Here is a 58,440-nt window from a genome sequence, read left to right on the forward strand (position 1 = left end):
CAAGATAAGCAAAATTAGAAGAAAAAAGAATTACATAAAAGGACGTCGAGCCCTGCATAATTCTCCAGCTGTCCACCTTTTCTTCCCCTTGCCCTTTGATCTACATAAAGTGTAGAGACATCAGTTAAAGATTAATCAGATTTAATCTTGAGATCAAGTAACATTAAATGAAACTTACTCCCTGGTAAAAAGATTAATCAGTGTTGCCCTAGGTATCATATCCAACTGCATAACACAAGGTTAAATCGGTTATATTAATGATAGTAGACCTTAAGACTAAATATTGCCCACTAAATTAAAGAATTAGTGTCACTAATCATCAACCAACACGGAACTGATTATAATTGTTAAACTCCAAGTGCACAATCTTATAAGAGAACCAAAGAACTTCATTGATGCACATTTGTACAAACTCCTTGTGTGTATCAACTTTAAACTCTAAAAGATGACCATTTAATCTTAGATTTCTCAAATGCAAAAAGAATAACTCACCCCTTCTGTGCAACCATGCTAACAAAAACATGGATCTCAAGGTGCAATAGCTTGTGATTAGTATAATGTGCCATCGTCGCACAGAACTGCATGTCACCAAAAGATCAAAGCAGAAACATCAAGTCATAAAAACCCATGAATGATCCGTTGAGTGAAATATAAGCAGAAGCATTTTCCCTTATATCTTGCCTCTGTTTCATTTGCCTCGTTTGGGAAGTTTGAGAAATTGTTAATTTCTAAAGAAATGTAAACAATGTGTGTGTAACTGTAAGCTCTAGGTAGACGGCTCTAGGTACACCTACCAAAATGGCCAATTTTGTTGATTTTGAGTTGGTCAAGTTCAACCCAATGGGTCAATGCTGTCTTATTTTGCTGTTAGACATAGCATTTTGGTAATGCATATGAAGGTGAATCGGCAGTTTTTGTTCTTGCTGTCACGACATGTTGAACCTGTTTGTTGTGCCTAAGTAGTCCTTTATGACGAGACTGGAATACAATCTAAAAGCATATAAAATAGAACTGTGTGGATGGTATGAGTTTGAGGATTTTTAGTTGTCGTTGGTGTCTAAATTCAGTGGTAATCTAATTGCAGGTTAACAGTACTTAAGTGATCATGGGTAAGGAAAAGATTCACATCAGTAAATGAGTTATGAATACATAAAGAATTTTCATAACAAACTGTACTAAAAACTTTGACATACTTATAATCCTGTTACAATGATATTCTTCTTTGTATTTTCCGTTGTATTCTCTTTCTATATTCTTTATCCTTTTCAATTTGGCTATATTTCTTCTGTACAAATTCCAGTGATTGCTTTATGGAAATTTGAGACTAAAAAGTACTACTGCATTGTCATTGACGCTCCTGGACATCGTGACTTCATCAAGAACATGATTACTGGAACTTCTCAAGTTGACTCCACCACTGGAGGTTTTGAGGCTGGTATTTCCAAGGATGGTCAAACCCGTGAGCATGCCCTTCAGTTCTGATGAAATAAATCATGTCCTTTGGTTTGTCTATTACAAGTCTGTAGTGTTTCAGTTCTGTTGTGGCTCCTTGTTTCCTAGAACAGATAGATGCCACAACACCCAAATACTCGAAGCTAGGTATGATGAAATTGTGAAAGAGGTCTCTTCGTGCCTCAAGAAGGTTGGTTACAACCCAGACAAAATCCCATTCATACCCATTTCTGGGTTTGAGGGTGACAATATGATAGAGATCTACCAATCTTGAGTGGTACAAAGGACCAACCCTTCTTGAGGCCCTTGACTTGATCAATGAACCAAAGAGACCATCAGACAAGCCCCTCTGTCTTCCTCTCCAGGATGTCTACAAGATTGGAAGTATTGGAACTGTGCCTATTGGACGTGTTGAGACTGGTATCCTAAAGCCTGGTATGGTTGTTACCTTCGTTCCTACTAGCCTGACCACTGAAGTTAAGTCAGTTGAGATGCACCATGAGTCTCTTCCCGAGGCTCTTCCTGGTGACAATGTGGATTTTAATGTGAAGAATGTTGCTGTCAAGGATCTCAAGAGTGGCTACGTGGCTTTGGACTCCAAGAACGACCCTGCTAAGGAAGGAGCAAATTTCACTGCACAGGTCATCATTATGAACCACCCTGGACAGATTGGAAATGGTTATGCCCCAGTCCTCGACTGTCACACCTCCAACATTGCTGTTAAGTTTTCTGAGCTAATGACCTAGATTGATAGACGTTCAGGTAAGGAGCTCGAGAAAGAGCCCAAGTTTTTGAAGAATGGGGATGCTGGTATGGTGAAGATGATTCCCACCAAGCCCATGGTAGTGAAAACTTTTGCCTGAGTACTCACCGCTTGGTCACTTTGCCGTCAGAGACATGAGGCAGAATGTTGCCGTGGTTGTCATCAAGAGTGTCGAAAATAAAGAACCCACTGGTGCTAAAGTCACCAAAGCTGCTCAGAAAAAGAAATGACCCTTTTTCGCATTCCTTGCAGTACATGAGCATTCCAAAACTGATTATTATAAAGATTTGGCGGTGTATGTCATTAGTATCTCCGTTTTATGCTTACGTCTTGATTTTATGTATTGTAGTCTAGCCTTGTCTCCAACGTCCAGTACACATTCACATAATTGGGTACTTGATCATCGGTGGTGAGGTTTTGAACTTGTATGTGTATTTTATTCAGAAATCAGAAATAATAAAAAAAATCACTTTATCATTGATTCATAGTACATGATCACATCCATAATCCAAGACCTCGAATCTAATCTAAGTTACTCTTCAATTGATATAACACCCCAATATGATTTCCAATGTCTATACAATCATTAGAATACATAGAAATATTAAAAATACACTGTTGTTACAGGAGTAGCACCGAGAGATGATATCACCATGAGACTAAACATTAATAGCAAGACTAAAAATTAAAAGCAAAACTAATACCAAGTGTTCACACTCGTCAGCTATTGCCTCAGTTGCCTCCATGCACCTTGTAGCCACTACAGATGAAGCCATTGACAGGATGCCTTCGTTTTTTCATATTATCAGGAAGCAGCAGCAGTTGTTGATACTGTTGCTGCCACTGCTGCAGCATCTGCAACGACAGAAACAATTACATAGAGCTGCGTTTTCCATTATGTCATGTTTTTTCTAGGATGGTGATGGGCTCATATCTAATTAATTGCGGTTAATCAAAATAAGGTCAAAGAGTGAAAATGAGACCTGCGGATTTAGAAATTTCGTTAAAGCAACTAGCGCTTATATACTAATATGTCAACAGCAGGATTGGGGTATGAGAATGAAACTAGGATCTTCTGTCCCAATCTGTGTCATCTTATGTTTCATTGTGCCAGCTTCTGTCTCCATCATACACATTCACCAATAATATAAGCAACTAAGGTTAAGTGTCAAAATAAATAAGAGGTAGGACATAAGACGAGCTATAAATTGGGACATATGATCTCAACCCGGGAGTGGGAGAGTTTCTGTATAAACATGTATCTCATACCTGGCACTGACTGTAATGGAAGTGTGGAACTCAATTTCCTGCATATATGTTTTATGTTAAGACATAGCGTTACAGCTTCCATGGCTGATTGGTAAACCTACAGTCTAATATTATACAGCTGACAAGTGTTTTAGAGACATCAAATAAGGTAAACCTTCATCGAATATGTATGACTCTATTACTAATTTTTTTCTACTCTATTACTAATTTTTTTCTTCAATTTTAACTTATTTTTGATTTAGTTGTGACTAATTGTGGTTTAAGTTATTCAAATTGATAATAACTGTGGTACTATGAATGAATGTTATTGTTAATTTCTATGAAAGTACAATTTTGAGAATAGAATTTGGGGATTAAGTTTGATTAAATTTAATTGAAAGTACAATTTTGGGATTTAGATTAGGTTCAATTTCTGAAGCCTTGATTCTGGAGGGATAAAAGAAATGCTTGCTGGTGCAGCTTTAATGGATGAGGAAATGATAAGCTTTCATACCATACTATTAATGTATGTACTGTTGTACCCACTCATAGGGTAAGTTTCAGCAAAAAATAAATTGCTTTTTGAGAGATGTTCTATGCCAAACATGAAAACACAACAAAAATAAAGCTTTTGTACATGCACAATGAACACAGTAACCAAGAGTCTTCTGTACATGAACACAGTTACCAAGGACACATACATTTGCTTTTCTAGCTGCACAAAATCTTGACATTAAATAAATATTGCTTTTTCCGATTTTGGAAAACTTATTAATCCACTTTAAAAAGGACTGGTCATGGAACGTTCCTTTATTCAACTTGTTATATAAATGTCATTAAGTTCCACTTCTCTTATATATTCAGTTGGTTCTTAGAAAGCATTCACAACAAAGCAGACACCAAAGCAAAGCATTTCACAAGGTGAGTTTCTCTAATTCCTCTCTTCATTTAAATTAAATTTGTTAGCTGCACTGTTAACCAATGTTTTTTTATTTTTTTTGTTTTGTTGATGCATTGATTTTATCAACACTGTATATGAAGAATAAAAAGAGATATTAAATGGTAACCTGTAGATGAAAGTTCGGTGGTAAGTCCTTAAAACCTTTTATTTTGTATGCTTGACTGATAATTTGTGTGTGTTAGTTATAGAAATGGATGTAAGATTGAGAGAAAAAAGAGAGAAGTGAGTAGATTATCAGACAAGGGGATTGCGTATCAGTATCAAAGCGGTGTAGGTGGATCATGGATATGTAGTAAATTACCAACAAGGAACGAACAAAAGACAAAATAGGAGAATTTTGCAATTACCAGTACTGATCTGCTGTGCAATCAGAATAGCTGATGTTGTTCAAATAATCACATTGTGCAATTATCAGTTGTGCTAATCTGCTTTTGTGCAGCAGTATTGATTTCTTGGTATGTTGTTCAATCAGCAGCTGATATAAACTGTGAAAATTTTATGTTTTACGTCACCAATCTGAAGCACAAATTTATGCGGAGTATTTGATTATCAATTTGGTTGCGTTATATGCTTTGCTTTTCGAGTGTAAGTTTTTCATTAAGGATATATTGGGGCCAATGAAAATGACACATTTTTCATTTGTGAATTGACATACGACTTATAATCACTTCTGCGATGCTTTTTTGTTAGTGTGATTAAAGCTGAGGATTGTGTGACTGTCAGCTTGTGGTGGTTGGTGCTGCTACTGGGTTACTATTCGTAGCAGCTCAGCTCTCTAATTTTTCCCAGTTAAATTATGCAAATATTATAGTACTATGAGCTGTTAAGTTAGTCTCAAAACCACTGTGTGGTGTGTGGTGTGTGGTGTGTGGTGTGTGGTGTGTGGTGTGTGGAGTGTGGACTGATATGTTCCTTCAGTTATTTTTATTTTTCATTTTGTACAAAGTGTTTAACAGAACTTGCACTCTAAATAAATTACTGGCTATATTATATATGAACAAACCAATAAAGAATACAACCTAGAATTAGCATTCTACAATCCACACAAAACAATAAAAGAAAACCTCACCAAAATTCACAGTTTAATCTACTTAAAGGATATATATTTGACAAAACAAGAATCACAGCAAATGCAAATCAATACACCAAATAACCAAAGATTTTAAGGATCCCAACAATCTCATTTCATGTATACCTCTCAGTTCATGAAATTCAGTACCCTGAAATTCATTTCTCAGGAAAAAAGGATCCCAACAATCTCATTTCATGTATATGGACTGAATTTGGGGAGGAAATCTTCAATATGATGTGAAGACTTAAACCACCATTCAAATTCACGCAATGTAATGGCTAACGATCCCCAAACACAATCAAACAAAGTCTAATCTTCACACAAACAAAACAATGTAACCGGATAGTTCTTGAATTGAAAGACTAGGAGTTTTAATCCTCCAAGGCCAACAATTCCCTTAATACAACCACGGACTACTCTCATTTGCAAAAGGTGATGATCTTGCACTACTCAAGATCGTTGAGTGATCACACACACTCAAGGAGAAAACAAAGGAAACAATTCCAATGAATTTGATTTTTCTGAAATTTCCAAGTTGAGTGTTTACAAGGCTAAGGCCCTTTATTTATAGACGTGAGGGGTGGGGAAAATACCATAAGGATGCTAATGACTCATACAACTAATCACAACGGTCATTTAAAGCCACGTGCAAAACATGTGCACAATTAAAAGAATGAAAAACACACTAACTAAACATTCTGATTTCTGACAGATAGCTTATGACCAGGCGACCTTCCCGATACTTTCTTGTGTTCTTCCCAAAGTTGATAATGGTCACTAAGAGTCTTGATAGAAATTTTCTAGTGTAGAGATTCCATTTCTACCCTTTATGGTACAAAATAACGGGAAACACGATCAGACCCAGGGTGGCTAGGTCTGTTGGTCAGAACACGTTTTCTGAACTGTTCTGTTCTGTTCTGCACAAGCTGCTGAATGCCCGACCTTCCCAGCTGATTTCAATGGGTTTTCCAAGATGTATAATAATGTTATTGGGCCAAGAAATTAATGTCCATGTACTAAGATTCCATTTTTGTCCTCCATGGCTACTGAGTCCTTCTTGGCTGGTCTCGACAAGGGTTGCAAGGTCAGCTGCTCGCTGGATATCGTCTGACTCTGCTGAGTGGTTGCCTTGGGTTCTGAGTTCTCTTCTTCTGTTTCTGATTTAGTGTTTAGACTTGATTCTGAATCTATAATTTGTTCTTCATCCATGTTGCTCATGTGAATCATCCTTGAACCATCCCAAATTGGTTCATTCCCCCCTTCTTTTGAAGGAATTGTCCTCAATTCCACATCCCCTAAGTAAGGAGCCAAGTCCCTTGCTTTGAAGGTAGGAGATTTGCCAAATCCTTCTGTTATTTTTAATCTTATTGAATTGTCCCCATATTTAATAATTATCTGAAATGGCCCCATAGCCTTGGGCTTTAACTTATGCTTCCTGAAGTGAGGAAACCTTCTTTGCTTGAGCAGGATCCATGAAAATTCACCAAGTTGCATCAGTTTGCTCTGCTTTACTCCTCTGTTTGCTCTGTGTTTGTATCTTGCTTTTGCTTTCTTCATCTTCTCATGCACTAGTTTGTGGGTTTTCAGGAGGTACTCATCTTGCCTTTGATCATTAGTGTTATATCTGTACAAAACAAGGAAATCAATTAGTGATGAATCAGAAACAACAATTGAAAACCTCTTATTAATAGGTTTAGCTTTCTTGGACAGCTTAGACCAGGAGTGACCTGCTGGTTTCCTCTTTCCCACACAGCCTATTCTACTTATTAAGTGTATAGGTTGCTTGGTCTTGGGAGGAGGTACAACTTTCTTCCCCTTAAGGGTGGTGTGAAGGCTTTTCCTAATCACAACAGCCCTATGTTCTTCTTCCTCAGGGTATATGAGCTCTCTTTCTGATTCTGAATCAGAAACATAAGGTGCTACCTCCCCTGATTCCTTCTGAATGTAGGTGCCATCAGGGTCATCGTCATTAGTAATGGTGCCCATCTCTTCCTCCCTACCATTGATGCTAACAAGGATGTTCTTAGGCCTCTCCTTGCTCCCAATTTCATCCCACTCAGCTAGGGTGAAGGATCTATTGTTAGGGCGATTGACTTGGAAGTGACCATGACCATGACACTTAAAACAAACATCTTTGATTGGTGTGACACTCTTACTCTTAGACTCAATGCTACTGGTCTTGGTGGAGGAACTAGTGTTCAAGTGCTGCTGATTGCTACTATGCACAGATGGTTCATTAATTTGTGTAGCTCTTTTATTGGAATATTGCTCTAACAGCAGCGCATGCTCACCAGCTAAGGCTATTGTCAAGTGAGGAATGGTAGCTAGCTTAAGCCTAAGGTCTTCCCTTAGCCCTCCAAGGAATTTACCTACCCTCATATCCTCTGAATCCTTAATGTCACAAAGCACTGAGAGTCTCTCCCACTCTTGGATATATTGGGCTACAGACTGGCTACCCTGGGTAAGTGTGTTCCATTGCATTGACAAGTGTTGTGTGTAATTGCTAGGTTCATAGTTCCTCCTCATTTTTTTCTTAAGGTTCTCCCAAGAATTTAGTTTTTCCTTCCCATTCTTAAGCCTTTGCCTCTGAACTCCTTCTAACCATGTGGCTGCTAGTTTTGTGAGTTTCACTTTGGCCATTTTGAATTGCTTGTTCAAAGGTGTGTCCCTAAACTCAAAGAAATTATCAAGGCTGGTCTCCCAATCAATATAGTCCTCAGGTTTAAGAGATTTTCCATTAAACTCAGCTACATCTACCCTCAAACTCATATCCTCTTGTGTTCTGTTTTGAGGAGTCCTATCTTGGTTCATTAAGGTATATTCAGCAAACTTATGGTCTATGGCAGCTAATGCTTCCTGAATGAACAATCTCTTATCCTCCTCGTTCATCATGCTCTATATGAATGAAAGCAAACACGGATGTACAGAGAAACAAAAGAATGCAACAATACAAGCAAATCAGAAAAAAACAGATTCCTATGAATCTGTATACTGTGCACACAACAGCAAAAATCAACTTTTACTTAGGATTAAATGCAATGCTCATGTAAGGCCCTATCTTATCTAATTAAAAAAAAATCAGAATATGCAGTAAGGAAAAGAAAACAACAATGAATCAGCAAGATCAATACAAAGGCTAATCAATGCATAGCAGATCAGAAAAATCAGATTCTTTAAGAATCTGTCTTCTGTGCACACAAAAGCAAATTCAACTTTGCACTGAGACTTAAATGAAATGCTAATGTAAATTCCTATTGTTTGCTGATTATGAAAGATAGCAAATGCAAAAAAAAAGAAGCAAAATAACAACTATGAACAGCAACACACTTGATCAAAACAGAATAGTTTCTTAGTATTCTGATTTTTGTGGCTGAATGCAATGTGCAATCTTAATGAAAACCAATTTGCACGTAATTTTAAGTGAGTTGTTATTGCAAACCTTTATTTCTTCTAATCAAAACGTTAAGAGATGAAGAAAAGATCAGAAATACCATTTATGAACCACAGATCAGAATCTTGAATTTTCAAGATGCTGTTTCTGCAGTCTGTGCAAACACTTGCGCCAAATTTTGCACACAACGTGAAATCCAATTTTTCTTTCAAGAACTCAAAGTTAAGAAACTAACCTTGATTACCCTAAAAGGATTTGATGAAATTCTACGTCTACAAAAAGATATGCATAAAATTCTCACCAGACAGATTGCAAAATCACAAACAGGATGAACAAGACCTTTCTTGATTTTCCGGCCTCCACAACCAAAAGCTCTGATACCAAATTGGACTGAATTTGGGGAGGAAATCTTCAATATGATGTGAAGACTTAAACCACCATTCAAATCCACGCAATGTAATGGCTAACGATCCCCAAACACAATCAAACAAAGTCTAATCTTCACACAAAGAAAACAATGTAACCGGATAGTTCTTGAATTGAAAGACTAGGAGTTTTAATCCTCCAAGGCCAACAATTCCCTTAATACAACCAAGGACTACTCTCAGTTGCAAAAGGTGATGATCTTGCACTACTCAAGATCGTTGAGTGATCACACACACTCAAGGAGAAAACAAAGGAAACAATTCCAATGAATTTGATTTTTCTGAAATTTCCAAGTTGAGTGTTTACAAGGCTAAGGCCCTTTATTTATAGACGTGAGGGGTGGGGAAAATACCATAAGGATGCTAATGACTCATACAACTAATCACAACGGTCATTTAAAGCCACGTGCAAAACATGTGCACAATTAAAAGAATGAAAAACACACTAACTAAACATTCTGATTTCTGACAGATAGCTTATGACCAGGCGACCTTCCCGATACTTTCTTGTGTTCTTCCCAAAGTTGATAATGGTCACTAAGAGTCTTGATAGAAATTTTCTAGTGTAGAGATTCCATTTCTACCCTTTATGGTACAAAATAACGGGAAACACGATCAGACCCAGGGTGGCTAGGTCTGTTGGTCAGAACACGTTTTCTGAACTGTTCTGTTCTGTTCTGCACAAGCTGCTGAATGCCCGACCTTCCCAGCTGATTTCAATGGGTTTTCCAAGATGTATAATAATGTTATTGGGCCAAGAAATTAATGTCCATGTACTAAGATTCCATTTTTGTCCTCCATGGCTACTGAGTCCTTCTTGGCTGGTCTCGACAAGGGTTGCAAGGTCAGCTGCTCGCTGGATATCGTCTGACTCTGCTGAGTGGTTGCCTTGGGGTCTGAGTTCTCTTCTTCTGTTTCTGATTTAGTGTTTAGACTTGATTCTGAATCTATAATTTGTTCTTCATCCATGTTGCTCATGTGAATCATCCTTGAACCATCCCAAATTGGTTCAGTATACCTCTTGATATTTGCTTGTAGTATTAGCCTATTGGGTGTGCCTTTCATGAAGAAACATAAGACACTAATTGGAGTTTTAGAAAATCAATCTATTTTATAATTGGCGTTTTAGAAAATCAATCTATTTTATGTTCAGTTGCAAGGTTTTGAACAAAATGAGTATAGGCTTTTAGTAAACATCACTTAAAGCCCTTGTATTGAGCATAATCTAGCTCAGCAAATAATGTGATTATTGTAAAATGTTACTTTAATTTATTAAATAAACAATAAAATAAAGTTACAAGTTTGTAGTAGAAAACAAATTACATATGACAATCAAGAGCTATCTTATGTACACCACCAAGAACTCCGAGAAACCGATCTTCAATCCCAAACAAAGTAACCGGAAGATTTTGTTTAAACTTGATATTAATAAAAGGTGAGATGTTCTTTCCTAAAACATCATTTCCTCCCTACTATGGTGCTTGAGAATAAACCGGAAATATGTTCTGAGATACAAAGAATTACACTAAATTCCTAGCACAAGGAATTTAGAATGATGTAAGAGAAACTTAAATGGAAGAAGATACGGAAAATTACAATCGAGGATTGCAAGTTCTCTATGTAAAGTGCTAGAGAAGAAAAGAAATCAAAAATTGCATGTAGAAAATAACCACACAAGCCTTCTATATTTATAGAATAGCTTACACCTTTTCACAAAGTAACATGTTACTCCATGAAACACAAGATCGATTTTCAACCAAACCATCCCAATATATCTGGTTAATATAACCATATTTAACCATTGGTAGTTACATTAAAACTAACAAAACGGATAAACTAACTTTACAAAGAAAACCCGCAAAACAGAGCGAAACTCGCAAGCCGCGACCTGCAGCTCCCACAAAACAGTAGCTTTTTCTTCCTTTCTCGCGGCCCGCGAGTTGTTTCACGATCCGTGAATATTACTTTTTGCTCAAAACAAAAACTTTGCAAACTTGGGATATTCTCAAATTAATTTATTTAAATTAATTATTTAATTTAATTAATTATACTTTCCGATGACCATTATACGCTTTAAATGACAACAATTATGAAAACTAAGTATACACAGAAGGATATGAACACAACCTATGTCAAATATACACCATATAGTATTATTTTATATGAACTCTGTTATGGCTGGATCAGTAAAATAAACTATACTTGTAAACTATATTGAACATACTGATATCATTAGCACACAAATAATCAGAATTAAATTGTTGCATCTATTTGCTTCACTCTAGCATAGATAAACTAACTGAAGTTGTTGCTGCTGAACTAAATAAAACCAATCGAACATTTTTAGTGCATTGTGACAGACTTAACAGCAGAACACATCCCTCACAATAGACCCACCAGCCTATCAGTAGGCACACAGCCCTCACGGTATATAAAGGTCATTAAGTCTTCGTGTTGCTGGTACATTGAAAGCTTGAGCAGATTCATTCCTTTCTTTTTGATGATTTGGTTTTATCATGATTCTAAATCTTCGGATCTTTTTAGAGGACAAAGCAAATATCTACAAGGTGAAGATAAAAGTGATAGAAAAATCCAAGCCATTTCAATCACCAGAAAAGATAAAATACCTAACGCCTGGTATTCCAAGATGAAAATGTATGACAAAATTCTATGCCATAACAACCTTTAAATAACTTTCTTATTCCACTTGCTATTAGGGTGATTTGATGAAGGCCACCTTCTTTCATGATGATATTGATGCATAAGCGGATTTAACACAACAGAACCATGAATACTGTATTTCTAATCCAACAATCCGAATTGTGGAAGAGCGGTACCATTCGAAATCTGGTGAATACCAGATGACCGTTGACAGTCGCACAACCATTCCACCCACTGGTTCTGCATCCCAGAAATTTGAACCAAGTTATTATACTATTTCCACAATTTCTCAAATTTCCGGTTTTTTTACGATAGATTTGAATATATATATATATATATATATATATATATATATATATATATATATATATATATATTATCTACGCCGTGAGAAAATCAATTATTTTTAATTGTTTGTGATAATACCTCACTTTTACAACTATTAGGATTTGGATTATCGACAACAACGTCCTCATCAATTATAACAGCACCAACTGGTGAAAAAGCAGAATCGCTAAGAAAATGGTAAAGTATCCCGCATGGAATCTTGACATAACATCGACTATTATATACAATAACTCATGGTTTCCATTTATGCAAGGCTTGTTCTCATGCAGACTTGCTTCGTGAACGCGAACAACAGATTTTGCAAAGCCGCAGTTCATCAACAAAGTGACAAATGACAACAATAGCTTCCATCAAGAAAAAAACAGTATATCTTAGAATTCCCATATTTGATTACTTATGAATTATGACTATCATAGCAATATTAATGTTGTCTTCCATTATTATTAGATTCATGCTCTTTGTGTACACCAAATCAAAGATATCAAATAACCATTAAAACAATAGTTGTTCTTAAATATAAAAATATTGGACTAACTTTGATATTATATAGGTTGCAAATACCATACAGGATGAAAGGCATTGGATTAAAGCATTCGTCACCAATTGTAGCTATGATGATATACGGAAATTCCTAGGCTGCAATGGCTGTAATAGAAAGACCGACACAAAAAAGAATGAATTTTTTACTTGCCAATGGTGCCACAAAAAAGACAGCATCTCAATGCCAAGGTTTGCTTTATAACTCTTTTAAAAATTTAATTAATACAATGCAAATTGAATACGATACTATGATCAATACATCTATTTATGTTTCATATTGCATATGTGATCTTGCATTAACAAACCATAAAAGATGCTGTCAAAGTCTTTCATGATCACAGTGTGTTAATCAAACTGATAAAAGATGTATCATGTATCCTAACAGGCCCATCAAAAGACTCCTAAAACTAAATAATTTTTCTAAATAAGCTATGTTCAATTGTAATACATGTTTTACATCTCAGATTAGCTCTCAGTTTCGATGCCCAAGATGATACGGGATCTATGAGTCTCACAACCTTTATAAACACCATTGCACAGCTCTTTGGAAAAACAATTAGTGAACTATATGCTCCTAAAACTTGAGTACGTCACTACATCTATACACTCTGAATTTACATAACCCTATCTTTTCATTCATCTATATATTCATTCATCTGTTTGTATATAACAGGATCAGATAACCACTTATCAAGAAATCTCAGAATCACTTAGAACTAAGCCAATATACATTGAGCTTGGACCTACTACGGCGTTAGCAAAAATTGGTGTTCTGAAATGGGTACAAAAATAACTTTCGCTGGAACCAATAGCTTCACAAGAACCAAAAAACAAAGAATTGTTGCTCCCAACAAGCCCTTCAACAACAGTCTTAAAAACAGATGGAAAACAAGATCAATTCTTTACTCCCCCATCTGGAAAAGTTGAAAGCTCACTTATGCTATCCACTCCTGCTACAAGCGTCACTCCCCTGAACTCCCAGCTACCAAGCTCCGCATCATTAGTTCCTAATTCAGAATCTATTCAGAGTTCGGAGGTAACACCTCAAACTGAAGCTGAACTGAAAATGCGTCGCACCTTAGATTTCTCTTTGGTTGAATCTTCAACCAATCCAGAAGAGTCCATCTCCTAATGATCTTCACTACCTATTGTAATAGACAATATCTTTTCTCTTTAGGACTTTTAAACAATTGCTTGGTTTTTGAACATTGCCTTTTAAAGCATGTATTTTGGACAAGTATGCTACATTTTTCTTATTACTAATGTGGACAAAAGTACTTATCCATTCCACAAGTTAAGAAGCTGCCTGGTTTTGTGGCAAGTTGGGATGTGTGCTATTTGTTTATTATTGCTGTTTGTGTATTTTGAATCAGCTTTTCGCTCGGTATACTTGGTTCTAGCTGCTTCTGGTTGCTTTGATCCCTACATTTAGGCACTGATAGTGCTGCTTTGGGAGCATTTGCTGCATGCTTGGGTTTTTGGAAATTTTAGCCACTGATATCAACTTATTATCTTGCTTTTCAATGCACAATTATGTCTAACAGAATTTTACACTAATTCATTTCTTTTTCTTTCAAACTAATATTATCAAACTTAATAGTGTAACTTGGGGGACCACATTCGTAGCACGCGGCCCCACAACTAGCTTTTAAAAATATTTTTATATAGTAATTCATGTCACTATAATAATGATGATATACAGATGACAGAATTTAATTTGACAATAAACATGAAATGATGTATTTCAATAGTAGTACTTCCTCCGTTCCAATATAGTTGCAACATTGGAAAAACAAGCAGTATTCACTTATATCCCTTTATTTGAGATTAATTCGTAATCTATAACTTAAAACATAATCAAGTGGAATCCTGTTTGATTCGCCTCGATGCAAAGATTATTAATATCAAATTTTTATAATTTTATATTATACATAATTATAGATATTAAAGATTGAATTAGTGTATTAGACCGCGTGAAAAAGCAAATGTTGCAAGTACTTTAAAACGGAAAAAATACAAATGTAGAACACATATCCAAGCTTAGTAGGAAAAGGTCAATGGGGCAACTAGTAGTGATGTAGGACTCTCAACAAAGATGAAGAGAATGTCTTTTAAGGTTTACAGCGTATATGAACTACTGGGGAGATTTGAGTTGCTTTTCCGACTGTTTCACCATGTTTTCCTGCACAAGGTAGCCTCCGGGGGTCCTTCACCGATGATTAAGTCAGTAAGAGTTTTAAGATGATTGCTAATAAAGTTTATAAGGAATTAGAGCTATTTTTGTATGAGAGATAATACTTGGGTTTCAGTGTAAAAGTTACATTTTTCTTGGTGATGCATGACATTGTATATTTATAGTGGTGGACCTTAGGAGAGGTTCCCAAAACCCTAATGGTAGTTTAAGCTTTTACATTAAATGGAATCTTTCGCGGGATCAGTAGAGAGAAAAATAGAATACTTTGTAAACCTGTGTGGCGTTTGGTGATTTACCGATCCATACGCCAAGGTCCCCACGCTCTGTCTTTTAGTACACCTATATGGGTAGGGTACGAGGTAAGTGTGGTGTCTTGCCTTATGCGAGTGTTGACAGCTTTTTTGAGCATAACTGTTGTTGCTGTTGGAAATACTTCACATGTGAGACAAGATCCCACATCGATAAAATAGTGGGTTGTTGACTTGCATATATAGTGGGTGAGCTAATCTTCCTACTACCATATGGTTTTGGGAAATAATGAACCTCACCAAGTGTATGTGCAAGTCAACGCTCTTGACTTGTGGATTTGTAGGCTCAAGCCCACGGGTCTCCCGTGTCCACACGAGTGAGCCACGGTGAAAATTATGTGACGAATTGTCACGGCCTTATAGTTGCTTCCCACCACGTCATCATTTCCGTTGTTAGCATTCTGCAGGATCAATCATCCTGCAGGTATTTGTAGTCTTCATTTTTTGCTAGAGTCCTTTTGATATGACTCTACTGCTTCTATGAGTCATGTAGTTCTAAGTCTTAGCTGAGGAGTAGGTTTAGTCCTCAAGAGAGCTAAATCGTCCTTTTCAAGGAGTCTGGACCTCTGAAGGGGTCCTAATTGCTTTGTCATGTTCTTCGTTTACGGTGGTAATTGAGATTTCTCCTCTTTCAGGGTCTTAAAACTAAAGATCACGTCCGGCAGATACACTTAATATCATCTATTCAACTATTTAACAAAAGGTATCAGTATTCTTCATCAATCCTAGCATCTGCCGCTGGTGTTTGTGTGGAAGACCAAAGCGCGACGAGGACTTTCACATCAAAACAACGTGCTCCCTTCTTTTCATTTTCATTTCTCTCTCTTCTTTTTTCTCATTCAATTTCATCCTTTATCTCCTCTATTAATTAATTAAATTAATTGTTAATTAATTAGTAGTAAATTCATTGTATTTGCTTGTGTATATAAAATTGGTCTACAATCTACATGTATATCAATTGTCAGGTTTATTCCTGCTAATTTGCAATTTGTAATTTCTTCCTTTGAATGTACGCGTAACCTTTAATTGTTTGACAAGGCCGCTTCTTTCAACCTGGGTGCCCTCCATTTTTCTTGTTGAAGGTCAGTTTATTATCCATCTTCCTTTTTCCAATCTCATGCTCGCATTTCTTTGGGACCTCGATCTGGGGTTTTTTAATTTTCTTGGATCCTGTTCCAAATACTTGTATTTTCTACTGGACTTCGCAATTTCTGCTAATTTTTTCTGTAATTTTGACATGGGGTTCGGATTATGGATTAATCACCATTGAATTGAATGAATGACTTTATCAATTTGGATACTGACTTTGTTGTTACTTTCGTTTTCTTTTTTGGGATTAGGGTTCTAGACATATATTTGTCTATTGTTGTGAATTGTGATTGTCACCCTAAACAAAGATCATTGCTTTACCTTCAAGTCCGTAACATTCATTTTTCAAATTCAAATAAAACTTATTTGTTGTGAATGTTCAAATTGTTATTTTGATGTTTCTTTCCTTTTTAGGGTCTTGAATTTGGGACATTTCAACAACAAAGCAAGTAATCACCTGTGATATTGAATCATTATTATTTCCATTTGTTTCTTGCTTATCATATCCACTGTGATCTTGAACAAATGGAATGTTAATTGCCTTTCTGCAGTTTTCCCTTTAATAGCAACATGAAATTGTGAATTTGGAGCTGAATAATCTTTTGGAGGACTTGTTCAGGGATGAAGTCCATGTTTAAGCAGGTCCTCTTACTATTTTTCATTTTTGTGGCTCTTGGTGGTAATGTCAAGGCGGAGTCTGGAAAGGTTGGTAGTCAGAGGTTAAGGGTTGCACCGTTGAAAGATTTTCGAAATGATGTTACCGAAGGCACAGGTGCTAAAGATGTCTTCAGTACTGAGTCCACTTCCAGCAATCTTAATGAGGGGAAAGGTGGGAACACTAAAGTTTCTGTCACAACAGTTGCTTTATTTACATTAGCAATGGCTGCTGCTAGTGGTTTTGGGGCAATTCCATTCTTTTTCGTTGAGCTTGATCCTCGATGGGAGGGATTATGCAATGGAATGGCTGCTGGGGTCATGCTGGCTGCAAGCTTTGATCTTATACAGGAAGGCCAGGAATATGGTCATGGAAGCTGGGTTGTCTTTGGGATATTGTCTGGTGCTATATTCATTTCACTTTGTAAGAAGGTGAGAATTTTCATTTCTTTGATAACGTTCAGTTATTTATGGCTTTAATTCCTAAAATATTTGTTTATCCATTGCTATGATTTCTTTTTTGAAACCGTTCCTATCCGGAGTTTTTAGACCATGCTGTCAATGAATTTACACATTGTCATTGTTTTTTTTTTTTTATCAATGGAACTTGCACCCACTAGGCCTGTGCACTTTCATGACCCTAGCCCGGGAGGATCATAAGGTGGCTTTCTCAACCTCTCTAAGAGGCCTAGGCCCAAGGACCAAGGAACAAGGCAAATGCTTCTCCCTTGATTTTAACCTATGACTTCATGCATAGGACATCTACATAAAATCCTTTAAATCTTTCTTGTAATAAATTTTTCTCATTGTTGTCCTCAAGCCCGAGTAAAAAAGGAGGGTTTACGGTAGGCTTATGGAGTAGAATTAAACCTAGTCACATCTCATGATGGTGAACCAAAAGGCAATTTTTCATTGACAACTACATTGCGTCTTGCGGCACCTCTAGATGGCATGCACCTAGAAACACTATGTTAGTGAAGAAAGATGTTAATGACCCATTAAAAATCAGCAGAGATTACCCAATAGAAAAGGTTAAGTAGGAGTGTTAGAGCTTTCATGAATTGTTGATGCTGTTGAAGCAGAGAGCCAACGAACTTCATATGCATCTAGAGAGTGTAACGGGCAACTTATTGTTTGTTATTGTGTTTGAGTGTGATTTGAGATCTAAAGGTTTGTAGTAAAAGCCTTTTGCATATGCAGTGCTTTCGAGTGTAAGTTTATACTCAAAACATCAAAACACAAATAATTTGGCTAAGTTATTGTTGAATTGTTTATCATACTAAAACCAAATTCTTTTCCTCGTTGATATTTTCCAACATTTTGCAAAGTGTTTTATTGTTCTTTGTGCTATATCTGAACCTTGGATCGATGTCTTGAGTTCTAATCAGAATGCTTATTATATATTGCATTCAGGTCCTAGATCGGTATGGTGAGGTAAACATGCTAGACTTAAAAGGTGCAGATGCAGCAAGAGTAGTTCTTGTGATTGGTATCATGACACTACATGCTTTTGGGGAGGGTGCTGGTGTTGGTGTTTCATTTGCTGGTTCAAGAGGTTTATCACAAGGTCTTCTAGTGACTTTAGCTATTGCTGTTCACAATATACCAGAAGGATTGGCTGTCAGTATGATGCTCGCCTCTAAGGGGGTTTCTCCTCAAAATGCAATGCTATGGAGTGTGCTGACCTCCTTGCCTCAGGTATTAATTTATGTTGTTTGCAATTATTTTAATTTCTTACTGGAAAAATATTTTTTAATAGCCTTTCCTTAATAATTGAATGAAGATGACCTTGAACATTGCTTTCAAATTCTCTCTCAATTATACAGAGCACAAAGTTAAGCTAATGACTGCAGAGTAGATGTTAAGAGATCATATCATAGTGCGAAAATAAGGTCGCATCACAATGCATCGACCATATTGTAAAGGTTTTCAAAATAAAACCGATATTTCCCGCGTGAAAAGTGTTTTGGGCTGTTACAAGGACTTTTGATTCCGCCAATATTTTGCGTTACGATAATTGTATCACTCCCGCTACCGTTTCACCATGTCTTTACCGCAATTGCGACTCTTACCTCATTTTTGTACTATCATATAGTAAGCTATCCCACAAAAGATAATAATAGGATGGACACCTGTATGTTTCCTCGCGTCAAAAGCAAGCCTAATTAATTGAGTGAAGCAATGCAAGTACACTACCATCTCGAAAGTACACATGCGGCATGTTAACAACTTTCAAGATGAATAGAAAATAGAAAGTTAATAGATAACATTGGCATTTCTATGATGTTGCTGTGCACCAGTCTTAAGCTCAAAGGATTGAGTGGAATAAAACAAGTATACAACTAATCTTGTTATTTAGCCTGATGATGACTTTCATAATGATGATAATGATGCCTTGTGGTTGCATTTTAGCTTACTCAAATTATTACTGTCCTTCCAAATCTGCATTTTACTTGTTTTTTTCATGAATTTCTATGGATCAGATTAATGTACATGTGATGAGAAAAAAGGGTTACCCCATCTTGCTTTGTCATTCTCCTGATACATTTTCTTTATTTTATACCTACTGCACCTTGGAAAGGTGTTTTTTGCCTGTTGGTTGCACTTGTTTGGAGAGTACTAAGGGGATAATTGTCCTGCATACCTTCTTGTATGGATGACGAGAGTAAACTCATTTGATTTGTAATCTGTCTAAACTGCAGCCCTTAGTAGCAGTACCAGCATTTGTCTGTGCTGATGCGTTCAACAAATTCTTGCCATTCTGTACTGGCTTTGCTGCTGGATGTATGATCTGGATGGTTATTGCAGAAGTTCTTCCAGATGCGTTCAAGGTCTTAACTTATTCTTTATCAACTCAGCTTCTGAATTTCACTGTATGAAATTGGGAGGTTACCAGTTATTTGTCATCTTGTGTTTACAGGAAGCCTCCTCATCTCAAGTAGCTTCAGCAGCTACACTATCTGTGGCATTCATGGAAGCCCTAGGCTATGTCTTTCAAAATTTCAGTAGTAACTATAAGTGAGCATTTTCTATCCATTTTATATCTAATTATAAAATTTTATGTTTTGGTTGCTGCTTTTGTTTGCTCGTGGTATAGCATCTTAAAGCAGCTCATTGGTCTTTTTTTGAAGTGTATTTGTTGGCTGCTGTGCATTAGTATTTATACATAGCTTGTTTCTTGTGTGTCCTTACAGATCAGAAGATGTTTCTGGCTTTGTCATCTCGTTACTTTTTGGCTTAGGGCCTCTACTTGGTGGTTTCGTCCTTGTTGCATTTGCTGTTGCATTTCATCTCCAGCATGCACTGTTGACTGGTCTAGCTTGTGGAATTGCTTTTGTCCTCGGCGCTTGGCGACCTATCCAGTTACTTTTATCCTCTAAAATGGGGCTTCTTCCCCTGTTAATGTTACTTGCATTGGGAGCCATCATCGTACATGTTCTAACTTCCAGCATCTTGAACGTGGTTAAACAAAAGAGGAATTCGAGCAATTCCGTGCTCTCTGTTACCGGCTGTTCATTGAGTGCCTTAACACTTCAGTCATTTTTATCATGCACAGCAATCGCTTTCCATGCTTTGGCAGAAGGCCTTGCGCTGGGAGTTGCAGCACCAAAAGCCTACGGGATCGGACAGTATATAGTTCTTCCTGTGTCTCTACATGGGTTAATCCGTGGAGCTGCTGCAGCGAGTAGCATCTTGGCGGCAACAGATAACTGGCATGGGTCGCTTGCAGCTGCAACATTTATTGGGTTGGTGGGCCCAGTGTCAGCAATCGGAGCTATAATAACAGGGATAGACTATAACGGGCTGGACCACTTGATGGTGGTTGCATGCGGGGGTTTACTTCCAATATTCGGAAGTATAGTAGCGAGAGCAGTGAAGTTAGATCGACCAAAGTGCAGTTTTGGTATGATAATCGGATTAGGTTTTGCTAGTGTGTGTCTAACGTTTACGAAAGTGCTCTGCTTGAATACACCCTACTGCAACTCTGCACCAGAAGCGGTTAGATGTTGAAATATTATGTTCAAACTATGAAACATGGAGACTAATAGATAGTATATCAAACTGCGGAATAGTGTTGTCTGTTGGTGTGTGCGACATATTCTCCATCAGGCTGTACATCTGATTTACACACACTTAGTTTGTACAGCAAAATTTGTGACTTGCGACTGTATCTGTATAACTTGTCTTTTGACTTCCATCATTACTGAATATTAAGCTACAATTGAATTTGATCAATGCTTTATTACTATTAAGTTTTAAAATGAAATATACAAACGAAAGATTAATAGGAATAGTATTCTTTTTTATCTATTCAAGTAGGAGTATTTACACTAGATCCATATGTTACCTAAAAATCGTTGTTCTTGAAGCTTCATGTGATACTCTGATTGAGTTTTAAAAAATTTTGATAGACTACTCATCTTAACATGTTAAATTAATAGGTTTATAATACTTACTTCAATAAGTTAGCAATTTAAGGTTAAAACAATAATTTAATAACTTAAAATGCCTACTCAAAATATCAACTTAAAATGCCTACTTAAAATATCAACTTTAATAGGTTATAATACTGACTTCAATAGGTTAAAAACTAAAGGTTGAAACAACAATTTAATAGGTTAAAATGCCTAACTCCAAATACCAACTTTTAAAAGGTTATAATGCCAACTCTAATAGGTTATAATACCAACTTCAATAGGTTATAATATTAACTTCAGTAGGTTATAACACCAAGTCACCAACTTCAAATAGGTTACACAATATGCGTGTTTTTGTAGTTTTTTTTTTTTTTTTTTTTTTTTGTAATAATACGCCGGTCTATTTGAGACGCATCTTTACTCAAGACCGTTTCAAGTATGAATTTGTGATTATTAATTTACTTATTTTTCTTTGGTTTTACACCAAATACTTATTGAGCAAATTTAATAGGACACCGAGAATAGACTTTTCATCTCTTCTCTCCTTCATAGATTTTGGACCATTGAAGGAAAAAATATGCAAATTTGCAATCAACGTTGAGGTCCATATGATGGACGTTTTATATATATATATATATATATATATATATATATATATATATATATATATATATATATATTGTGCACACTTTACATACTTGTATGATATATATAGAGAAGATGGAGAAGGGAAGGATATTCAGATGGGGTAGAGGAAGAAGAGATGGCAAAGCAAATGCAAAGCCACAGACCAAAGGACGGGAATCAATAAGGAAATATGCTGAGTTGGCAAATGACTGGGCAATGACATGGCAGCTTTGTGGTTAAAACACTATTCATTTGCATATTTGTGAATCTTGTCAAACCTTTAACCACATTTTATAGATAACTACTTGTACTTTCGAGTTTCAGGATAATATTTTACGCGTTTCAATTAACATCGACGAAGCACAGCTAAAGGCAAAACGAACGTCTTCATTGTCTTCTTAATTCTTTCTCATCCTCATCATCAACTTCATAAGTTATCACCTTGCTGTCCATTGGACAACTGCACATTGATTGAAGTTATCACTTCACACCAATGCACAAATCAGAATTAAAAAAATGAGCAAACAATCATGAGCACTAAAGTAGTAACAAAGAAATCATGAAGAAAAATATAGACCCAAGCAATTGAGCAAACAATCATGAGCACTAAAGTAGTACCAATACATGAAACCCAAGCAAATAATCAACAAGCACGAAAAATTCCACATAATGAATCAAATTTCAAAGAAAGATCAAACAATCAACAAATCCAGCGGTTGAGATTGCATCTTTATCCAATCACCAGCAATAACAATGAAAGTTCTGCATTAATGGAGGTGGAAGGATGCAAAGGAGGAGAGAAAGGGAAGAAGATAGCCATTTGTAAACACAACGAAGAATATAGTCTATGAACATTTCCACAGTATTGATACTTAATTCTGACTTGCCAGCAATTCATCTTCCAACACAGTAGTAAATGCAAGAAAGATATAAACTTTAAAGATTGTAATAGAATCAAAAATAAAAAGGCAACCAAATAAGAAACGAATATGGGCAATAATCTAAGTCAAGAAGCCAAATTTGAAAATACCTTACTTCTTCAACAAAAAGTTTAAATATTTTTAAAACTTGTGAATTACAAAGAAATTGATAAGATTAATTTCTGCACTTCAATAATTTTAGTCAAGAAGCCAAGATTTTCTTCAACAAATACAAGACACTTGAAAAGCGCCTCCCGAATTTAGAGTATGATTATGTTCCTCAAAAAAGGGTTTAGTATTAGTTAAAAATTTCTCTTTCCCAGCATTAAACAATATCGGTAACAAAAGCGTAAAACAAAATAATCGAAAATTACCCAAATCAAAAGCACCATTGTCGGTTGACGACAATATAGCATTGAATCGTATTCGTTTCAAAAGGAATTTTACACCTTGCAGATCATGAAGTAATGCAAATCCTTTAACTTTCTTCTTCCCTGCAAAGAAGTAAGACAAGGACCATCGACCACATTGTAAGCTCATAAACATTTTATACCCACTGCAAACAAAAGGATTCATTAATGGCATATATAAAACACTAAATTTTGGCCAACAAGATAATTTCATTGTTTCATTCTAAGGGCAAGGCCTACAAGAAGCCAAAAAAATATAATCATGCTCAATAAGTTGAAAAGGAAGTGTTAATATGCAGAAAATATATGTTATGCGACAACGGAAGCAAGAATCAATAAACAATAATTTAACAATAAGAAATTGACACCAGAGATTTAACGTGGTTCACTATCAATGTGATAGCTACATCCACCGACACCAAGATCAAATAATTTCACTATGATCGCAAAGAATTACAAGATAAATCTCAATCACACTCAAAAATTAATAGCTCTCTTGTGATCTCTCTCAATTTGTGAATCATTATGTATTAATCCTAAAATGGGATTTTATAAACTAATGCCCAATAAAAGGAAGTTATTACATAATAAACACAAGTAACCGTCCCAAAAGACACCTCCTGTGAAAAGAAACCGCCATTTCGCCAGCCGTGTACAACTACGCGAGCCGCGAAATGGAGACAAACGCACTCTGCGCCCCGCGGACTGAGGCAACAGTTTCTCCGCGCCCCGCGGACCTCCTCTTTGACCCATACTCATCTTCTTCAATTTGAGTCACCATTAACAACAATCTCCACCTTGACGAAAACTCGTATTCAGCAAACAATCTCATCAACACACAGTGAACATATCTCAAGCCAGAAGCCGATGCAAAGCTCATGCATAAGCCGTACATCCCGATAAGTCTTCAACCAAGACTCATCCCAACAAGTCTCCAACAAAGACCCATCACATACTCATCACCAAGTATAACAACTCATAATGCTCCACCTGCATCACAAGCCCCGGGCAAGCTCCACCTTAAGGCCAACATGCCTTCAACAGGAGCTCCCCAACACCGCCCCTAAGGGCCTACTACATCACATAGTAATCAATATTTAGCAAGTCTAAGCAATGTTTAAACTTATTAAATGGAACAGACTTAGTAAAGAAATCAGCTGGGTTGTCAGCGATCCCGATCTTCTTTACCTTTACCCTCTAGTCAGTACGCAAGAAATGATACCTGACATTAATGTGCTTGGTCCAATCATGGTGTACTTGGTCTTTAGCTAAGCAAATGGCACTTAGACTATCACAATACACCGTAGCAAAATCCTGTGCGATATCCAGTTCACCTACAAGGCCTTTGAGCCATATAGACTCCTTAGCTGCAGAAGTTAGAGCCATGTACTCAACTTCAGTAGTAGACAACGTAACCTAAGACTGCAATGTAGACTTCCAACTAACCTCTAAACCACCCAAAGTAAACACATACCCGGTCATCGACCTCCTGGTATCCACATCAACTGCATAATCAGAATCACTATATCCAGTTACCAAACACTCCTTATCATTCCCATACACAAGACCAATATCAGCTGTCCCTCTTAAATAACGAAAAATCCTTTTCACCCCCTTCCAGTGCTCATGAACCTACTCACAACACAAACAACATGCGCAATATCCGGCCTAGTACAGACCATAGCATACATCAAACAACCAACAACGTTGGCATAAGGGACTCTAGACATATACGCCAACTCCTCTTCAGTTTAAGGTGACATAGATAAAGACAATTTGCAGCTCACAGATGTTGGTGTACTTATAGGCTTCGACTTCTCCATCCCAAAACGAGATAAAATCTTTTCGATGTAACTTTTCTGAGTCAAGAAAAGCTTACCTCTAGCCCGATCCCTATAGATCTCCATACCCAAAATCTTCTTAGCTGGACCCAAATTTTTCATGTCAATTCTGAGCTAAGAAATTTTTTAAGTCTAGCAACATCCGATTTATTCTTTGTGGCAATAAGCATGTCATCAACAATAACAACAAATAAATCATGGAACCGTCATCTAACTTACTATGATACACACAACAATCATACGAGTTTCTATCAAAACCATGCGAAATCATACAAGAATCAAACCTCTTGTACCACTGCCGAGGGGATTACTTAAGTCCATACAACGACTTTACCAATCTGAATGCATAGTGCTCTTTCCCTAGGATCTCGAATCCCTCGGGCTGCTTCATCAAAATGTCCTCCTCCAAATCGCCATAAAGGAAAGCCGTCTTAACATCCAGCTGCTCCGGCTCAAGGTCAAAATGTGCTACAATCAACAATAGCACACGAATAGAAGTATGTCGAACCACTGGTGAGAATATCTCCACGAAGGCAACCCCTTCTACCTGACTGAACCCCTTTGCAACTAGCCTAACCTTAAAACGAACTTTCTCAAATTTAGATGATCCTTCTTTCTTCTTAAAAATCCACTTGCACCCTACAAGCTTTCTCCCCTCTAGTACCTTCACAAGTTCCCACACTCTGTTCTTGTAAAGAGACTGCATCTCTTCACCCATAGCGGCAAGCCATTGCGCTGACTCACTACAATTAATTGCTTGTTTATACATGGTAGGTTCATATGACTCTACATCATCAGTTACACTCAATGCCCTGTCAAATTCTCAATAAAGCAATTTCTTCCTTCCATCTCTTCAATCAATATAACAGGCTTCTTGATAACTCGTCTAGGTTTCTCAAGAATAGTGTCAGATTGACTAGATGACCCCTGATTAGACTGCTCCACCTCCTCCCCAAAGTTAGAAGAAGACGGAACAACCTCAGGTTCAGGAGTACTCGGCACTGGAACCTCAGCATCATCATCAATAAATTGCATTCGAGGTAAATCAGCAATGGATGACTGATGTACCTCAAGTACTCCATCTGTCTGCAGCAAGTTCTCCCCTTCTTTTCCCAAATCAGAAGGCTCCGAGCTCTTCTTGGAATAAATGGTGCTCTCATCAAAAGTGACATCCCTACTAAGAATGACCCGACCCTCCGAAGGTGAATAGATCCTAAACCCTTTCACACCATCACCGTACCCAAGTCCCAACAAAACCCCCCGTCTTGGCTCGTGGATCCAACTTACCCTCACTCACATGATAATAAGTAACACAACCAAAAATCTTCAAATTAGAGAAACTAGGCAACTTACCACTCCAGATCTCAAACGGGATTTTGAAGTCAATTCCCAAATGAGGACCCCTATTGATAATATAACAAGCTGTCATCACAGCTTCACTCCAATACCTCTTCCCAAGCCCTGCATTAGAGAGCATGCATCGAACTCTCTCAAGCAGTGTCGGATTAACCCGCTCTGCAACACCGTTTGGCTGTGGTGTCATCCTAACGGTATGATGCCGACCAATACCCTCATCTGCACAGAACTGATTAAACTCCACTATGCAAAACTCTAGCCCATTGTCTGTTCGTAGCTTCTTGATCTCCCTACCCTGTCGATTCTCCACCAAAGCTTTCCATTGCTTGAAAGCTTTGAAGGCCTCATCCTTTGACTTAAGCAACCTAAGCCATGTGTATCGGGATTTGTCATCTACAAATGACACAAAATAGCGAAAACCTCACATACAATGCTCACAAAATTCAAGGTTGGCAACCTTGATTCCGGATAATAGACCCCTCTTAGACAAAAGCTGCATCCCCTTCTCCCCTATATGACCAAGCCTCATGTGCCAAATCTTGGTCATCTCCTGGTGAGACACCGATGCGCAAACCGCAAAACTAGACAGTCCAACACCCTCAAAGACATAGAGGGTGTTCCTCTTGATACCTTTAAGTACCAACTCCAAACCTCGGTAAATGGACAACTCCCCATCCGAAAACACTCCGTTGTACCCCAAATCATCCAAGGTACCTAATGAAATCAGATTCTTCCCCAAAGCAGGGACATGCCGCCCTCTAGTCAATGTCATCTTTCGCCCATCACTAGTCCTCAATCTCATGGACCCAATACCCGTAATCTTACAAGGTGCGTTGTTATCTACAATAACTTTACCCCCATTGCAAGACTCATACGTGTCAAACCAATCTTGACGCGGACTCATATGGAACGAACAACCTGAATCTAGAACCCAATCATCAGAAAGATCCCCAAACTTAGCAGAACTCACTAACGCCAAGTCTTCCTCCGAATCATAGTCCTCCTTCGGTTTTTCCTCAACTACAGCAACTTGAGACTTGCCCTTCCTCACAGGACAATTAGCCCTAAAGTGACCCGGTTTCTTGCAGTAATAACAGGTCTTCCCTGCAGTCTTACCAGATCCCTCATTGTCGTTTCCAGCACCCGACCCAGTATTGATGCCCTTGTTAACCCCTTTTTCTTTTTAGACTTCCGGACTTAACAAACAACCCACTGCCACACTCCCCGTTATCACCTATAGCTTTCTGACGAAGTTCCCTAATATGAAGTGCTGCCTTCACTTCTTCTAAGGTCAGTGAGTCTTTACCAACAACAAAAGACTCAACCAAATTCTCATAACTAGACGGTAGAGACACAAGTAAAATCCACGCAGCATCCTCATCATCTATTTTAACATCTAAGTTACGCAAATTTAGTAAAATAGAGTTAAGTTTTTCAAGATGTTCCCGTAAGGGAGTACCTGACTGCATTCGGAGGCTGAACAACCGCTGTTTCAGCAATAATTTGTTGGTCAACGGCTTAGTCATATACAATGACTCCAATTTCATCCATAGTTCCGTCGTTGTAGCCTGATCAGCGACCTCCGTGATGATATGATCATCCAAACTTAGCAAAATGGTAGAATGAGCCTTTTCCTCCATTACTGCTAATTGCCCGTCAGTTAACCCGTCTTCCGACCCCGCAGTAGTACTCTTTGAAGCTAACAGACGCCAGATTTGCTGTTGTTTCAACAGAGCCTTCATCTTTATTTGCCATAGCCCAAAGCTATTTTTCCCAGTAAATTTCTCGATTCTTATTGTAAAATCTCCAGCCATTGTTCCACTCAAAAAACTCTCCAAGGACTTAAACCTAAGCTTTGATACCAATTGTTGTGCGACAGCGGAAGCAAGTTCGATGAACAATAATGAAACAATAAGAAAATTCAATGCAAAATAAGAAATTGACACGAGAGATTTAATGTGGTTCACTATCAATGTGATAGCTACATTCACCGGCACCAAGATCAAATAATTTCACTATGATCACAAAGAATTACAAGATGAATCTCAATCACACTCACAAATTAATGGCTCTCTTGTGATCTCTCTCAATTTGTGAATCATTATGTATTAATCCTAAAATGAGAGTTTATATACTAATGCCCAATAAAAGGAAGTTATTACATAATAAACACAAAGTCACCGTCCCAAAAGACACCTCATGTGAAAAGAAACCGCCATTTCGCGAGCTGTGTACAACTACGCGAGCCGCGAAATGAAGACAGAACGCACTCCTCGCCCCGCGAACTGAGGCAGCAGCTTCTGTGCGCCTCGCGGACCTCCTCTTTGACCCATATTCATCTTCTTCAATGGTGCTTGCTAGTTTGAGTCACCATTAACAACAATATACCTTTTGGTTCTTGTTATTGAAGACGACCAATAGCTCACTCATTAATGCATTATATCGAACACTTGCAATGCATTCCGTAAACTAAAATAATAACCTCACAACTTATCACCAATCATAAAGTGAGCAAAAGACGACTCCTTTAACTATTGTGTAGAATATGTTATAAATCAAACCACAATCATCAAATGATAGCAAGGTTTTTAGAGTGTCTAGATATACATATAATTGCCTGCAACTCACCTACGTTTATTTATTGTCACCAATTGTAAACTAGTTTAACAAGTGAGTATACTTATCTATTGGCTAAAATTGTAAAAACCAAGAGAGTAACAATACCACCAAAATTAAGAGCAATAAGCACACCTATAACAAAGAAAGCAAAAGCAATAAGCAAGAGGAAATAAAATTAGGGAAAAAACAATAATAACAATGAAAATAATAACAATAATAAAAACAATTGAAATTAGTGAAATCAGTCAAAACCAAGTAATTAGAGAAAACACACACAAAAAAAAAAAAAAAAAAAAAAAAAAAAAAAAAAAAACTATCAAAAACCTAAATCTCACCAATTTGTAGGAAATCTCATAAACCATCCCCTGAATAAGGATCCAAAAGCTTTACAATGAGGAAGCCTTCGGAGGAAAGAGAATAGAGTCAAGAAAGATTAAAGCGAGAGAACCAGAAAGATCAGCAAAATGAGTAAAATGAGGAAATGAGGAAGCATGGGGATGGTGTGTTGAAATGGGAAAAGAGCAGGATGGGATGAGACTTGGGAGGGATGTGGTGATCATACAACACAATTAGTTGTAGGTCGTTCCTTAAACGAAATTTTCATGTGCTACATGTTTTAATGTTTTTAAATATATCACATATTTTAGAAAAAATAATCATATTTATCTTCATTTTAATAATATTTATGGTCTTTAAATATATTCTACTAATTTTATTTTTATATTTTTATATTTCTTATGGTTCTCATACATTTTCTAATATATTTTTTATTAATTGTAGTTTTTATATTTTTTCCACTAATATTCTCTAAATATTTTTTTAATGTTTATGGTTTTAACATTTCTTCCATAAAATTTACTATTCAAAAAAGTAATACTCCATCCACCATTTAGGATTATATTTTTTTTAATTCCTGTGAATATTCCTTATGGAAAATTTATCAATAAACGAAGGAGTAAAATTAAGTACAATCAAAATGCGCAATTACAAAAAAGGTGGCTACAAACCTATTTAGTTCATGTAAAAAATAAGTAATAGTAAAAATAATTTTTTATCATTAAACTTAGTTACAATCAATAAAAAACAATTTAATCCGTAAAATCATTACAGTCAACAAAATTAATTTTTATTGGTAAAATCAATTTTAATCAATAAAACAAGTTTGAGCTAACAAGTAAACCAGTTAAAATTAGAAAAAAGTCATTTTGATCTGTAAAATTTAATTACAATCACTAAAAATAAGTTATAATTAGAAAAAATTAATTTTAATTAGTAAAAATCAAGTTATAATTAATAAAAATTAAATAAAGTAAACAAGGTGTACTCGTAAAAGGAGTTAGCGACAATAGATAGGGGCAGAGAAGTCAAAGAAACGAAGGCAAAAGGGCTGGAAGGGAGAGACCGAAACAAACAGCTGAAATCAAAGCGTAGGGAAGACAAGAGAGAGAAGGAGACGAGAGAGAAAATAATCGAAAGATGGGCTTGGTATGGCTGGAAGCAGCTCTTCCATTGGGTATTATCGCCGGCATGCTTTGCATCATGGGCAATGCTCAGTATCAGATCCACAAAGCTTATCATGGCCGGGTTTGTCTGCTTCTCCATGATTCTAGATCTACTATTTTTGTTTTCTGATTATCATCTTTCTGCATCTTCAATCCTTTCGTTTCATACTTTCTTTATGTTTCTGATCCTTTTGTTTACCCTTTTTTTAGTTAAAAATTTCGATTTGTGGTTGCAGCCCAAGCATATCGGCAACGACTTGTGGGATGTCGCCATGGAAAGAAGGGATAAGAAGCTCATAGACCTCTGCTCTAAACTCCCTAATAATCACTAATTCTCGTAATTTTACTCACTTCTCTAGCAATTTCCCCACTCGTTAGTGTTTTATTCGAATTGCTATATTGGCGTGCATCTATCAATCATTCCCCGTTGACAAGTAACTGCGCAAGTTTTCTTGTATTTTTGTGCTTGTATTCGTTTTGACTTGTAGGCTTTTAAGGTGTTTTTTTTGTGACCTTGAGGAGCAATAAAGGCTCCTGAAAGCAGAGATGCAAATTATTTTGTTCATCAAGATGATAAACCACGAGAGCCAGAGCAGAGGATAATATGTGAGGAACACATTAAGATTTCTAAAATTTATTTCTAATCATAATTGTTGAATTACACAAGAAAACACAATCATTTGTTGGTTGAGGAAGGGTATTAAAGGTATATATGAGTGTTCTTATTTGTTTGTTTTGTGGTATTCTAATACGAAATGAGGATATAAGAAAAGATTTAGGAGTTCCTCACATTGAATAAAAGATGAAAGAGAATCATTTTAAATGATTTAAGCATGTGCAAAAGTGGGTTTTTGGTGAACCTATAAGGAAGATAGGAAGTTGGAGCTTAAGAGACTTAAAAGACAACGAGAAAGACTAAAGATGACTTGAAGGTTGGAAGTGGAAAAGGATATGAAAGATCTAGTGAATTGAGATGGTAAGAAATCAGAATGAATTGAGAACAAAAGACTATGTGGACGACCGTTGAAACTGATATATTGGTACATGTAGTCGATTTTAACCTTTTGGATTCTGTTGTATTTTATATCAATTGGTATTAAGAGCTTTATGTTGAATTTTTGGGTTGTGGGTTAGTTGAATCTACATTTTAATCCTTGAGAGTGTTGAAGTTAGAGAAGAAGATGGGTGACCATATAGCCCTTTTCTAATTGGATGTATTGAGACCACTCTTGATAAGGCTTGAGAAATAATGATAGGTTAATGAGATGATTGAAAGGCAGGAAAAGAAAGCGAAGTATGAGTTAAAGGCAAAAGGTTTAGAAAGGATGATGGCTATATATAGACGGTAAAACTGTAAAATTCTTGAGGGTGATCACATCAAAGTGACAAAGAATGCTACTATTGGGTAAAGGACATATTTACTTTTTGTTTAAGGAGATGAAAGAAGATTTCAAGAAGTCTAGGATATTGAATGAAGGAGGAAGAGAGAAGAAATTAAATAGAAAGGGGATGTAGGATGTAGATTTACGCTATGAAGAGGCAAATTTTGATTATAGAACCCTTTTTGTTGAAGGAGAGATACTTGTAATATATGAGTCATAAACCATGCTTACTCATTCCGTTCATGTTGTGAGAAAGAGAAGTTCTTAAGGTTTGAAGCTTGTGATAGAGGCATTATAACTATGCTCAATGATAACACGGTGAAGGTTGAGGTCATTGGAAAGGTTGTGGTTAGGGATTGTCGAATACAAAAAACCACCCTCAATATTTTAATCTTAAGTGGTTAAAATTTGATTTGTGTCGAGGACCTTGTTGGAATAAGGTAGACTCCAGGAATTTGCACTTACTCATCCAATTGCATGTCCAAATTCAAATTGAATTTTTTAAGATCAAAGTGAATCAAATCAAAATTACTCACTCTACACCGAACTTGACCCAAAAAACGAATTTCTTGAATTAGTTATAGCTACATTTTTCATATGAAATGAAAAACATGAAATTTTAAATTAAATCAACATGCCTTGAAAATCTGAAATGAAAAAAGAACAAAATGACAATAAATTGAAAAAATAGAATAAGTCTAACCAGAAAAATAAGAGTATTCAAGAATTATTTCAATGAGAGCTGGTCACCTTCCTCTAAATCGTAAAAGAAAAATTAGTTATGCTTTGCAAACTATGTCCTACTTTTCACATATATAAGAAAAAATCATTAAGTTAATATTTATAACAAATTGATTTGGCTGCAACTTCTTTAATAGAATCTCCCCATTATATCATTAAGACGTAATGAATTTAGAGAATTCAATTCTATAAGAATATCAAATATGATAAGTATAAAAAAAACATAGAAAATAAGGGAAATTTCTAAAGAAGCTTCTCAAAAGGTCAATTAAACAATTAGTTGGGGGACAATTCCCATAGGTTGAATGGTGAAGACGATGACCGTGATGAAGGTGAATGAAGATCTTGTTGATGAAGATCGACGGAGTTAATAAATTATGGAGAGACAACCAAACAAGAGTGAAGATTAAGGCGTGAAACCGAATGTAGATTTAAGGTTAGGATTTCTGTATCTTTCTTTGAAAGGGGAGTTTGGGCTTTTATTTCCATCTAATGTTGTTTTGGGCTTAAAACTAAATTAAATGTTGGTGTGGAAATTATATGTACCATAGTTAAATCATAACAACTTTCTTCTCCATGAAATAAAGGCTCGGTTACTTGTTTCATGCTCGGTTACCGTTCAATTGGATTCATGTCGCCTTTTCATCTTCTCGTATATGCTCAAAGAGGACTATCAAGTTGCTTTTCTCTGCATCAAAATCCCGATTCTCAATATGTTCTTCAAAGAATTTTTGGTATCCTTCACAATCTAGACTTACAAAATCGTCATTCAATGATATGGGTTTCTTAGAGAGAGCCTTGCGTGCCGAGTTAGGTTCTTAAATTTCAAGAGGTTGCTCATCAATAGTTGGAGAGTCATTTCCCTCCCCTCATGATGTTTGTTTGTATATGCTTTTCGCCATAGCCGTGGGAGCAACACAAGAGCGCCAATCATGCTTATCCTATGCTTGTTCTCATCAAAATCTATCATTGGCTTTTAATTGCTTTGGATATAGGAAAAACATATTGATAACAATCTATAATCTTAGGTAAGGTCCATTAATTAATTTTTAAATTAATATAAGTATTTTTGGATATTTGTGTGTTGATCTTTACACGAATATTAGTTTTGTTATGAGGCTAATTCAAGGGAAACTCATTTGAATAGCCATAAGCAGGCTCTTAATAGGTAAATAAAATCTAAAATGGGAATGTCATTTTCTCAAATTGTAGTAAAATTAATTGTTTTTTTAGAGCTTTGTGTGAATACCCAACCTATTGATGATCGGATGCTCTTGATACAAGGAAATGTGAGCTTTTGGAGGTTTTTTATTGAAGAAAAATGCTTTTAACCCTAGAGTGGCAATTAATTGCCAGGATTCAAGGAGTTGGGAAGTCAAGTTTTTAAATAATTTGAGGCAAGGAGATTTGCCTTTTGAGAATCGAGTTGAACACAAGTATCCTGGAATCAATTACTGGAACCAATTTGAGATAAAGTGAATCCATATTTAAGCAACTCTTAATTCTTTTGCTTATTGTTATTGTATCAGTCTCCCTTCTTTGTGATCGTGCTAAAACTCTACTTATTGGATGCCTTCGTGGAAATTTCCCCTTTTGTCCTTTTTAGTAGAAGAAAAGTTGACACTTACTGTGATTGATAAGATAATCTTTTCTAGGTTAGTAGACGTGTAATTGCTTTTCTATCTTCGTTTTAAGACTTATGTGGAATTTGGATCTGATGTCATCATTCGAGCTTTCTCATAAGAATAGGTTGTGCTGAGGAAATTGGATAAAGGACTTTTTAGTTGGAATATTGGAATCCTAAAGAGGCATTTATGTTGCTATTATATTGAAAGGAAAGCAAAAATAATTTTCTAATTAGCCGATCTCCTGAGAGACGGTCTTTCAGAGAAACGTCTCTCAGGCTCAGTCCATTAAAGCTTAATTAAACTAAAAGATGATGATGGGTTGACTGAATTAGGGATGGTCTCTTAAAGAGACCGACAGTCTCTCAAAGAGACGTCTTTCAAGCCCAGTCATTAAAGCTTAATTAAACTAAAAGATGATAATGGGCTGACTAAATTATGAATGGTCTCTCAAAGAGACCGTCTCACAAGAATTTGTGTTTGATTTGATGAACTCATTTGTTTGGAGTAACCTTCCATCAAGAATAGACGTGTTTGCTCTCAAATAAACTATTTTGATTTGTACTCGTTATGATCGTTTTAGTTGACCTAGTATTTGGCAGTAAACTTTTGTGTCAATATACACATTCCCTTTTGAATAGTGTGATGAGTAGTTTTTTTTTTCCATGATATAGTTGGGGGGGGAACTAAATATTGTAGTGAAGTTTCATGAACACAAATATTCACCAAGAGTTTCTGGTGTGTATGTCTTTTGAGCATAATAATCTAGATTCATCTGGATTGTTGTTTGGATTAGGAGTTTTAGAATTATGTAATGATTTCGAGTTGTTGGTGGAATGTAATTTAAGTCTTTCAGGCTTTGAACTAGATAACATACTATTGTATGACAAAAAAACCTAGTTGATCCTTTTTGGACCGAAGTATCTCAAGTAGTTAAATTTTGGGTTAACTTGAAGCACTTGTCTCAGTTTGCAAATCAAAACACTGGTCTAACATGAAGCACATAATCAAGGGGTTTTTGCTGACGAAAGCGTGTCAATTAATTATTTCCTTCTGATGAGATTTATTTCAATGATGTTAATGAATTTCTTAAACTTTCTACTCATTCTTGTCTTTTGAGAATGTGTTGGATCAATATCATATGGGTTGAACTATAATCTCGATGAAGCTGGTTATTTTAGACTAGAGACATATAGTGATATAGTGTGGTGTTCAATAGTCATAGTCATAGTCATCAATCAAGTATCTTGCTCGAAAATAGGGTCTGGTTGGGAGAAGGTGATGGACAATTCATACCTACACCCTCTAAAGAGAGGGCCAATGGATTGCGGTCAATTATACCCAAATATAGAGAGCCCTGAAAGAAGAACAAAAGAATGATATGAGTGATGTTGATCCCTCATGAGTGAAGCTATCGGCAATTCACAACACTAGCTAAACTATGGCTGTGCCATTAGCATACATAAATAGAATAAATGAATACAAAAAATTACAAATTGAAATATTAAATGAGTAAATAATCAAATAAATACATAAATAACTAGGACATGAATAGGCAATAACATGAGTAGCAAATAAAAATAAATTAGTAGGGCGGTATTCAATATAGAAGTTTAATGTTCTAGGAAGATATTTGTTGGTTCATGTGGCATTATTTCCCTGTGATCTTCTGTTTCTTGTTCTTTAAATATCTGGATTTATGATGACATCTAAAGACCCTTTATTGCACACAGCAGCCACTGTCATGAACTACTTAAGGGAGAAAATACGGAAAGGAAAATGAAAAGTTAACATGGTACTGTTTACAGGCAATCTTGCTGAGCTATCAAATGTTTGTTGGCTTGTTGTCATGGTGAACTATTGTTATGTTATTGTTAGGTGCTTGTGATAGATGGAAATTTAGTTTTGCAAGTGGTCAAGTGAAAGAGAGCAGTTGAAGACCCTTTTACGAGGGGATTCTCTAGGGATGTAAAAGTTCATATACCAAGAATACAAATTCTTTTCACTATATCGTTTGTAGAGGAGTCTAGTCTAAAATCTCAATATTTTTAGAGCTCCAGATTATGTTATGAGTTAGACTATAAGATATCTACAAAAAGTTTTCTAATAATAGAGCAGTAAACCTCTAAAACAGTACTCTTTTATGCTATAACTGAATGTGTCTGTAAGCTTCTAATCTCACAGAAAGCATTTGGTGAGACAGTCTCGCTGTTTATGTAGGCTGCTTCAAGTTGCAGTGATTGGATCAAAATTTAAGCACCCCATCTTTTTTTTTCATTTCGTTTGTCTTGGCTACCTTGATGTGCAGTGTCATTATGGTGTTTAGTAGGTGACATTAAAATGCTGTTGTCATACAGCTTGCTAAACACATTTCTTGTCTTAAGGTTCTTATGCAGATCATTTAACGCAGATAGTTTACTGATTTGTGCCTTTGGTGCTATTTATCGTTGACATATTGCAGGTTTGCATTAGTTGGAACCTGAAGTGAAAAAGTGGATCACCCAGAGCTCGTGTTCTTTCTTCTACTTTCTTATTCTTGGATCTAGTTATGTATTGAACAGTGGCAACTCTGGAGATGGGAACCAATTTGCTTTTTGGTCATTAAGCAAGAATTTTCACCCTTTTTTCATTATTTTGGGAAAGATATGTTTTTAATAAATGATTGGCAGAACTGACTGTCAGCGGTTTGATGATGAATTTGAAACAACGAAACTGGTTCAGTCTCAATCTCAAAGGATTTAGCTTTACTATAATATGCTTGGCAATAGGAGGCTGGATCATGAATGCGCTATGCAGGTGCAGATTTGTCATGCGGCCGTATAGGCTGGGTGAGAAACATCTTGTATGTATGTATGCATGTTGGCTAGCCGTAGATTGCAGTCTGAGGCCTCAATACTTGAGCCTTCCATTTTGATGCCATTTGCTAAACTTGTTTTGTTATACTCTTAAGTGAGTTGGGTTACAAAGCGTTCTCTAGTTGCAATACATTTGTGTTGTGTTTGGGAAACATGGTTTCACTTCAAAATCTAAAATCGGCAGAAATTTAGTGTTTAACAAATCACAGTATGTAAATTTTAATGTGAGTCAATTCTATTTTTTGCTTCAAAAAATACTTAAGTAGTTAAAGTTGAGAATTTAATAAGGATTATTTAACCTTTGTTCTGTTTGAATTTTTCATTCATAATTTTATAATTGATGATCTTATTTAAAATGAAATTACTTGTTTTGTAATACAACCTTAAATTGTTATACTTGCCATGAAAAAGAGTAGAAAAGAGAATTGATACTCGGGTGTAAAAGAGGAGACCTTAGAAAACTTTACTATGGGTACAGGCACTAATTCAAAATCTATGCTACAAGCCTTCACTTATTTGGAGGTGCAAATACATATACGTCATTCATTCTAAAATACTTGCATTTAATTGTGATATATTGTATGGAAAAGATTATTTTCTTTATTTTGGGGGATAAATTTACCTTGTGAGAAGGTGGGGGAATTCTTTACCTCCAAATGAGGGAAATCAATCTCTTTTTTTATCCATCTTTTTAAAGTTACTCTTATTTTTCCTCTATCACAATTATTTTAATAACTTCATTTGTATTCTTTAATTACCTTTGTTACATTAGTTTGACTTTTTTTTCTTCACTTAATACTCTCAATCCAACCGATCTCTAATGGTAAGTATAAAGTATAATGGAACAGAGGTATTAAATAATTGAATAAATTAGTTTTCCTATAGATTTCACATCAAATAATAATATTCACCCCAATTCAATTTAGTTGTACCTTTTGTTTTAAGAAGGTCTTAGTAAATAACGGTTATTTGTGAGGTTAACAAATCACACTTATGTGGTAGGATTTAATAGGGTTAAGAGTTTTGTTATTTTAATTTATCTTTTTTGATTTTGTTTATTTTATTTTTTTCTTTTTGTGGTGATTTACAAATCACGGTTATTGATTAGGAATTTTTGTTTGGTTTTGAGCACAAAAATTAAGAAAATAGTAGACTCTTGTACAATATTAAGCATTTTTAATATTAAAAAAATGAGGGGACTACCTAAAACAGTAGATACATGTGCAATATTAGTGTTTTTAATATTTCAAAAAATAAAAACACCTAAAAATATATGTCAAAAAATAAAAATAGAACAATAGAGGTGAACTGTCAAATAAGAAAAGGTAATAATTAAAAAGAATCGAAAGAAGTATAATATATTGAAAAATACCCCCTATTAAATTTGATTGGAATCAAAACCAAATTATAATATTAGATTCACACTTTAGCAATTAGCAATAAATAAAATTCTGACAATATATATTGTGTCTATAAATGTTAATGTGGTGTAATTTTTATGTCAGTATTGCTTTTGTATTTGAAGATGAGTGGTATAAGAATTTAATCTTAATTTTAGGCTTGCAATGGACGATACAGTTGCGATTTCACTCCTATTCCCACTATCTTTTTATGTTCACACATATTATTATTATTTGGTTTTTTTATATAAAAAATAAAATATATATTTACATAATATGAGGAAATTATTTTGTAATAAAAATAATATCGCATTCATTTAGCGTGGAATATTAGTTTGGACTTGAGAGTAATGTGTACTCGTCAATGAAAGAGAGCGGCTTTCTGATCCTCAGTTTAAAAACCAAAAATAAAATAAAAATAAAATTCTCTCTCCAAATTAATTTCTCTTTCTTCTCTGCCCCCAATTTGATTTCCGTCATTCGATCCTTCTTCTACCTTTATCAACTTGAACTATAAACCCTAAAAACCAAACTACCTCAGCCTCCGTAATTCCTAATTTTTCTGATTCCTAATTCCTATCCCTAATTCCTAATTCCTAATATTAATTAATAAATTCTTAATAACAAAAGTACTTCTAGCTGATTCAGTTTGACCAAATTATCGGCATTGAAATTGTCAACAACCCTTTCTTCCTTATCGATTTTGTATTCTAACGCCATCATCGTCGTCATCGCTCCATCTCTTCTTCTAAGGACTTCCAGGTTGTTTTTAAATAATTTTTTTCTATTTCCATTTAATATAGTGTTTTCTTTTATATTGATTTTTTCAGTAATATCTTTCTCATTTCTTATTTCCAATAATTTTTATTAAGAATTTTGGGGATTTTATTTATCAGGGTTTGGGTTACGTTCAGAGGATCATCGTCAGAGGATAGAGATGGAATCGTCTGCTGCAATTTCCGACACCCACAGGGAAAGAGATAGAGATAGAGATAGAGATAGAGATAGAGATAGAGATAGAGAAAGGGATAGAGGGACATCCGGAAATTTAAGTTCAAGAAGATACAGGGTGCACTTCTCGGCTGCCAATTTCATACGTTCTCCGATCTCAACCCTTTTGGAGTATTCCGGTATCTTACGTCCCCGGGTGGGCTCAACTACGTCCCATGAAACAGACTCCCTTGTCAGACCTACCTCTCCTCCCCCCATTCTAGATTCATCTAATAACATCAGTGGCGGCATTGGAGGAGGCGCCGGTGCTGGTGGTGAGGTTTCTATTCGCATTATTGGTTCGACTGAGCATGACCATGACAGAGTAGACCCCGCTATCACCTCTTCCAACAACTCATCTGAGGTTTCTATCCCTCCTGTTTCCATTGCCGTGTCCTCTACTACGCCTGCTGCAGCAGTGGATGCCCAAGATGATCCAAACATTGGGGACTCTCTTGCGGGGGTTTCAAACTACTCTAGTTCTAGTGCTGATGCTGAGGCCGCTGCTGATGGTGCTGTTGCAAACAATCGTGATGCTAATTATCAACGTTACGACATTCAACAGGCTGCTCGCTGGATTGAGCAGGTTCTGCCTTTCTCCTTGCTCCTGCTCGTTGTTTTTATTCGCCAACATTTGCAAGGTATACTCTCTGTCTTATTCTTTCTTTTCACATTTAAATGGACTTCCTTTTTATAAATATATCATTCTGCTTTTCATAAAGCCTTATTGAAAGGAAGTGATGTATGCTTGTGTGCATTTTTTTTATTTTGGCTCGTTATTATTTCCTATCCCAAGTACTTTTCTCAGTGTTACTTATGCTATTGTTGATTGTTGTCAAAAAATGCTCATACTTTTCATTTTTTTAAATTTGTTTTCATGTTACTCCGATGGGGAAATATAATAGATTCCACTAGTATTGATTATTGAAGTGTTAGTCTTTGTTATTGTGTTGCCATGTTTTTAGTTGGAAATGAAGTGAAAGACTTAGGTTTTGACATGGATAACTTAAGGTACAAATTCTATGAAGACTCCAATTAAACTATTTTTATTTTGATTTTTTTCATCTATGATTGAGAACCAACCATCCTTTTATTTTTCTTTACATTCTCGGTCATTCGCTGTCTGTTCTTGTTTTTGATTTCCACTGTTTGTTTCCTTGTTCTACTCCAGTCCATTTAAACTTTTTCATTTTGTGATCGTTATGTTAAGTTTCTTCATATGAATCTATTGTCGAGACCCCTGTGTCAGTTTGTACTGCCAATGTTTCATTGTCCCATGTTGTTTCTTTTCTGGTGATTATAAGCCTGATCATATCTCTCAGTTCTATTTATTTAACAGTTTATGTTTCTGATTTTGAAGTTAAGAAATGTTAAAATGTTCAGATGTGCTGTTTGTTGGTGTGCTATATGCTTTCATCAGGGCTGCTTAGTGTGCACTTCTTATTTCTTCACAATCTTACTTGATGCACCGAGTTTATACTTTTCTATTGATTACAGGTTTTTTCGTGACTATTTGGATTGCTGTTTTTATGTTCAAGTCAAATGACATCCTGCGTAAGCAAACTGCTCTTAAGGTACTTTAATACTTTTTTCCGGGTTTACTGAAGTTCTTGGCCTGTATGTTCAATTTATCCATGTTTATTAACTTTCTAATAACACAGGGAGAGAGGAAAATGCCAGTTCTGGTTGGTATCTGTACTTTGTTCACTCTTCATGTTGCTGGTGTTTACTGGTGGTATCGAAATGACGATCTTCTCTATCCACTGATTATGCTTCCTCCAAAAGAGATACCTCCCTTCTGGCATGCTGTTTTTATCATCATGGTCAATGGTTCGTAGTAGCAATTTTATGTTGTATTTAGTTTGCTGGAAGTTGAAAATAGTGTTGCATATGGTGCCTTCAATCAACAAGAAATTATTCTTTGGTAAAAGTGGTTATGTATTTGTATTCAAAACTTAAAATTGTTGCATAATCTGGCTGGATAATATTATGTTTTAAATTTAGAGATGATTACTTAGCAACTTTCAAGGACAAAAGTAGATATCGAGAGGTTTTTGAAGGTCAACTTTATGTGTAGGCAAATGAATCAGTTAAGATTAACTTGATGTTGCTAAGTTGTGATAGGTTTTGGTACATCAAAATTTTATTATAAAATAAGAATAACAAACATTTTTAGGGGGTATAGACTCCGTATTGTTTGGATTTTGGCATCATTGGCTAATGTTGTGTCTATAATCTTGAAAGATACTTTTGGTTTATGGGAATGGAAGGCATGCAATACTTAAATGCAATTAATAATTTTTTCTTTTGACAAGCTGTTTTTCTTCAAAAGATAGTTATGTTTCCCTTTATGTTTTGCTAGCTATAATTCAAGAATTTATTTGTGGTGCTTCGTGTCCATCATGATTATTGAGAGATTTGTTGACTGTGTTGATTACTCTATAATATTGTGAATATCTTGCTCTCTTGCATCCGTTTAAAGATCATTTTCTTTGGTGCCTTTGAATTCTCATCATTTTAAGAACTTATCTCAGATACCTTGGTACGCCAGGCAGCTATGGTTGTTAAATGCCTTCTCCTTATGTATTACAAAAATAGCAGAGGAAGAAATTACCGTAGGCAGGTAGAATATGACATTTTTCATAAGTTTCTCGGCTATTTTCTAAAGGCTTGTTCATAATTATTTGTTATTTTTTGTATGCTTTTCTTCGAGTTTCTAAGTGTTGCGCTTATTTTATAGGGACAAATGTTGACTTTGGTGGAGTATTTGTTGCTTCTTTATCGTGCATTATTGCCAACTCCAGTTTGGTACAGATTCTTTCTGAACAAAGAATATGGAAGCTTCTTTTCGTCATTAATGACCGGATTGTATTTGACTTTTAAGCTCACTTCTGTTGTTGAAAAGGTGGTGGTTGGTTAATTATATCTCTATGTTTTAAACCTTCCTCAATAGTCTCTTATTTTCATTTTTATAATCCTGCTTAGGTTCAATCATTTTTTACGGCAGTCAAGGCTTTGTCACGCAAAGAGATCCATTATGGGGCTTATGCAACATCAGAGCAGGTACTGCGACTGTATGTTTCCTCAAAAATTTCCGTTTTTTGTTATCAGGTGCTATTATGTAGTTGATTTCAGCTAAGCACACAAATAAGCTTTGAGTATATTCTTGGGTCTGTGCACTCGTTGACTACTAGCGTTGAATCCATTAATAAGATGTTGTGGACTGAATTGTCCATAGCGTTGATATTAGTTATGACAAAACAGAATGTGTATAAATGTAACAATTTGTATGTAAAATGTAAATGTATAACGAAGGATTGAATGTAACCAAAGGACAATTACAAGATAGTATACAAGCATTCGAGAGGCTTGTTCTCTCCTAAAGAGTATTAAACTCCTCTACAAACTATTACACCAATCAATGACCGTCCCTTTCCCTTCCCCTTCTATTTATTCTAATTTCCCCACATATTATTCCCCCCAACTAACTAATTACTAGATATTTTTTACTATATTATTTTGTTTGATTGCTTGTTGATTAATATTTGATCCAAATGTATACTGGAAAATTTCAAATGTAGGTTACTGCAGCAGGGGATATGTGTGCTATTTGCCAGGAAAAGATGCATGCTCCTATCCTACTTCGTTGTAAACACATTTTTTGTGAAGATTGTGTGTCAGAGTGGTGAGTTCTTACTATGAACTATTTTTGTTGTACGTTCGTGTTTTTGGATTTCTGGAATCTATGTGTATGCACCTTTTATTAATTTGTATCAAAACATATTGTCCCTTTTAATGGCTAAGAAGTGGCTTATCCTCGAGTACCACTATTAGTTGATGGTTATTGTTGCTAAACTAATTCTACATGCTGTATATATGAGAATGCATATCATTAAGTGTCAAACATACAGAAAAGAGTTAGATATCTTAGTTTAATCTACTAAGGACTAGAATTATTTCTCTGGGAAGAACAGGAATGAAATGGCTAGAAGATGTTTGATCTATGCTTTTTGGATAGTATGGTGAAAACTTGAAACTAGGGTTCTCAGTTTGAATAATATAAATTACAACTCAAGATTGATATTATGTTTTTGAAGTTCAAAATAAAAGGCTAACAAGGTGTCTTAGTGTCAAGAAATTTAACAAGTATGCTAATTTCTCTTACAATTCTCTTTTGTTAATTTGCCACTAGGTCGTTATCCAAGAAAAATGCATTTCAGGTCTATTTTGGTTTTATGAGGTTTAAGAAGGTTAATTCACCATTAGAAACTAGTTCATAGAAGTTTTAGTTAATAATGAGCCAAATAACTAGGAGACAAAAGTTGAGGTGTTTTCAGATGAAATACCATTGACTAGGAGTTGTTAGCAATAACCACCAAGCAGTTTGTCATCTAAATTGTTCATACCTTGAAATTTGTTTTATTGTGCTTATGTCATTGATCATAATTTGTAACATGATTATTTTTAGTGGTACAACTTGTGATTATTTAAAAAGGGAATCGTTTAAGAGTTTTGGACATGTGCAAAAAGGGATATTAGCAAATCGGTAAGGAAGATAGAAATTTGGAGCTTTAAGAGATTTAGAAAGTTGGAGCTAGTTCCTCTTTATTTTTACAAGTGCAAGGTTAGTACATCCGACCTGAAATCCCACCTAGGTGGGAGCCATTGAATGACGTAAGGTATTAGAATGTTGTTGGTTGTTAATCATGTCTAGAACTTGTACTATGAAGCTCTAAATTACTTCCATTGCATTACCCTGAAAGGACCAAATGACTTGGTATCTTGCAAAGTTGATGAACTTTGAAACAGACTTATGTACAAAGCCATTGATTATGAATGGAATAGAGTATTAGCTAGTGGTTGGTTTTGCAGCAATCAAGTTTGCATTTGATGGAATCAACATTCCCTTAGATTATGGTCAGTTTTATTATTGTATGAATGTTGGCAAGGGTGTTCAGCTCAAGGCTAGTGAGCTCTCTGAAGTGGTGATGCATCTATATGCATCCATTTGACTGGGTTGACCTTTTGTAGATCCCAGAGCAAGTGCTGTTGTTATAGCTCAACACTGGGTTTATAGCTCATGGTTATATGGTTTGTTGGTGTGAAGATCCCAGAACTAGTTTATTGCTGTAATGCGAAATAACTTTGTATGAGGGTTCTTGTGCAGTTTAAGGTTGTTATCTGTCCTGATTGATGACCAAATTGCTCTTTTTCTGTTTATGTGATGAGCACAGAGCAGATTGCATTGAGGATTTGCAATTATTTGGAAGCTTTCAATTAATACTTTTTGCCCCATAATGTTGTGTTTTAGCACAGATCAGGTTTATGTTTAAAAAGTGTATGTGGTTTGTCCTTTATTCTTTGAGCATGTGACCATGCGGGGAAGATATGACTGTCGATAGATTTTGGCTTGTTTGATGTTGGTTATTGAATAGTGTTTGACATATCTAGTATTTCAGTGTGGTGTAGCTTAGAGTTAGTTATTGTTGCTTTTGCAAATGGATCACCTATCAACACTCTGTCATTAGCATCTCTTCACTGTGCCTCTCCGAAGTAGTTTTTTTTGTTGGATGTGTGCTTATTATTTTTGCTATCGTTACAGGTTTGAACGGGAAAGAACATGTCCTTTATGCAGGGCATTGGTGAAGCCAGCGGATCTAAAATCTTTTGGTGATGGATCAACTAGCCTATTTTTCCAGTTATTCTGAACAAGGAGTTTCTTTTCTTTGAATTCTTGCTTCGTTGAGAATCCAATTATGAAGCATTCATAACTAAAAGATGGTGTGGTTAATGCTGCACTGCTGGTTGTCTACAGGAATCAAAGTCTCAAATTGACACATAACTTGACAGGACCTTTGTTTATATGCTGTATTAAAAAACTATCTACTTGTATCTAAGTTAGCTCGTAAATTTGTAGAGATTAGATTCAAATGATGTATACAACTGTGCAATCTTCAGTAATGGACGTTTTCTGAAGGAAGCTTCGTGTGCCCTTTGTGCCGCCCAGTTGAATAGTTTGTTTCCTAATTTCCACTGATTGAGTTTGACTGTTTGGTATCTAATTTTACTCAAATGCCTTATAAGTTTTAACCCATTTTTCAGTGTTTTGGAAAGCTGGAACCAGTACACTTTCTTGGCGTTCTCGATTCATTGGTCTTTGAACTCTGGTTTTATTCTTTATAATCAATGACTTGATTGTGCCAATCTTTCCACTTATATCTTTCTTAAGACAAAATATGAATAAAAAAGAAACATGTTCCAAAATTACAATTTCTTACAAAATCTTTGATGATTATGTTTTGTTCATTTCACCTAAACCTGTTTTAGAGGTAACTAACGCTAAAGAACTACTACTATAATTTTAATATTTGGATGATCCAAAATTTTTAAACAAGTTTCAAATAATGATGGTCCAAATTAAATTACAATTGAGCTAGAATGTATATTTAAAGGTGTCATATCATTATCAATCCAATATCCCTTTTGAAAACATAGTCCGGAACCATGTAGTCCGGAACCACGGGTGAAGTAAGGTAACGAACAATCCATACCTGTACTCCTTCAAAGGAGCCTGAGGAATGTGTATTAAAAGGTGTGTGACATCAAATCACAAATGATCAAATTATTATGAGATTGCACAAACTAAATCTTCATTTTTCCTTCAAAAGAAAATTACAATAATTTGCACCAATTGATCTTTGATTAGTAGTAGCTTTTTTAGTCGCAACAGAATAATCAAGCAATGAACACAGTAAAAAGACAGTAAAATCACCTTGAAGACAACTGCTCAGTGGAAGATAACATGATCAAGCTGCTAATAACTAATAAGCTCTCTTACAAAAAATAAACAAGTTTCTACCATATCAGAAACATTGTACTATAAAGCTACAAGACAACATTGGATACATTATTAAACTTAGGTGGGATTTTGTTGAGCTATCCCTCCCAAAAGAATTGATCAAAAAAGAATGATAAGGAAAAAATCAGAGGAAAGGAAAACAAGTGTAGTAGCTTTGGCAACTTGAAACCATTCACAAGAAGGTGGTTTACGCTAAACATATGAAACCGAGAGGCTTTTTTAAGGTTCATTTGTACAAGTTGGTGCTTCTCTATGGCACAAAGCATTTGTCTCTTCACCATCCACTAACAGTGTAGAGCTTGAAATTTCAGAGGACTCTGCCTTGTTAGATTTTTTTATAGAAGGTGAGGATGCAGACAATAACGATGATGTTCTTGTCAACACTTCTTTTGGAGTTTCCGCTGAATGCTCCTTCATGTTAGGAGGCAAGCTAAGGGTTGAAACTTCTGGAAAAAAATCAAGAAATATTGGTGATGTTGGGGTACTAGGAATCAACTTAGCATCATCAACAGAGAAGGGGTAGACTTGAGTGACTTCTTCAGTCCCCTCATCCAAATAGACAACGTCCTGCATAGTTAGTTGGTGATATTCAACAATTTCTCGGAGAAACCGATTTTCACGTGCATATATGGAGTTTTCGTGAGCCAAACGGCCCTTCTCAGCCAAAAGAGTTTCCAGCTGCAGTCGTATCTGTTAATTAAGAAGCATAAGAAAGAAATCAAATTTTACTTTCAAATACAGAAAATTGCTCAAGAACGATGTCAAACACATTATGCCACAATAACATGCACTATTAGTCATCAGTCATGGTAACACATACATGGGCAAATGCTAGACATTATTGTGAGGGCTTATTCAGCGCTGGTATTGCTATAGACTCATACATATAATGTACTCGTGAATGGAGATGCTTAAATATGAAGTATACATGAATGAATAATGATTCTACTCAGCATTACACAAACTAGATACCATTATCATAATTTGTGACCCTAAAAAAGACGCAATATCTTTTAAAAGGAAGTTCCTGCTCAAAGAATGTGGAGTACTTGTAAATTGTAAGAATGGCATACCAGATCATCAGCAGGGCTGTCTCCTTTATCCCGACTCTCTCGAAGTCGCTTATTTTCTTCTTCCAATTGTGCACAACGTTCCTTTGCAAATGCTAGATCAGCTTTCACAGTTTTGAGCTCTCGTAGAAGAACTTTCGCTTTGGCAGCAGTTGCCGTTGCAACCTGTGAACCCGAATCACATAAACGATGATGGTCTTTACCAGCAAGGAAGTATGACACAGAAAAATTAATAAACTAGTTCCATCAAGTGCAACATTGGACCAGCACAATAAAACAAGTGAAGAGAACTCTGTTAAGCTAGACTGAATTCACTATACTTGCTTTCACATTCTTTCATAGAGATAAAAGTCCATGTTCATTCATATTATTCATCCTTAGAGACAGGAGTTGGGCTCTAAACTTAGTGAGTTAGTATATGTTTGGTACACACTTTTGAAGGATATTGTAACAGAATGGAATAGCGTTACTCTAACCACACATTTGGTCTGCACTATTTGTTTTCTAAATCTGTTTCCTCACCTAATTCAGATCAGACATTTTGTTACCACTCATCTCTCACCGGCAACACAATTGTTTTCGCTGCAAAAGATCACTACCTACTGCAGTGCAGCTTCATCACCATCATCATAAACAAATTAAGCTGAAACAAAACACTCAAGAAGATGTCAATCTCAAATATTACCTTGCCTTCATAACCCTTGTGGTTCCTTCAATTTTACCACCAATCAACTCAATATAGCATATGATCTTCACTCTTTCAATCATTTGCTTGATTCACGAAATTAAAGGAAGTATTTTTATGAAAAAAATTCTCATAATCTCATATACCTTTGTTCTTAATAATGTTTCAAAATTTGGTTTCATATATATTAGTTCTGGAAAAGATTTAAATACTTGAATATGAATAAATGCTCCACTTAAGTATTTATTAAAAAGTTCTAGTTTCACCCAAAAATAAAAAGTTTCCCTCTTTGTTTCATGTATGATGGTGACGAATCTACAAAACAGCCTCAATGGAGGATCAAGATGAAAGAGAATGATAAAAGCAGGGGAGAGGAATTAGGAGTTAAAGAAAAATGATCCAAATGATTGTTCTACTAAATTTCTATTTTCACTAAGTATCATGTTGTGCGCACTTTGGTATTATTGGGAAAAAATTATGGACGATTGTATTAAACTAAGGAGAGTAGGAGCTCTAAAGATTACCATTTCCCTTAATCATCAAATATCAATCAAACGAATGATTAAGATAACCCTTACTATTACCATTTCCCTTACTACAGATATAAAGCAAATGGAGTAATAAATATAACCCTTACTATTACCATTTCCCCTACTATATCAATATCAAACAGATAATAAATATAACCCATATTATTACCATATCCCTCTCTTAAATGTTGTCAATTCATTCCATTTCCACAATTTATACCAAATGACCCCTCAATTCAGATTGATAAAAAGATCATTAGCGAGAATGTCACATTTAGTATAGAGACAGAAACAAAGATTGATGATTAAGATGAAAAATATAGGTTGGCATGGAGCTTCATCAATGCAAAAGTTATCTATAGCAATGTCAAAGTGATTCCTGTAATAACTGGCGACACACAATTACATATTTGGCACCTTACGTCGCGAGATGCCTTGAGTTGAGTTTCTTGATTGGTGAGTGAATTTGACTGCACAGGTTGAACCACAGGACGCTGCCACGAAGTGTTGTGCACAACAGTTGCCTGATCAGAAGAATTTGAAGTGCCTCCTCTTCTCCGAAGTTGGAGTTTGCGTGTCTCTTGGATGAAATCTGCTGTCCTATTGCGAGTTTCTTGGATGATATCAGCAGTTTTGTGCTCCATGATTGTACGACCTTCCTGCAAAGCAGATAACAAGTGAGAATGATCACGGGCAAAGGTTAAAAGAAGGGTACAAGAATCACAGTCTGTAGTGAAAATGTTTAATCAAGAAGGTTGGCAAACACAAACCTCAAAAGCAGTTCCAAGTGTATCGCCAAGGTGATTAAGAGAAGAAGTGATGGCATCAAGGCGCTTTCGGAGTCTAGCATTATCAATCGGCTTAGCACCAGTTTCTGAAGATTGGCGGGATTGGTACACCTGACAGAAAGGAAAAATACAGCAGGATGTGGATTGGGTTCAATTCTAAACTCTATACATTATGACATAATTCTGAGCAAAGGAAAGGAAAAGGGGCATGCGTCACCTGATGAGTCGAGGTAGATTCATAGTTATTGAGTTGAAACTTGATCTTTGTAGGAGAAGACTCAATCTGATTTTCCTCTTCAAGGATTGATTTGGCTTTGGTGGCAAGAATACCCCAAAAGCCGTATTTTGTGTCATTGGAGTTCTTCAATGGAGAGACCTCAGAAAGAATTGATCCCTAGAAAAAGGTGAACATATTAGAAGGGAACAGGCGCAAAATGAAGTGAATTAGGCATTGAGAAAATGAAAAATAACGATTTGATCTTGTCCCAATCAATAAACTAAATATTGTATCACAAACACTATAGAGCACTAAGTACTTATTATTATTCTAATACAAACCATCATCGAATAATCAAGAGGGTTTTTAAAAGGTTATGTTTAAGTTCGTATGTTTGTCCTAATATCAAACAATTGTTGTCGAGTGTCCAGCATCATCAATTAAATATCTAGTGAAAAAGGTAATGCGAGACAAGAGAAAATGATCAAAATCGATCTAATTACAATAAACAATGATTAATCAAAAAAAATAATGAACAAGTAGGATGATAGGGATGAGGAAGGAGGATGAGAGAGAGGAGAAAGGAAGTACCTTGGAAAAGGAATGGGATGATTGCAAGTCACGATGGTGAGGATGAGATAGAAAAGAAGGATCAGCAGCATAAGCGTTTGCGTATCCAGAAGAATCTCGATGAGCAGCCGATGCTCTGGTTGCTCGAGCACCCAACGAATAAGAATGATCATCATCTTTCTTTTTCGGATTAATATTACGATTTGAAGTTTGATCATCTTCCTCTTCTACATCTTCTTCAAAAGGAGAATTGGTGTGTTCCTCTTTAAAGGATGATCTCGTCATCCCTACTCTTCTCCTATACGCCATATTACCTCTCTCTCTCTCTCTCTCTCTCTCTCTCTCTTTCTCTCTCTCTCTCTCCCTCTCTCTCTCTCTCTCTCTCTCTTCTTCTTCTTCTTCTTCTTCTTCTTCTTCTTCTTAGGATTTGCAGGACCAATCAATGTTCCATCATCAAACCCTAATTTTGGAAATAATTGAATTAAACAAGAATCAGATAAGATCCTTCTTTTAATTTTTTGTACATGAATTGATTTAGGGATTAAAATAAAACAAAAGTTGATCAAGAATGAATGAATGAACCAAGAATATGTGTTTAGCAAACAAACTCTCCTGAAAAAGCAAGGAAATATGACGCGACAGATCAGATCATCATTCCTTCATTTTACAACTGTACATATTAAGCCGCTACTATTTTTGCCCAACTCAAACATTCTCTTGCCTTACATAAGACATAACATTCTTAGATTATTGCTTTATTTTTTAATGCTTTTTTCTGTTTTAAATTAGTTGTAACATTAGAAAAATAATATTATTTATTTATTAATTTTTATTTATGATTAATTATTAATCTATAAGTTAAAATATAGTCAAATGAGATCTTGTTTGATTCGTCTCATTTAGAAGATTATTAATATCAATCTTTTATAATTTTTTATTATGCATAATTAAAGATATAAAAGATTGAATGAGTGCATTCAACTATGTGAAAAAGCAAATGTTTCAACTATTTCGGAACGGAATAAGTGTTATATTGTGTATGTATTTATCTTTTAAAAAATTGACAATATCACATTCTTACTGTTCTAATACACAAACCAACCAATGTTTACTCGATCTTATCATTAAACACGATTTGATCTGACTTTAAAAATAAATTTACAATTATGTAAAAATTAGCAGAGACATAAAAATCGAATAAACACCTCTACACAACTGAAACACCTAATTCGAATAAACACCTCTACATGTTATTTTCGATTGACGTTTGTAAATATACATCATTTGCAATTTGACACAAATAAATTATTTTGTGAGATTACAATCCTTAGTATTGTTATATGATCTCAAAATTGGTTTTCATAATTTGTACATGAGTGGAAATTGCTTGTTTGGCGTATTTTCTAAGATTTAATCTAATATTTGCGTGATATCAAATATTTAAGTTTATGTAGCATGATAAATATATTAGCATCATGGAACATATATTAGAAGGAAAAATAAGAGGGAAACACAAGTACATAACATATATACTAGATTTTGTTAATGAAGGTATGTAAAAGAAGCTCTCACGCTTTTAAAGCTCTAGAAACAACTCCTAGTACACTTGACTAGTAATGTTTGATGTCTCTGAGTTATTAGATTGCTTCGAGTTGAATTAGCTGCTAAGGCATATTTATATTGAGTGATGAGTACGTTGACAAAGGAATCCCGAAAAGGAAGCATGTAGAGAGTGATGGTGACATATTCATATTATTGAGTAGTTGAGAAGTTGTTGTTGAAGCATGAGGTAGAGAACAAAGATGGTGGTGCAACTGCAATGTAGACGCAGATGCAGTTTGAGAATTTAAGACCCGAGTCTGATTCAAGTCCAAGTTGCCAACCTGAGTCTGCTTCAACTCCTTCACTGCCACTGGAAGATTCATACTCATACTTGTTGTAATCCTATTCCCATAGTAACTCATCTCTGTATTGGCTCTGGCTCTTTCAGTCCACTTAACCTTGTCTATCGCGGGACCCTCTTTACTTGTGCCCGCTTCTCTTAGTTTTCTTGTATCCTGCGCTGTTTTTGAATCTTTATTTTTCATATCAAGGCTACTCATGCCCTGCATCTTTAATTCTTGCAACTTCCTTTCCGCCACCCTACCAGCAGTTGGTCCTAAATCTTTTACGAACAACATTAAGCTTTCTTTGAATCCAACATCTGCCTCATTTGCCTTCAATACACGATTTGGCATTCAAAATTAAAGGAAAAAAGTCTTCAATCACATTAATGCATCACAAACAGTTGAACAAATTTTTAAAATCATCTTGCCCTCGTTAACGTAAAGGTATCCAGCAACAGCTTCAGCAATTCTACTAGAGCTCCTGTGGCATCTAATAGACTAATACTACTCTATGTGTAAATAGAGCTACAAAAATCAGAGTGGCTACTGTATGAATCTTCTCATATGCATTATACGATTTGGATCATGTAAAACCAATTAAAGTGGCGAATACTGAAAAAACAAGTTTATAATTGCAAGACCTTACCCGTGTAAGTGGTTTTGTGCCATATATAGGTGAAATAATTGAACTTGGTTTGTCTTGCAAGCACATCCCGGGTTTGTATGTAGAACGCCGTTCATACGCACAAGCACTAGTTTGTCTTTTATTACCTGCCTTCAAAAGATAGTCTGAATAAACACTCTTACTTCAAAAGAATAGAATACTAAGCGATTATGGCTAACCAGCTTTTTGACGAAGATCAGTAGAATCTCTTGCTTGGTTCCTGCAGGAGGCAGAAGTGAAACTACTAAGTTCACCATCAAATCTTCTACTTGATCTTCTCCTTGTCGTACTGAATTCCAGTTTAAAATTTTCAGGATCAGTTTCCAGAACATGGAAAACCTTCCTTGCTAATTCATCCAAAATACGGGCCTGAGGGATCACTAAATATGAAATTATGATATATGAATAAAGAGAAGTTGTATTAGTTATATGGTGTTATGACTTATGAGCTGACCTGTCTGAAGTACACCGTATTTGAGGAGTTAAAATGCAGAGCATTCCCAAATATCAAATATATATCATGCTGCATGGTTCAGTAAAAGGATGAGTCAAATGACATTCAGATGAAGTATGTTTGTTAAATTAGCTGATTTAGCTAGACCTAGCATTACTTCAACAGTGAATGTTTAATAAACTGTATGAATTAATATGCTGAGAAGCAGGGCCTAAGCTAGACCTACTTGACATGACCACCAAGCTAAGCTTTTATTTATTATCCTTTCTCGTACAAAACTATCTTCCAATAAAAGTAGATAATGACCAATACATTTGGAGTTCCTAATTTGGAGCCCTGTGCTTATGTTCCACTTGCCACGGCTCAAATTATAAATATGAACCTGAGCCTTGAGGGGTACAGATAAAACATGGCGTTCTTTTCTTATACAAGAAAGATATGTTCCATACTGGCCATAGGGAACTATTTCATTTTAAGAAATACCTAGGGAAATCAGTTATGGGTGTGATGGATGTAGCAAATTACCTTGAATTGTTGAAGATTCTTGTACATGCTTTCATGAAGTTTAGCTCTCATGGTGCCAAAATCCATAGGCTCTTTAATTATTTCGTAGTATTCTTCAACCTTGTTGCATTTTACATCAAGAGTTGTGTAAAATAGTAAAGAATATGAGAACATTGTAAGGAATAACAAACCTCAGCAGGATCAACTGGCTCAGCAAAAATGTCATATGCATCTTTCCTGTAAAATGATAGCTACAATCATATGACCATGGAATATAAAATTCTTACAAATTTTGTTTAATACTACTACAATCATAATTTAGTCAAAATTACCTCTGTAATGTATCTAGAACAAGCTCTAAGGTGCTTTTATCAGGTAACCATGACTCATCTGAATGCAGGTGCAGGAAAAGAGGAAAACTTAAAACACATTTGTAGTAGCTCTACATACAAACCACACTTTGCTAGAGTTGTATTCAAGGGCAAAAAAAAGTAGTCTTACCATCTTTCAAATGATCTTTATGAAAATCTGGTGCTCCATCATTCTTCTTGTAGCTTACAACAGCAAAAGGATATTTATCACTAAGATGTGAGACGTCAAGATAAACATTTAAACTAATATAGTCAAAGGAAAATAAATGTTCTAACATTTATATATTAAAATACACCCATAAAGTATGATATACATCACCCAACTCTTGATGTATTAATAGTGTGTATTAGCTGGATATAGAAGAGTTTTCAAATTATTAAAAAAAAAAAAAAAAAAACGTTTGGAGGCTTTAGAAAAAAAAATGTAAAAAATAAAAAATCAAAGTAATTTCACGTGGTGATTGTGGTGACCTTGAGTTTTCAACTTTTCCATGTGGTAGATTGAAGTAAGTACTTATTTCGACTGAATTTTAAAATATGTGATCAATTAAGATAATCACGAAATTTGTTTTTCGAAAAAAATGTTGTTTCGTTGCGAGTAGCGTCAAGTTAACAAAAAAATTTTCCTTTTGTCAACCATGTGGAAAGTTGAAAACTCAAGGTTATCACGTGGATTAAAAAAATGTTTGTCTATCACGTGAAAAAGTCAAAAATTTAAGATTACGCACGTAGAATTTAAAAAAAATTAAATAATGAAAAAAGTAGAAAAAAGTATAACTCCACGTTTTCAGACATCATTTATAATAGAAGTATTATCAAAGTTTATAAAATAACTTTAACACTTTGTCTTTGGCATCACCATTAAACCTCTCTACAAGAGTAAATGAACCATCGGAATGAACTCTTACTCTTAATCTAATAAGTCGTGGATTTAAGTAAGGTCGATGAACAATAATAAAATATTAAAGAAATTCAATACAAATAACAAGAAAATGACACAAGAAATTTAACGTGGTTCACTTCATAGCTACGTCTACCGGCACCGAGATCAAATTATTTTAGTATGATCACAAAGAATTTACAAGATGAATTCAATCACTCTCAAATTATAATGGCTCTCTTGTGATCTCTCTCAATTTATAAATCATGTATTAACCCTAAGGTGTGAGTTTATATAAAAAGGAAGTTATTACGTAATAAACACAAGGTAACTGGCCCCGAAAGACACCTCCCGTGAAAAAGAAACTGCCATTTCGTGAGTTGTATTCAGCTACGCGAGCCGCGAAATAAAGACAGAATGCACTCTACGCCCCGCGGGCGGACCTGGGTAGCAGCTCCTCCGCGCCCCTGACGCGGACTACCTTTTTGACCCATATTCATCTTCTTCAATGGTACTTACTTGTTTGAGTCACCATCAACAACAAGACATCATGACTATTAATACTCTTAAATATCACTAAAACTCTACTATTATTACTGTAATGGAAAAGAAGAATGTAGGTGTTGAAGGCTTCTCAAGATGAAAGGATAGCTATTTAAGAATGAAGGTAAAAGGGAAGGTAAGGAAACATGTAACGAAGCTAGGCAGAATAACATTTTAATGGAAAAGTGTTGAATTTGCTTTTCCGACTTTTTAATTTTCCTAAAGTTCATTCATTATTTTTCTGAAGTAGCATTGTTCATTCTATATCTAGCTAATACACACTATTTATGCCTGTTAATAGGATTCGTAGAAAATTATGTACTTGATAAACTTTATAGCACCATTATGATTATTATAAACTATTAAGGTGAAATCATATTTCACATGTTGACAATAGTTGCAATAATAACTTAAATGGTCATGTATTTTAATTTATGTTTGTTGTTCTATAAACCTGTTATATAATAGCTAAAAAAATTAAAAATTTTAAGATATTGTCATTTAACATACACATATAATAATTATAATGATATTTGATAACAAAATAATGAGAAATTACAACAAGAGTACAATTAACGTGATTTCACGACACAAAAGTTGTGAAAAATTACTTTAACATTTCCTAAAAAAAGGAAATTTGCTTGCTGGACTTTTGTGTTACTTCTTATTCAATGACATTTGAAGTCTCATAAAAGGGAAGGTCACATGATATGAAATAATTAAGTAGTCCTACATGCTACTGAGCGTACATATAACATTGTATCGTGTTGAAAAAACTAACTGTTAAAATAGATAATAAGTACCTGCGGAGTGGATATGTACTGGAATAATGTGCGGCAGAGAAGAATGTCACAAGGTCATCTTGGTTGTTATCAGAGTTGCATAATGGTGGCCCAAACAACTCTTTTGACATTGTTTTCCTTGCACCAATGGCATTAGCACCACCATTCTGGAATTGCTTGTTACAATCACCTTGAATCTGAGATGATGAAGCTGATAGTCTAGGGCTCGTTCTCCTATGTCCATCCCCCAACAGACTATTCTTTTCTCTTCCTCTTCTAAAATATAATGACCTCCAAATAAATTAAAACTCAAACCTAGCTAATCCTTAGCTTGTATCGTTTAGCTAAAATGTACGTATTGCTTGTTACAAGTTTTTATGAAAAAATTTAAGTGATTTTCGTCTAAAGAAATTAACTAAATATTTATAATCATTTTACGCAATAAAAATCAAAGCTCACCTGGACATCTTCAAATAATACAATAAACAAGTAAAGTAGCCTTGTGAATGAAACCTTATTTATGCTTTCTTTTATAGGGATAGGGAAACATTGACAAAAGGAAATAGCAAATTCGTCATATTATTACCAAGCACGAAAAGAAAAGAAAAAGGAATAATATTAGTCCAAAATTTAATTACCATTAATTCTAGATCAAAACCAAAAAAGAAAGGAGAGATTATAACTTATAAGAACAAAATAGCATTGGTGCAAATCATATTTTAATAGCTCACCAATATAATCACCATATTTGGGAGATTGAGAAAATATGTTTTTTTTTCCAATAAACTTGCATTGAGATCATCATAATAGAATTCATTGCTATTGATTTCTCTCAATTCCTTCAAAAACTTCCATCTAAGTGTTCCGTTATATTGAAAGCTTTAAATACGGTGACATGGAATGAAGCCAATATTAACTAGTGGTCGGGAATTCATTGTTAATCTCAAACACTACTGTCAAAAAAGACTCAAGAAAAAAGATTATGTTCATTTGCATTTATTTGTTTACAGAGGAAAGAAATGGGAATCGCCTCAACTATAAATATTGTTATCTTTTTAGTTAATTTTGAGATGAGATTAGAGCAACAGCACAATGTCCGACCTTAATCCCAAAAGAAATGGGAAAAATGGTTCTGGCACGAAGGAAAATAGTAGTCAAGACAAATTACATTTAATTCAAGCACATTCATGAAATCCAATTTTAAATATTATTCTGCAGACATCAAAAGCATTCATCCAAAAACAATCAAGAAACAATAAAATAAATAACAATATGAAAACACACCAAAAATTAACTTGGTTCATTATTAATATGATAGCTACGTCGACCGGACACCAATAACAAACTTTCACCATGCAAGGAGATCGGAATACAAGATAACAAAGAAGTTTTATCTTGCTCTAAAAAACTCAATTTTGTGGCTCTCTAGATTTTAATCATCCCCTCTTAACCCTAAATTAACTTAAGCAACTAGAGGTATTTATATATTAAACCCCTTTTACAAACTGTAATTAAGTTTTAAGAAATTAATTAAAAGTAAACGTTAAAACTTAGCCTAATATTGATATGAGTCTCGCTCGAGATTCATGACCACAGAAAATAGTGCTTCCCAGTTTCGATCGAAATGAGGCAGTCTTGCCTAAGATCATATAATCTCAATCGAGATTAACGTAGTCTCGTTCGAGACTATAATATTAAGCTTCAACTAAAATTTAGTGCAGTCTTGGTCGAAAGTAAGTAAAAACTTGACAGAAACTAATCTCAACCACTTAACTTGATTCATCCCATATTTCAGACTTAAATGAGACACACTTGAAATCACCAAACATCAAAAATCTTTACTTT

The 58,440-nt window shown here is 35.3% G+C and overlaps 6 protein-coding genes and 1 pseudogene across 10 annotated transcripts; 5 read left to right on the forward strand and 2 right to left on the reverse strand.

Annotated features, from left to right (window-relative positions):
- The first annotated feature begins 1,073 nt into the window (after positions 1 to 1,073).
- On the forward strand, positions 1,074 to 2,484 carry LOC130826903 (elongation factor 1-alpha-like; annotated as a pseudogene).
- A 9,909-nt stretch (positions 2,485 to 12,393) lies between these two features.
- Positions 12,394 to 13,713, forward strand: LOC130826901 (uncharacterized). Of its 2 annotated transcripts, XM_057692535.1 has the most exons (5): positions 12,394 to 12,498; positions 12,591 to 12,685; positions 12,872 to 13,050; positions 13,326 to 13,446; positions 13,535 to 13,713. In XM_057692535.1, the coding sequence occupies exons 2-4, from the start codon at positions 12,653 to 12,655 to the stop codon at positions 13,444 to 13,446; spliced, it is 333 nt and encodes a 110-aa protein (XP_057548518.1). In that variant the 5' UTR covers positions 12,394 to 12,498; positions 12,591 to 12,652; the 3' UTR covers positions 13,535 to 13,713. The 2 variants fall into 2 exon arrangements, with proteins under 2 accessions (XP_057548518.1, XP_057548517.1); XM_057692534.1 differs by lacking the exon at positions 12,394 to 12,498 and having other exon boundaries at positions 12,539 to 12,685.
- A 1,912-nt stretch (positions 13,714 to 15,625) lies between these two features.
- Positions 15,626 to 21,368, forward strand: LOC130826894 (putative zinc transporter At3g08650). 4 transcript variants are annotated; one of them, XM_057692522.1, is made up of 7 exons: positions 15,626 to 16,445; positions 16,867 to 16,901; positions 17,004 to 17,538; positions 18,520 to 18,804; positions 19,809 to 19,937; positions 20,027 to 20,124; positions 20,301 to 21,368. In XM_057692522.1, the coding sequence occupies exons 3-7, from the start codon at positions 17,074 to 17,076 to the stop codon at positions 21,115 to 21,117; spliced, it is 1,794 nt and encodes a 597-aa protein (XP_057548505.1). In that variant the 5' UTR covers positions 15,626 to 16,445; positions 16,867 to 16,901; positions 17,004 to 17,073; the 3' UTR covers positions 21,118 to 21,368. The 4 variants fall into 4 exon arrangements, with proteins under 4 accessions (XP_057548505.1, XP_057548503.1, XP_057548504.1 ...); XM_057692520.1 differs by having other exon boundaries at positions 16,867 to 17,538; XM_057692521.1 differs by lacking the exon at positions 16,867 to 16,901.
- Positions 21,369 to 30,668: 9,300 nt separating this feature from the next.
- Positions 30,669 to 37,705, forward strand: LOC130826902 (NADH dehydrogenase [ubiquinone] 1 alpha subcomplex subunit 1). The gene is made up of 3 exons (XM_057692536.1): positions 30,669 to 30,881; positions 31,036 to 31,136; positions 37,009 to 37,705. Exons 1-2 carry the CDS (start codon positions 30,774 to 30,776, stop codon positions 31,129 to 31,131), a joined length of 204 nt encoding a protein of 67 aa, XP_057548519.1. The 5' UTR covers positions 30,669 to 30,773; the 3' UTR covers positions 31,132 to 31,136; positions 37,009 to 37,705.
- Positions 37,706 to 39,112: 1,407 nt separating this feature from the next.
- Positions 39,113 to 45,772, forward strand: LOC130826896 (uncharacterized). The gene is made up of 9 exons (XM_057692529.1): positions 39,113 to 39,564; positions 39,699 to 40,433; positions 41,290 to 41,366; positions 41,454 to 41,622; positions 42,327 to 42,415; positions 42,533 to 42,697; positions 42,778 to 42,855; positions 43,374 to 43,477; positions 45,395 to 45,772. Exons 2-9 carry the CDS (start codon positions 39,740 to 39,742, stop codon positions 45,498 to 45,500), a joined length of 1,482 nt encoding a protein of 493 aa, XP_057548512.1. The 5' UTR covers positions 39,113 to 39,564; positions 39,699 to 39,739; the 3' UTR covers positions 45,501 to 45,772.
- A 363-nt stretch (positions 45,773 to 46,135) lies between these two features.
- On the reverse strand, positions 46,136 to 51,210 carry LOC130826897 (uncharacterized). Its single transcript, XM_057692530.1, has 6 exons — positions 50,533 to 51,210; positions 49,942 to 50,118; positions 49,707 to 49,835; positions 49,359 to 49,595; positions 47,725 to 47,886; positions 46,136 to 47,341 (listed from the first exon to the last, which is right to left on the reverse strand). The coding sequence occupies exons 1-6, from the start codon at positions 50,818 to 50,820 to the stop codon at positions 46,871 to 46,873; spliced, it is 1,464 nt and encodes a 487-aa protein (XP_057548513.1). The 5' UTR covers positions 50,821 to 51,210; the 3' UTR covers positions 46,136 to 46,870.
- A 763-nt stretch (positions 51,211 to 51,973) lies between these two features.
- Positions 51,974 to 56,897, reverse strand: LOC130826900 (uncharacterized). Its single transcript, XM_057692532.1, has 9 exons — positions 56,617 to 56,897; positions 54,521 to 54,573; positions 54,352 to 54,409; positions 54,211 to 54,256; positions 54,041 to 54,139; positions 53,516 to 53,584; positions 53,241 to 53,430; positions 53,044 to 53,168; positions 51,974 to 52,727 (listed from the first exon to the last, which is right to left on the reverse strand). Exons 1-9 carry the CDS (start codon positions 56,724 to 56,726, stop codon positions 52,176 to 52,178), a joined length of 1,302 nt encoding a protein of 433 aa, XP_057548515.1. The 5' UTR covers positions 56,727 to 56,897; the 3' UTR covers positions 51,974 to 52,175.
- Between the last annotated feature and the right edge of the window lie 1,543 nt (positions 56,898 to 58,440).

Source organism: Amaranthus tricolor, chromosome 11 (genome assembly GCF_026212465.1).
Source record: "Amaranthus tricolor cultivar Red isolate AtriRed21 chromosome 11, ASM2621246v1, whole genome shotgun sequence".
Classification (NCBI taxonomy): domain Eukaryota; kingdom Viridiplantae; phylum Streptophyta; class Magnoliopsida; order Caryophyllales; family Amaranthaceae; genus Amaranthus; species Amaranthus tricolor.

What these genes read in the sequence shown, in the direction of transcription:
- LOC130826901 (XM_057692535.1), top strand. Translation starts at nt 12,653, where the DNA reads ATGACAACAATAGCTTCCATCAAGAAAAAAACA. An exon ending in CTTCCATCAAGAAAAAAACA is followed by an intron (nt 12,686 to 12,871) that starts GTATATCTTAGA and finishes GATATTATATAG; the next exon opens with GTTGCAAATACCATACAGGA. An exon ending in GACAGCATCTCAATGCCAAG is followed by an intron (nt 13,051 to 13,325) that starts GTTTGCTTTATA and finishes TTTACATCTCAG; the next exon opens with ATTAGCTCTCAGTTTCGATG.
- LOC130826894 (XM_057692520.1), top strand. Translation starts at nt 17,074, where the DNA reads ATGAAGTCCATGTTTAAGCAGGTCCTCTTACTATTTTTCATTTTTGTG. An exon ending in TCATTTCACTTTGTAAGAAG is followed by an intron (nt 17,539 to 18,519) that starts GTGAGAATTTTC and finishes TATTGCATTCAG; the next exon opens with GTCCTAGATCGGTATGGTGA. An exon ending in AATTTCAGTAGTAACTATAA is followed by an intron (nt 20,125 to 20,300) that starts GTGAGCATTTTC and finishes GTGTCCTTACAG; the next exon opens with ATCAGAAGATGTTTCTGGCT.
- LOC130826902 (XM_057692536.1), top strand. Translation starts at nt 30,774, where the DNA reads ATGGGCTTGGTATGGCTGGAAGCAGCTCTTCCATTGGGTATTATCGCC. An exon ending in ACAAAGCTTATCATGGCCGG is followed by an intron (nt 30,882 to 31,035) that starts GTTTGTCTGCTT and finishes TTGTGGTTGCAG; the next exon opens with CCCAAGCATATCGGCAACGA.
- LOC130826896 (XM_057692529.1), top strand. Translation starts at nt 39,740, where the DNA reads ATGGAATCGTCTGCTGCAATTTCCGACACCCACAGGGAAAGAGATAGA. An exon ending in GAAGAAATTACCGTAGGCAG is followed by an intron (nt 42,416 to 42,532) that starts GTAGAATATGAC and finishes CTTATTTTATAG; the next exon opens with GGACAAATGTTGACTTTGGT. An exon ending in TCACTTCTGTTGTTGAAAAG is followed by an intron (nt 42,698 to 42,777) that starts GTGGTGGTTGGT and finishes AATCCTGCTTAG; the next exon opens with GTTCAATCATTTTTTACGGC.
- LOC130826897 (XM_057692530.1), bottom strand. Translation starts at nt 50,820, where the DNA reads ATGGCGTATAGGAGAAGAGTAGGGATGACGAGATCATCCTTTAAAGAG. An exon ending in AATCTACCTCGACTCATCAG is followed by an intron (nt 49,836 to 49,941) that starts GTGACGCATGCC and finishes CCTTTCTGTCAG; the next exon opens with GTGTACCAATCCCGCCAATC. An exon ending in AACTCAAGGCATCTCGCGAC is followed by an intron (nt 47,887 to 49,358) that starts GTAAGGTGCCAA and finishes TCGGGTTCACAG; the next exon opens with GTTGCAACGGCAACTGCTGC.
- LOC130826900 (XM_057692532.1), bottom strand. Translation starts at nt 56,726, where the DNA reads ATGTCAAAAGAGTTGTTTGGGCCACCATTATGCAACTCTGATAACAAC. An exon ending in AGCCAGTTGATCCTGCTGAG is followed by an intron (nt 54,140 to 54,210) that starts GTTTGTTATTCC and finishes AAATGCAACAAG; the next exon opens with GTTGAAGAATACTACGAAAT. An exon ending in TGATCTTCGTCAAAAAGCTG is followed by an intron (nt 53,169 to 53,240) that starts GTTAGCCATAAT and finishes TTTTGAAGGCAG; the next exon opens with GTAATAAAAGACAAACTAGT.